This window comes from Elephas maximus, chromosome 7 (assembly GCF_024166365.1).
Source record: "Elephas maximus indicus isolate mEleMax1 chromosome 7, mEleMax1 primary haplotype, whole genome shotgun sequence".
In the NCBI taxonomy this organism is placed as follows: Eukaryota; Metazoa; Chordata; class Mammalia; order Proboscidea; family Elephantidae; genus Elephas; species Elephas maximus.
Genome location: NC_064825.1, coordinates 92,297,497 through 92,369,585, shown reverse-complemented (window position 1 = coordinate 92,369,585; position 72,089 = coordinate 92,297,497).

Sequence of the window (72,089 nt, the reverse complement as noted above, 5' to 3'; positions counted from 1 at the left end):
TCCTATAATAGGTAATTCACTCTTGAGATGTTTCCTTGAAGAATATCTAAAATAACAAATATGCAAAGCCAGTGATCTGGTAATTCACCTCCATGGTCATAATTTTCATTCTAACGAGGTACTGTCATGGAATTTATCTCATTTGATTCTGAAAGTGATACGTTAGGAATATGTTCACATTATTGTTTGTATTTTATACCAAGGTTCAGAAAGGTTAAATGACAACTCAAGGCTCTGCATATTATAATTGAAAGAAGCAAAACTAAAGCCAAATCTCTTGCCCCCAACTCAAATGTTCTTTCTATTGATCAGTTTTAGCTATCTACTTCCAGACTGAAATCAGTGACTATTTGGAGAAGGTATTAAGCTATAGCTGTGGACATCCTTTGCCGAGTTTAAGAGATTTAACCTGATTTACGAAATTTCTCATCCAATTTTTTTTCTATTTCTATTCTCCATATTCAAGACAAAAATATAAATAAAATTTCAGATGAAAGGGAAGATAACTCCAGGCCAACTGTGTTATTTCCAACCAGTAAAACTAGGACAGATGAATTTAATGGTAAAAAAATGGGAGTAAGATGTGGACATTTTGGGTATGACAGTGACTTGCAAAAATCATCTAAGGAAGAAGTGAATGACACAGTCAACCAATGATGGGGTTTCAAAGGTGGTAAAGTGACAGCTACAGTGTTTCTTGAACTCAACCAAAGTTCCGAGTCAGCCAGGTCTAGATGTAATATAAGCACAGTCTAAATTAAATATACTGGCCAATCTTTGTATTCCATGTCATGCCAGCCATTGTTGAAACTTGCATCCTATAGGGAGCAGTAGATTCTTTAATAGGACAAAGCAATGTACAATGAAATACTTTCCTTCTGAATTCTCCATTAAATCTTCATTGCTGGTTTGTAATTTGATGCATTACTTTGAGTAACCTCTACAGGGACTGATGCCCATTTCAACTCACCTCACACAGTAAATAGCCCCCCTGTGATAAAACATCTCAGGAAGATAAAGACATAATTGCAAACAATTTAATTCCCATTACCTGTCCCAAAAATAAATAAATAAAGCTTTTGCTTAATGAACACTCGTCCGATGGAGAGAAGACAGCAAGGGAAATCGTATATGCTGAAATATATTTATTGATATTCAACTAAATAAAAAACTAAATGCAGTCTAGCTGAGCACCCTATTTTAGAAGACTGACTTCTCTCCAAAGGTTTATCTACACATATTTTCAAGCTTGTTGGACATAATCAACTTTCCAATTTCAATAAAAATGCACACAGCTGATTCTGTTTTGACGACTTATGAATAAATAATGCTCTTACAAGAACTTCCACAGTTAATAGACACAAGACATCAAACTCCTGAAATATTTAGTCCCTTCTCAATCCTTCCATTATTTTTTTCTACCACTGAGAGTAGGGACCATATCTATTTCGTTCAAAATTGCAATCCTTGTGCTTAGCACATTGTATATATTCAAAAGGAAGGCGTAAGGAAAAAAGGAAGAAGAAAAAAATACAGACTAAGCGGGACAATGCTCATAAAGTCAAGTCATGAATTGGTTGATTAATGACACACGGCAGAGACCTAGTTCAAGTGCTTTGGCTAATTCAAAGCTACAGTCACAAAGAGCAGTGCTTCAAAGGACAGTGTCAATTATGCCCATAAGGCACGTGTGTGTATGTATGTGTGTGTATGTGCATATCCAATGTACTTCAAGGTTGGGTTTTCCCTATTTCTGCTACTTTTCATAGCTTTTCATATTATCTAGAGTCAATCAACTATAGAACCCAGTCATTAACATAACATCTTTATCATTGCAATGTCTCACACACAGAGAGTTTATGAAAAAAAATCACTACAATATGTTGATTATGTGTCAAATGATCAGGGACATTTCCTCCTACTGTGTGTAGGCAGCCACAGCCATTTCATACAAGTTTCCTCACTCTATTTCTCTCTACATCAACATTTTCTACATCTCTTACCTATCATTTTTCCCTTTCTTCAACATCAGTAGCAGAGATGACGCAACTTTATCCAAGGCAAAATTCCTCCACCTCATCTCCTGGAGTTTCCAGTGGGACTTGATTTCATAAATAAACCTCTCTTTTGCCGGAATTTTAGTCTTTTACTCTTTAGATGTTCTCATTGCCTATTCTATTGCTAAACAAAAAAAAAAAAATAAAATAAAAACGTTGCTATTGAGTTGATTCTGATGCATAGCAACCCCACGTGTGTCAGAGTAGAGCTGTGATTACAGGATTTTTAATGGCTGATTTTTTGGAAGCAGATTGCTGAGTCTTTGTTCTGAGGCACCTCTGGGTGAGTTTGAACTGCCAGCCTTTCAGTTAGTAACTGAGAACTTAACTGCACCACCCAGAGACTTCCACTGTATTGCTACCATTGGTTAAATTTCAGAATTCACTCACAGTTGGATCCAAAACTTCAGTCTGTCTCTCTCTCTCTCTATCTCTCTCTCTGTGTGTCTTCCCCCTCTTGGTAGTGTATTTGTGTGTGTTCTCATTACTTCTGGGTCTTTCATTTTCAGACAGACTCCTGTAAGCTTTTACTGTCCTTAGTTTATTAACAATACCAGAGGAAAAAACTTTCTCTTTCCCAGTGACTCCAGAAAAATTCCCAGGGACAGCTCTTATTTTCATTGCTGGAGTCAAGTATGCTTCCCTGAATCAATTGCTTTGGCCAGAAGAAAGAATGCTCTGGAACATGCCCACTTCAACCTATTTTTAATTTTCACATAGTACACATCACTCCACTGCTCGGATACTTTTCATGGCACATACTTGCCTAAGAAGTAAAGGGAAGTAAATGTCCAAGTAAATGGTCCACATTTCTCTGCTAGGTGGAGGCTCCCCATCTATTCAGCTAATTGATTAAAGTTTGCGTGCTTTGGAAGTTGATTATTTTTCCTTTCCTTCATTCTCAGCCCCTGACTAATGTGAGACAACAACCCAAGATTATGCTGTATCTTCTGTAGACTGAAGCATTTCCTTGGTCGGGCTACCCATGTTAGTAATTGCGGGCTGCAGGTTCTAGCAAGCCCTTTTAAACACAGGTATAGAGAGAGGCCCATTTTTTTTTTTTATAGAGGCCCATTTTATAATTAGCTTATATGATGGGAAAAATATTTGCTCTTCATTCATCAATCTCCTATGTCCATCTCTTCATTGCTTCTGAACTCAGAAAGCAAAGAAGGGAGTATTAACTTATTTTCCCCCTGAAATGCCAACTCAGATTCTTATAAACTGTTTCTGTAATAGCACCTACAGATCAATGACCAAAGTAAAATATCTGAACATGTCTTGAAAATACCCATTGAGGTCGAGTCGATTCCGACTCATAGTGACCCTATAGGACAGAGTAGAACTACCCCGTAGTGTTTCCAAGGAGCGCCTGGTGGATTTGAACTGCTGACTTTTTGGTTAGTAGCCATAGCACTTAACCACTATGCCACCAGGGCTTCCCTCTCTAGAAAATAGACTGGCATAAAATTTGCCTTTCTTAAGTATTGCTGTTGTTGCTAGGTGTTGTCTAGTCAGTTTCAACTCATAGAAACCCCATGTGACAGAGTAGAACTGTCCCATAGGGTTGTCTAGGCTGTAATCTTTATGAGAGCAAATTGCCAGGTCTTTCCTCTGCAGAGCCACTGGGTGGGTTCACACAGCCAACCTTTCGGTTAGCAGCATAGTGCTTAAAAGTTGTGCCACCAGGGCTCCTTTTTTTAAGCATAAAGTCCTATCATTTAATTCAACTCTATCATATAACAAATGAAGTGACTTGTCCAACTTTATCTAACAGGTCAAAGAATAAATAGTATCTAGAACCTAGATTTTCCTATTTGAAGTCCAATACTCCTTCACTTTATAATACATGGCCTTCTAAATGGCAGTGACTCTACATTAGGATCTGTATTCCCCCATAAACCAACCATACATTAACAACGATCCACTATAAACGTAACTAGAATTCAGCATCCAAGAAGTTGCAGGTTCATGGAAAAAGATGTTTCTGAGTCTTTGTCAAATGATCCTCTTTTGGATGTGAGGAAAGCATCCAAGAATCAGTTTGTAAAACAAGAATTTGTCACTTTGGCAGTCCAAACCACAACTAAGGTGAATCACAATTTTGAAGACTCTATGTTAAATTACTGAAGTCTTTAAAGAATGTTTTAACCCAGAACCATTGTATTATGTGACATCTCCAAACCCACTGGCGGCAAGTCAATTCCGACTCATAGCAACCCTATAGGACGCAGTAGAACTGCCCTATAGGGTTTCCAAGGCTATAACCTTTATGGAAGCAGACTGCCACATCTTTCTCCCGTGGAGGGGCTGCTGGGCTAGAACCACTAAAATTTCGGTTAGGGGCTAAGTGCCATAACCGCTGCACCACCAGAGCTCCTTCATATGACATCTAGAGTATGTGTAAACAGTCCAACCCACTGCATGTTCAAGTGTGTAATACTTAGGTAGCATTTTTCTTGATGTTAATTGGTATCTAGTCATTGATTGACCCGCTAAAAGTCAGCAACCATAGTCTTTGTAGGAATGAGAAGAAAAAAACAAAAAAAAAAACATGAAACAGATAAGTCCATTATGTCAGGATGAAGTGCTTCTTATAAAATTCCAATTTGCTACAAACTTAATCAAACTAAAAGTTACCCTATTACTGGGCTGTCATTTGTTCCCACAGAAACTGGCTGAAGAGGGATCACTAAAATGTTTGTCATTAAATATGACTTAGTTTGTGTATTCAGGTTGACTTCTCCAAGAGTCTCCCTCAGAAAAACTGGAGGACAGGAGAACTCGTACAGCTGGAATAACGACACATTGGTCACAAAATGCACAATGAGCAGAAATGGATGTCTGGGATCACAATTCAATTGCTTTCCTGTTGCATTAAATGACTGTTGCAAGAGTTTAAAGGTGCCATAGTGATGCACTGGTTAAAGTGCTCAGTTGATAACCTAAAGGTCAGCAGTTCAAACCTACTAGCTGCTTCTTGGGAGAAAGATGTGGCAGTCAGCTTCTGTAAAGATAACAGACTTGGAAACCTTATGGGACAGCGCTCCTCTGTGGTATAGGGTCGCTATGCATTGGAATCAACTCGATGGCAATGGGTCTGGTCTGGTTTTTTGGGAGAGTTTAGCTCTTCAAAAAGCCTCCTAGAATGTACAATCATAAGGATTCTTAAGATTTTTTTTTTTTAATTTTTCTAGTCCACATTGACTGTAGTAACTCTAGTCTCTTTCAATTTCCCTTCCTACTGTCCCCTTCTCTTTCTGCAAAGGGCAATTAAATGTCTCTCAGGACACAGCTTCAAGTCTGCAGTATGACTGTGACTTTGTTCATGAGTGCTGCTGTCAGGATGACATCACAAACAAAAGATGGGAAGGAAAAAAAATCTCCACTGTTCCACAGGAGAACAAACCAGTGCTTAATCTAATGCAAACATAATTACTTTTAGTTAAACAAAAGGGGGAAACAAATAAAAAGAAAAAGGTTGATGTTTACAGCAAGGCTGTCTGCTCAGAAATGAACAATTATGCAGGGATCTGATAGGCATCACACACCTCCTCTCAGTTGCTGCTCTTTGGAAATAAACCTGAAAAACAAAGAGATGGTTAGAAAATGGAGCTCTGAGTCCCAGCTATTCTCTTCTTAGTGTCAACATTTCCCATTTTAGGTTCCCATCCTTGCTCATTTCCTTAGTTTGACCTTTTGGGAAATGGTATTAAATTTGAATGTCAGGAATAGGAAAACTAATTTTTTTTTTCTATTGACCCTTGCATGGGATTTATCCATTGATATTCCCCAACAGAATGAGCCAGAAGGAATATTCATTTATTTATTTAACAAATGCATATTGTCCACCTACTCTATGACAGGTATTATACTTGGGTGAGCAGTACAGAAATGAGGACTGTCCTCTTAGACTAGACAGTCTAGTGGAAAGAACAAACATGGAACAAGTACAGGTTGCTATGGGATCATATAACAGAGAAGCCTGAATTATTACCCCAAAATGCTTCAACTAAGCTGAAACCTTAAAGATGAGAAGGAGTTAATTAGGCAAATGGATGAGGAAGGAAAAGAACTATGGGGACACACAAATTCCAAGCACTGAGAAGGTCAAGAGGAAGAAAGGGCTATGGCCCTCTTAAGAACATGAAAACTTGGTATTTTACTAGGTAATTTACTAGGGCTGCCATAACTAATAACACAAACTGAGTGGCTTAAAACAACAGAATTTATTCTCACAGTTTTGGAGGTAAGAAGTCTGAAATCCAAGTGTGAGCAGGGTCTCATTCCATCCAATGGCTCCAGGGGAGAATCATTCCTTGCCCCTTCCAGCTTCTGGTGAATCCAAGTATTCCTTGGTTTAGGGCTTCTTAACACTCCAATTTTTGCCTCCATTTTTACATGGCCTTCTCCTCTTCCCTGTGTCTCCTTGTGTCTGTGTCTTCTTTTCTGTCTCTTGTAAGGACACTTGTCATTGGATTTAGGACCTATGTGGTTAATTCAACATGATGTCATCTCAAGATCCTTAATTATATCCACCAAGACTCTTTTTCCAAATAAGGTCACATTCACAGGTGCCAGGAGACTAAAATTTGAACACATCCTTTAGGGGCTACATTTCAACCCACTACAGTCAATGTAAGGAGCTCTGGTGGCACAACAGTTAAGCACTCAGCAGCTAACTGAAAAGTTGGTGGTTTGAACCCACCCAGTATCTCCATGGGAGAAAACACCTGGTGATCTGCACATGTAAAGACTACAGCCAAGAAAACCCTATCGGACAGTTCTACTCTGTCACACTGGGTTGCTGTGAGTCGGAATCAACTCAATGGTACCCAACAACAAAAACAACATAGCCAATGTGACTGGAAAGTAGTAAGTGTAGCAGTGAGGAGGATGGTGTAAAATGAGCCCGAAGGGACATGAAAGGGCCAAACTGTATGGGCTTCTGGAGCCTTGCTGAGCGTGTTAGTTTTCTGTTGTCTTAGGACAAATTACCACAAATTTAGTGGCTTAAAACAACCCCTATTTATTACAGCAGAGTCTGTGAGTCAGAAATCAGAGCACAGCGTAGCTAGGCTGGGTCTTCTACTCAGGACCTCGAGGCTAAAATCAAGCTATTCGCTAAACTGGCCTCTTATATGGAGGCTTTGGGGAAGATTCTACTTTCAAGCTCATTCAGGTTGCTGGCAGAATTCAGTTCCTTTCAGTTGTAGGACTGGGGTCCTCCTTACCTTGACACATGGCCCCCTTCATCTTCAAGGCAAGAATGGCATGTTAAATTCTTATACTTTTAATCTCTGACTTCTCTTTCTACTACTAGATTGAAAAATAGCTCTGCTTTTAAGAGCTCATGTGTTTACATTAGGCTCATTGAGATAATCCAGGACAATCTCCCTATTTTAAGATCAGCTGATTAGCAACCTTAATTACATCTGCAAATTCCTTAAGCTGTGTGACACCAGGAGTTGAAGTTCACAGGGGCCAAAATTCAGCTTACCATACTATTTGTAACAGTGTGTAATGGAACCTTCAAAGCACCCTCAAACTAATTCTGTTGCTACTTCCCAAGGTAAAGAGAATGTGGGAATCAAAGTTCTCCCCTTTTAGGTTGCAATTTCAAGATGACAACTTATCTTGAACTCTGGCTCACCCACTTTACAGCTGTTTGAGTTTGAGTAAGTTATTTAAATTCTCTGAGCCTTAGTCTTCCCACCTGTAAAATCAGAATAACAATAGCACCAAGTCAAAGGGCTTTTTAAAGCTTAAGTACAGGAATTTAGGATAACATCTGACCGATATTAAAATTGCAACAAGTGGACATAGAAATAACCAGAAGCGATGAAGTTAAGAGCCCTTGTCTGGAGCTTTAAAATCCAATCCCTATTTTCACCAGTAGGCAGAACCATCTACATGCTCCCTATTTTGTTCTCTGACTACCTAGCCTTGGATTTAATTGTTCTGTTTTTTTTTGTTTGTTTGTTTGTTTGCTTTTTATTTTTGTTTTTCATTTGCCACATTCACAAAAAAAAAAAAAAAAAACAGCATAAAAACCATATATTGCTGTATTTTGGTTTTTCTGGTTTTGTTGGTCCTCACTCTGAGGCTTCTGTGATTTTGAGAACTCCAATGATCTTTCTCTTCAGCCTTCATCTTTTTTAAAAAAAATCTTTTCTAAAATAATCCCAGCCTTTTACATTCTTACCTCTGTAGAAGTCCTATCATCTCCCTGCTCACTGCTCAAATTAAAAACTGAAGTAAAGACAAATAGAACACTGTCAAAGCAAGGTGTGTGTACTGGGTTTCTGGTCCTCCTTTCCCTGTGCAACTCGATTGATTTGCATAAACCTTAGCTAACAATGAGGCGGAGATGCATTTTGAATTCAGGGTTTTTCCTGGCACCCAAACTGGAATACTGGAGTCATTCTACAGAGGAAGTTGTTGAGCATGGTGGTACATAGCCTGGGTTTCATGCCAACTTCCACAGAATCGCTGCTCAAAACAGAAGTACCCAGCACAAATTGGTGTACCAGTCCCAACAGATCAGGGGTCTCCCAGTCCTGTAAGAGTTCAATGCTACTTAATTATAAATCCAATTCGCCATGGAAACTCACTGATTACATCGATTTTATGATTTTGTTATCAGTGAACCATTGGAAGAAGTGAGAGTGTCATGAAATCAAAAGTATACACATTGATATACTCAGTGATTCAACTGAGATTGGCCAAAGTAAGATGGTGACAAAGTCCATTGAGTTAGAATTATTTGTTTTGGACCCCGACTTTAGGGCAGTCAAAAATGGAAGTGGCTGAGCATAGAGTTGCCTTGCAAAACACTGAACCTTTTCTAGAGATGATATTTTCTTACCTGACTTTAGCTACAGACTGCACAAAAGAATGCGTTTATCTCGGTGACGTGAATGTGGTTGAATGGAGAGCTTGCTTCTAACTTTTCTGAACAGAAATACTCAAATCCACTTTCACCCAACCTGGTTAATCCCTAGCTGTGACAATTTATCAGTTTGTGATCTTGTAAACCTAGTCTTCTGCAGGGTGACCTGCATTTTAACACAGAGAAAATCAATGCTTGCAATTGATATTCAGAGTCCCAGACCACCAGAGAGCAATCACACATTGGTCTGAGCCAAGAAAGCACTCCACTGGTTTATGTTATTTCAGACAAGCCAGATGCAAGCTAACTTTTGATTCGTTTGCTTACTCTAACAAGAAAAAAAGTGTACAGGTGGTTGTCCCTGAGTGGTCAATAATTATCCCTCAATTGGGACTTGTCTAATTCTCTTCCGAAGATAAGACTGGAGCAATATGTTTTGGGAAGAAAACCATAGAAGTAGAGTATCGTTCTCATCACATCATATCAAATGTACATACTGCCAATATGATAGTATTTTTGGTCACTTGATTTTAAATAATGTTTGTTAAGTTTCTCCACTGTAAAATTAAAATTTTTCCCCTTACCATACTGTACTTTTTGGAAGAAAGTCACTAGGCACAGCACACCTAAGGAGTGGCAGATTAAATTCCACCCTCTTAAAGGCAGAGAAGCTACGTGAGTTGACTATTGTCTGTTACGTCTGTTGTCCCCCTATTTATTTATTCATTCAATAATTCGTTTATATCAGTATGGACTTAAGGATATTTATTTTATACTTTGAATTATGAACCAATATTACTTGATTTATTTTGTTAGTAAAATTGTTTCAGCTTCAGTCATTGGGAGCTCTTTCACTGGGCTCCCATGTCACTTTGACATGCCCCCATCACTATAGGGTTGGGTGTTTTGGATTGTTTCCTTCCTTCCTTCCTTCCTTCCTTCCTTCCTTCCTTCCTTCCTTCCTTCCTTCCTTCCTTCCTTCCTTCCTTCCTTCCTTCCTTCCTTCCTTCCTTCCTTCCTTCCTTCCTTCCTTCCTTCCTTCCTTCCTTCCTTCCTTCCTTCCTTCCTTCCTTCCTTCCTTCCTTCCTTCCTTCCTTCCTTCCTTCCTTCCTTCCTTCCTTCCTTCCTTCCTTTCTGAGTACTTCCATGCTTTTTGTCACCACTAGATATTCCAGGCTCATCCTGCATATTTCCTGCTCCAGTTCTAAAATCAACTCTTTTCCCAAGGAGTTCTAGCTCCTTTTATTGTTGAGGATAAGTACTTAAACTTGAGGAAAGACCCATAAGGATGAATGAAGGAAAGTACAACTTAAGCGAATGGCAATTAACATAGGATAAAAATATGTTATTTTTTCAAAATGCTTTAAAATTTTCAAGTAGGTACGAACTCATTTTATCCTGACAACCATCCTAATAGGCAACCAGCACAGATAGTATTACTTTACCAATGAAGAAAGTGAAGCCTTTAGACATTCTGTGATTTGCCCAAGGACACAGAGCTAACAAGTGGCAAGTCAATTCCAAAACAAACATTCTAGTTTATAATCCAGTGCTATGATGTCATTCTAGGATAAAACAAACAAACAAACCCGTTGCCTTTGAGTTGATTCCAACTCATAGCGACCCTATAGGACAGGGTAGAACTGCCCCACAAGGTTTCCAGGGAGTGGCTGGTGGGTTCGAACTGCCAACCTTTTGGTGAGGAGCCATAGCTCTTAACAACTACACCACCAGGGTTTCCATTCTAGGATATAGAAGTGAATAAATATAGATTCCTGAGGGATGTGGCCAGACTTCTATCTGGTAGCAACTTCAAATTTTTTAAGGATTATTCAAAGAAAATTCCAAATCTTTTATGTTATAAGAAACAGACAAGATTTTACCCAGTACACTCCTTGGTCAGCAAAAAAAATATTGGACTGTCTGGAACGTTGGGTTGATTCATTATGGCATTCTAATAAATAAGTTGAGTAGAAGACATTACTTGTAGTAAAGCAATGGAAATCCTTTTGTACTACAGCTTTGCTCAGCATGCAGATTGAATAGGTATGGTGAAAGGATACAACACTGATGCACACCTTTCCTGACTTTAAACCATGCAGTATCCCCTTGTTTTGTTCGAACAACTGAATCTTGATCCATGGAAAGATTCCAGAATTCCCATTCTTCCACAATGTTATCCATAATTTGTTATGATCCTCACAGTCTAATGCCTTAGCATAGTCAATAAAACACAGGTAAACATCTTTCTGCTATTCTCTGCTTTCAGACAGGGTTCGTCTCCCAGCTTAAATTTCTGGAAGTACCCTGTTGATATACTGCTGCAGCCACTTCTGAATGATCTTCAGCAAAATTTTGCTTATGTGTGATATTAATGATATTGTTCGATAATTTCCGCATTCAGTTGGATCACCTTTCTTGGGAATAGGTGTAAATGTGGATCTCTTCCAATTGGTTGGCCAGGTAGCTGTCTTTCAAATTTCTTGGCATAGAAGAGTGAGCACTTTCACCACTACATCCATTTGTTGAAACATCTCAACTGGTATTCCATCATTTCAATTCCCAGAGCCCTGTTTTTCACCAATGCTTTCAGTGCAGCTTGGACTTCTTCCTTCAGTACCATAGGCTCCTGGTCATATTTTACCTCCTGAAATGTATGGACACCGACCGTTTCTTTTTGGTATAATGACTGTGAGTATCCCTTCCATATTCTTTTGATGCTTCTTGCATCATTTAATATTTTCCCCATAGAATCCTTCAGTATTTCTACTCAAGGCTTGAATTTTTTCTTCAGTTCTTTCAGCTTGAGAAATGCTGACCATGTTCTTCCCTGTGGGTTTTCTATCTCCGGGTCTTTGCACATGTCATCATAATACTTTACTTTGTCTTCTCAAGCCACCCTTTGAAATCTTCCATTCAGCTCTTTTACTTCATCATTTTTTCCTGCATATTATTAGTCAAACTGAAATCTGTAAATTCAACTGCCCTGAAACCTGGCATATGGAATAAATTGTTTCTATCCAACGACAGAATAGGAGAAATGGCCTGTGTAAGGAAAAACATCAAAAAATGTAAGATCTTCTATGTCTTGGTGAATTCTATGAAGTGAATAAAATTACTACGTGAAGTGAAGAAAAGTGTAAGAACTAACCAGATAAGTCATGAGTCTCAAAGGGCTGTGTTCGACACTTTATATTTATTAAATTTCCTCCTGTTATTTAAAGCCCAAACCAAATCATATAGTCATTTCTTCTTGTTGCTCCCAAATTTCTTCATATGTGCCTATATTACAGCAAATTTTACTGGAACCGTACTTGCTTATTTAAATGCTAGTTCCTATCTAGACTATGAGTTCCTGGAAATCAAATACCATGGCAGACACTTCAAAATTGCTTACAGAATGAATTCACTCCATACCCCCGACCCTGCCATATTCTCAAATATAAAAAAAACCATTGCCATGGAATCAATTCCATCTCATAATGACCCTATAGGACAGAGTAGAACTGCCCCATAGGGTTTCCAAGGAGTGGCTCGTGGATTCAAACCACTGACCTTTTGGTTAGTAGCCAAGGTCTTAACCACTGTGCCACCAGGGCTCTGCCACATTCTCAAAGAACTTCCTAATTAGGCCAATTCAAATTAATGGCCTTCTGTTCTCAACAACTCTAGTAGTAATGACGGTAGTATTCATTCGATATTCATTATGTCATACATTATAGTTTTATTTTATCATGTGTATGCATCTTCTAAGGTTTTCACTTACAACCAGAATGCTCCTTAGAAGCAAGGATGGCAGAACTTCATCTCACATACTTTGGACCTGTTGTCAGGTGAGATTAGTTCCTGGAGAAGGACGTCATGCTTGGCAGAGCACAGGGTCAACAAAAAAGAGGAAGCCCCTCAACAAGATGGATTGACACAGTGGCTGCAACAATGGGCTTAGGCATAACAATTACAGTGAGCATGGCAAAGAACTGGGAACTGTTTTGTTCTGTAGTACACAGGGTTGCTCTGAGTCAGAATGGACTTGACAGCACCTAACAATAACAATAATGTATCTTCTTCTCCCATTGAATTGTAAATTCCTTGAGGGCTAAAATTACAACCCGTAACCTCTTTCTCTATAAAATGAATATGATCATTTCTATCCTGTAAGGCTATCATGACATATGCATGTGAAGACATGTAGCACAGTAACTGACATGGAGAAAATGATTATTAGCTTTCATTTATTCCCCATTTTTACTCTTTTGAGTTCCTCACATTTCATAGTACAGTGTCTTGCACATATCTGGCACTCAATAAATACCTGTGGATGTATTGTGAGTGCTCTAAATTCAAGGAAATGTTATTGTAGGCCAAAGGTTAAAGGACAAGATCTAGGAATCAGAGGTTAACTGTGAGGAAAGAGGAGTCCTATTCTTCATGTTGCCTTCTGACAAATGCATTGAATATTGTGTTATTGCCATTTCTCAAAAAGTTTCAAAAACAATTGTTGACACCGATTACTAATACAGTGCCTTGAAAGTTATTGGGACAATAGATAGCACTTTTAATGACAGATGGTAAAAGGGAAAGCTGGAACTGTGCCCATATCAAAACAGAAATTCTATTTCTTCTCAAGGTTAAAACGGTTGGGGTCATTAAGTAGAATTTGGATTTTATTTGACAAGCAAGAACTGCAAGAGACACGTTCAGAACCAGCCACTGATCAATAAGCTGACATTGTACAGTACAGCATATAATCTTTTCAAGACTTAATTGTTTTCTCCTTTGAATTTTTTTGTTGATACCATGTGTTTTCACTAACAGAAGACATGGTGTTTAAAAGACCAGCTCAGAATTTTTGCTATGATTTATGGATTTTGATACTTGTTATCTGGGATTCCATATGTCCCAGCAGACCCCAGAGGTTGTAAACCCTGCTGATATGAGTCAATAATAAAATCTTTTCTTTTTTTTTTTAATTTTATTCTCTTTCTTGAAAATTTGCAAAACATGAGGTAAAACATGAAGGCACCTGGCAAGGACTGCACATACATTCTAATCTAGTCTCTTTCTTCTTAGTCTTTTTATTATTTTTCATGAAACTTTTTAAAACATAGTACAATGCATTCTTCCTTACTGCAAAAGAAGTACTTACAGCCCAAAAAATAAAGCCAAGGGATTTTTATATCTCAAGAAAATTACCACTATAACGCATTCTTCATTACTGCAAATGCAATACTGACAGGCCAATAAATAAAATGGAAGGAATTTGAATCCTAGGAAAATTAGCACTACTATATATTCTTTATTATAATAAAAGCAGCAGTAACAGCTAAGAAACTCAAACAGCTGCCCTGGAATACTGCAGAACTGCTCACAACAGTGCATTCTACCTGCTACACAGGAAAGAAATGGGTGGGCCCTAAGACTAAATAAAAACTCAAAAACCCATTGCTGTCAAGTCCATTCCAATTCACAGCGACCCTATGAAGGCAGGGTAAGAATAACTTATAGTAGTTCGAGTCTCTTGGAAAGTACCACTGCAATGCGTTATTCCTTATTGCAAAGGCATGATTTACTGTTCAGAAGCTAGAAAAGCAGAGGGCCAGTAACACCTGGAGACAATGAATGGTGTCAGGGAGAAAATGGCCACTGTGAATGAAGACTGGGACTAGCTTATTCTCACACTAGGCACATTCTCAAGAGAACATAGTAACTGGGAAGCATAGAGAGAAGGCTTATCTCACAAAAATGAAAGGAAACTCATCAAAAGTTTAGAAAATTCACACATTCAGAGACAACACCTAAGACAATGCTCAATCTACACACAAAAAAAACGAGGCTCCAACTCAGGGTTCTTGAGTTTCATGCATTTCAAAAGGCTCCCACCTTAAGGCTGAATGCATTAAAATTAGGCTACCTCCTTCCCAAAGAACTCCAGAGGCTTAAAAAATCTCTTGACAGTTAGAATACCACACGTCCCATGAGTCAAGAATAACATAGCTGGCTTTCTCCACTTTCTCCCCTCATTGCTACATCATTGGGTAAAGCCTTCTAGCTCATTTGAAAGATGGGTAGTACAGATACCACTGGGGAAAGTAGCGGCTTTGGATGGGACATTCAGTTTTCATAACAATCAAATTACTCCATCAATATAATGCAACTTTGTATTCCCTTAAAACCTGTTGTGAATGAGTAATATAACAAAGGCAAGTTCACAAACATACAAATGAAACAAATGTGGCACCATAACTGACATAGAAAAATGATTATTAGCTTTCAGTTCTCCATTTTTACCATGTTGCATTCCTTACAACTCCCAGTACAGTGTCTAAACACAGTAGGTGCTCAATAAATGCCTGCTGATACATTGTGAGTGCCCGAAAAAATCTCAGAAAAATAGGGCTATTTGTTTCAAAAACAGCCCTTCTTTGAGGAGGGACTGATGGGGTTTTTAAGATAAAAACAAAGGCTGAGAGCCACTGTTCTAGAAGACACCAAGACAGGAGAAATAAAGAAGAGGAAAGGTGACATCAGGGGGAGAAAAGTTACAGTGAAAGTGAACACACAGGGTCTGTGAGCTGTATTTAAATCTCAGAGCCAAACTAGCTATCCGGAGGGAGCTGCTTTTCATCTTCTGAGTTGACACAAGTCTTTTGAAACCTCTGTGGCTTTGACCTTTCATTATTGCCAAACACAGCCACCTGCCTTTAGTCCTCACCCCAGCCTCTCTGCTGAGGTGCCAGAGAAGATGCCCTGGGCCACTCGGAAATAGCATGAGGTTTTTGCTGCTCTCACTTCAAAACTGGCCAGATTGTGAGCTGTGAGTCTTGCAAGGGAAGGTTTTTTCTCAGAGCACCAGTGTTTTGGGTAAGAGATGTAATACATCAAAACAGAGAAGAGACGCGACCATGCAGGGAATGATTTCAAGAACTTTAATGAACCATTTAAAATAAACTCATTTGAAGGTAATTTAACAACACCACTTTTACAATTAAAAATAGTATTTTAGCATGCAAATGCAGAACATTAGTCCCGCGTCAGGATGGCAAATGAAGTGAAGCTGAGGGGCTTTTGAAACACAAACGCCATCTCAGTAATTTCTCATCACTCCACGGTGCTTTTAAGCAGCCTAATGAAAGAATGAATTGATTTAAACAACATTTTGTTGGAGCAATGGGGTTTAAGGAATTAAATTAACTTGACGGTTGGTTGTAAAAGACAGGCCTGGAATTGGCATTATGTTGTTACGGAAATTAATTTCTGTTCTCTGCGAAGTTTTGAGTTTTTTTTTTTTTTTTTCCTATTTATTCCTAAAATACCAACTAAGGGTTGCAGCAATTAGCAGAATGCTTCTTCAGTTCTCTTTGATGTATTAACGTTTGCTGTTTGAAGATGGGTGTGTTAAGGAAAATTATACTCCCTAGGAAAACAAACTGGACACTCAGTGCTGCCCCAGAAATTGATATGTGATAGCTTTCACATGCTGGCTCACAGACTAAGCTAAGACACCAATTCTCAATTGTTTTCTCCACCAGGAAAGGGTTAAGAAATCACATTCACGTAACACACATCCATGGCTGTACCAGGTTATAGATACCAGCATTGCTAAGCTAGATTGCAGGTTGTGGGTAATCCCCAACGCGCTTGCTGAAATTTATAAGTTTCTCTCGCACTCAAGGAAGTATATCAGAATGCTGGTAGGTGAAAATGGCATGATTATCAAGATAGCCTTATATAAACTCAATTTTTTTTTTAAGTAGGTCATAAATTTTGTATCTTGACTGTTATAAAAAAAACAAGTATATGGTGAGGAGTGAGCTTCTTGGCCCAAGTAGACACAGGTGACTATGTGGGCAGCTCCTGTCTGGAGGTGCGTGGAGAAGGCAGAGGGGGACAGGCGCTAGGTGAATGGACTCAGGAAATACAGGGTGGAAAGGAGGAGTGTGCTGTCTCATTAGGTGGAGAGCAGCTAGGAGTACATAGCAAAGAGTGTATAAGTTTTTGTATGAGAGACTGACTATTTGTAAACTTTCACGTTTGTAAACAAGCATGATAGATAAAAAAAATAAGTATATAACGAAAAAATGTGTAACATGTATACACCGATGTGTGTATACGCAAATAAGGTGATTCATGAACCTCACATGCACATTTTCTGCTGCAAAACGTGGCTCTTTTTATAAATCTAATCTAGTTTTTTAATACCAGCCTCAGATAAGAATAAAAAAACAGATACTCTTTCAATAATAATATATTATTGGTAAAAATTTTTACCATGACTGAGCAGTACTGAGTAGTAGGTTCCAGGCACATAGGCTCATTCTCTGAACCAATCTCACAAAAAACCTTCAAGAAAATATTATTGTATTCTCCATCATTTGAAGGAGAAGGAAACTGGGGCTCAGACTTGCCCTACATTCTACAGCTGGTAAATGGAAGAACTAGAATTTGATCAAAGGTCTGTGACTCACAGTGACTAGACAGTCACATGCCCACCGTGTCCATGCCCTATGAAAGAAAAAAAAAAAAAAAAGAGACATGAATATGGTGCTTTTAAGGCTTGTTCCTCATGCAAAACCTCATAGTACAAATGAGCACTGGCTTCTTTCAAAGAGCTCTCTTAGAGGTCCCTGGTGGCACAATCAGTTAAGAGCTCAACTACTAACCTAAAGGTTAGTGGTTTGAACCCACCCAGAGATGCCTTGGAAGACAGGCCTGGCAATCTGTTTCCAAAAGGTCACAGCCTTGAAAACCCTATGGAGCAATTGTATTCTGTACACATTGGGTCACCCTGAGTCAGCATCAACTCAATGGCAATTAACAACTATACTAGACAAGGAAACCCTGGTGGTGTAGTGGTTAAGAGCTATAGCTGCTAATGAAAAGGTCGGCAGTTCAAATCTACCAGGCATTTCTTGGAAACTCTATGGGGCAGTTCTACTCTGTCCTATAGGGTTGCTATGAGTCAGAATCAACTTGACAGCAATGGGTTTTATACTAGTCAAGGAATTAAAGTGATCCAAAGAGTTCTCTTGGGAGGCTACACACATATTCCCATCAGAATGTACTTGCTCAAAACATTTTAATTGTCCTCTTTAGAGAAGGCCTTAAATCCAATTTTTGTGTCACTGGGTGGTGCAAACAGTCAAGGGCTTGATTACTAACTGAAAGGTTGGTTGTTCCAACCCAGCCAAAGGTACCTTGGAAGAAAGCCTTGGTGATCTGCTTCTGAAAGTCCACGGCCTTGAAAATCCTGTGGAGCACACTTCTACTCTACAACACATGGGGTCATCATGAGTCAAAATCACTTGATACCAACTTTTTTTTTTTTTTCCTGCTGTGTGGACTCTCTGTTCCAGAAAAATCACATCCTTGAGCACAAATTAGATAAAGCCTAGTTTTCATTACAGCTGTGATGTGTTGAATCCTTTCTTCATGCCAAACAATGGGCTAAGCACATTGCATGTATTACTTTACACAATTCTCACAGCAATCCTAGGAGACAGGTATTTAACCAGTGAAGAAACTCAGGCTTAGAGAGATTAAACAAGTAAGAAAGTTGGATTCTAACCCAGATCTTATTTAAAAACCTGCTTATGCCTCCTAAATACTGCTATGGGTTATAAACATAAAAGCCATGCACTTACGTGTTTCCAGTTTGATTTTTCTCTTCCATAGCCAAGGGTTTTCATGGGGGCAGGGGGAGTAGGAAAGGGTATCTGAAGATTGCCATTTATACCCTGCCAGAGGTTTTCCATGCTCAATGGGTGAATTAAGTAATTAATGTATTTTTAAGAAGTCATTGAAGGGATGACATGACATGTCAGATCCAAGGCTCCCCAGATAAAGAAGCATGAAGGGTTTTGAGGACAATCAAACCTGGGTTCAAACTCCAGCTCCAACTCTGTATTACCCATGGAACTGCTCTAATATTCAGTTGCTTCATCTATGTGTTGGGGATAAAGGGATTATTACTGGCCGTAATCCTCTACCATGCCTTCAATTTCAAAATGTGATGACACTTTTTATTGGGTAGAGATAGAAATGACACCCAAAACATTTGTCATTGAGTGATATTCCTGCCACAGCAACCTCAGGTGGAGTGACTTTGGGCAAGTTTCTTGACCTCTGTTTCTCTATTGCCTCATCTATAAAATGGGGCCATAATAGTGTCAGGCCTTGGAGGTTGTTATGAGTATCAAAATGAGTAACTGTGTATAAAACGGTATAAAGCCTGGTACTATGACTAATAAGTTATTATTCCTCAAGTGGTTTTGGTGAGTCTGTTTTTCCAAGAGTTTGGAGACAGGGGGTGTGGTGTGGGGTAAAAATGGATGTGAGAAATGGTAACCCAGATGTTGTTGCTGGGATATAAGTGAAAGTCATTCTATTAAAATGTTGGTATAGAAGCAAAGGCAGGGATGTCACAGGCAATAACCAGCCATGTTAGTGTGAGAAAGGTCAAGGTTATAGTGAGGAGGGAAATATGTGACCCATAGTGCATCTGGGATCCAATCCTGGTCTCACCTCTTATTGGCCGTGAAATGTGTTGAACCCCTCAGAGCCTATGATTCTTCATCTATAAAATAGAACTAATAATAAATAGAAACAATAATAAATCCCTGGTGGGGGTTGTTTAGAGGGCTAAATTAAGTGAGCTAATACATTTAAATTACCTAGAAAATGGTGGGCTGGCCTAAAGTAAGCAGTTATTAGTTTCTTGCCTCTTTGGGGGCTTAGTTATGCCAAGACAAAAAGATAACAAGACCCTTTATCTACAAATCATCTCCATCAGCAAAAAGTGGGTCACCACACCCTATTTTCTGTGGTCCAGTGATCCCTAACAAGTCAGGAAATTGTGAATAGCCCTAGATCACACATTTAAAAAAGACACAGCAGGGAAATGGCTATCCATTTACTTTGACCCAGTTCTGATCTTTCTTGTGTCATCACACCAATCAGTCTTCTCTTGGCCTTTCTTTTCTAAATGGAATTCACTTCTTCTAAACAAATTTCCACCATTCCACTTTTCCCACACATCTGTAGGTCAGTGAGACCCACAAGACAGGGAAGCACTGAATTTTGCCTTTCCTAAGGAGAACCAACTTTTCCACACCAGGGGAAAAGTTCTCCTTGGCTTGAGAAATTCATCTCAGGTCCTACTAAACTTGCTTTAATTGAACCTCATTTTTCTCATTAGAAGCCCCGGTGGTGCAGTGGTTAAGAGCTCAGCTGCTAGCCAAAAGGTCAGCAATTCGAATCCACCAGCTGCTCCTCGGAAACCCTATGGGGCAGTTCTACTGTGTCCTATAGGGTCACTATGAACAGAAATCAATTCGATGGCAACTTCCCCCCCCCCCCGAGGCATCTTTGTGGTTCAGTGGTTAAGTGCTCAGCTACTAACCAAAACATCAACAGTGTGAACCCACCAGTTGTTCCTTGGGAGACAGGTGTAGCGGTCTGATTCCATAAAGATTTAAGAAACCAAAAACCAAACCCGTTGCCATCGAGTCAATTCTGGCTCATAGCAACCCTCCTTGGGAACCCTATGGGGCAGTTCTACTCTGTCCTATAGCGTCGCTACTTGACAGTAATTTTTTTTTTCCCCTTACTTATTTTGAAACTGAAGGCAAAATAATCCCCATTTGTGAGCACCATCTGGCAGCAGCCTCCCTTCTGAGGCCCCAGCCTGCAACCTGAATTTTTGCTTAGGTCTTATGGGTATATAATACAGAATCTAGCTTTGAACCCTAACCAGTGGTTGCATGAGCCTGACCATTTCATAGGTTTCTCTTAGACCCTTCTTTCAACATTGAGTCCTCTATTTGTCTCCTTAATATTTTATCCGAGCCCACTTATTTGAGACCAATTTTCCCAGCTGATGTCACAAACCACTGCTAGATATTATGTACCATTTTTCCTCCCTCAGGTTGACATCTTAGAGAGAAAGCCTCGTGACAGACAGACAAAACTTTAGTATCTCTGAAACTCTTTGAAAGTCAGTTGACTTGCCTGGCTGGTCACTTCTCCTTGTGCTTATCATAACCCACCAAACCCACTGCCATCAAGTCAATTCTGACTCATAGCAACCCTATAGGACACAGTAGAACTGCCCGGTAGAGTTTCTAAGGAGTGCCTGATGGATTCAGACTGGGACTTTTTGATTAGCAGCGGTAGCCCTTAACCACTACGCCACCAGGATTTCCGTGCTTATCATAGGTTATTGCTATTCCACCAAAGCATAACTTCCTAAACAGCTCACCCCATGGGCATTCCCACTGGGCCATACAGCTGGAACCACAGAGACTTTGACCCCCAGTCCTCGGTAAGAAAAATAAATTGCAATTGAAGACGGAAAAAAAAAAAATTGTGGGGAGAATTCTTGCCATCTGCGAAGCTGAAGAATGTTAAAGAGTGAGAACTGTCAAAAACCTTAAAAAAGAAGTGTTAGTGCTCAGAAAAGGCATTAAGAGGGATGAAGAAGGGCTTTGCAGCATACTGAGAAAAAGAACAACTCAAGAGAAAATGAACTTCCTAATGAAGGAAGAGGCCTGCTAAATTAATTATGTCTTTGAAATATTGACCTCATTCCTTCAGGCTATCGCAACCCTAAAAAGAAAGAATGCGCATTTGTACAAGTTAACAGTAACAGAGCATTTGTGGAATTAGCCGTCTATCAAGACCAATAAAGGGGATGTCTAGAGAGCTGGAACAAATGCACACCAACAGGTCTCAGTGCCTCACTCACAGGTGATTTATTGAATTGGCACTTAAGATTTCTCTTATGCAAAGAAATATAAACACCTTCTGAAAGACTGGGGAAATGGCAATGAGATACAACACAAAATAGAGAGACCCTTGAAATATGATGGGTCAGTAATAGAAACTACACATACACTCACGTATATTATTAAAATAAACACTGTGAAAAATCAGTTTTGTTTAATCATATTGACAAAATAAAAGGGTTCATTGTTGAAACTCCTATTAAATCTCTATTATTTACTCATAGTGTGACTTGAGCGACTCACTTTCTGAGATCAAATTTTCTGAGCTCAATCTTCTACCTAAAGAGTGTTTTTGAAGACTGAAGCCAGATAAAGTAAGAAAAGTGCTGAGCACAGTGCCTGGTGTTCCAGAAGCCCTAAATCATTATTGATCATTGTTATTATCTTTTCATCTAGAATTGACATTGTTGTTGCTGTTAGGAGCTGTCGAGTCAGTTCTGACTCAGAGCAACTCTATGCACAACAGAAGGAAACACTGCTGGGTCCTGCACCATTCTCACAATAATTGTTATGCTTGAGCCCATTGTTGCAGCCACTGGGTCAATCTATCTCTTTGAGGGTTTTCCTCTTTTTTGCTGACCCTCTACTTTACCAAGCAAGATGTCCTTCTCCAGGGACTGATCCCTCCTGACAACATGTCCAGCGTGGAGGCTGTTAAAGTGCATCAAGAGATGCCAAACCAAGGCAATGGCAGCGGTAACAGAATACAGACATATTCTAGGAGCTAGAATTGATAGGATTTGCTGGCCGCTTGTTTGCAGGTGGAACATAGGATAACACTGGAATTTCTGGCTTGGGTAATTGAATGGATGGTAGTGATGTTAAAGTCAGAAAGACTAAAGGAAGAACGTGGTTGGAGAGCAAGTGTCACGAATTTGCAAAGGGCCAGCTTCCTGAAGGAAAAGCAATTTGGCTTAATTCATGTGAAAGAATGCTGGGAATAAAAGAACTATAATAATTGCAAAGTATTCTTTTCATTATTCTCGTTTGACACACTAATAATTTGGAAGTTCACATCCTTCAACATTCTAGCTGCTTCCTTTAACTGAAGATTGACAATGCAGCACAGAAATGGCATCAGTACATAAACAAGAGTTCCATAAGCTTTAATGAGCTCTAAAAAATAGCTAAATAAGTGTTCATTCCTCTCAGCAGCTGGGACATTCCCTCCTAGGTTTGCTAAACATTAATGAGAGATTTCTGTGGATAAACTCAGGGCAGGTGAGCTGGCCAGACCTGAAAAGACAAGCCAGAAGGTACTGGAGTCATGTTCACACCAGGAAACCCTACTGGGCAACGAGGTACTATAGCTGATGCCTCTCCAGAATGGCAAATGAAAGAACACTAAAATCTTGGGGATCTACAAGAAGAGACCAGAATCCTAGAGACCTACATATCATAGACATTATAGCCAAGAGAACTTCGTGGGGCAGTTCTACTCTGTAACAGGGAGGTGCTATAAGTCAAAATTGACTCAACGGCACCCAACAACAACAAGCTAGGTTTTCAAGGCTGTGATATGACAAGCCAACCAGCCTATGTCTTCAACTATTTCCCAAACATCTATCTGACCTCTCTGGGATTATCTAGGCAAAAGAATAGAGTCAGAAGCTTTCATTAATTAAAGGCTTCCTATGTGCCAGGCTTTATGTTAAATGCTTAATAGCTAATATTCCATTTAAGCCTCATAACCACAACCCTGGGAAAGGAATACCGTTATTTTCATTCTCATTTTACGGATGAGGAAACCAAGGCTCAGAAACGAAGTGACTTAACTCAAGGTTTCACAGTAAGTGGCATGGCCAAAATTCAAGCAGGAATCTCTCTGCAGCCAAAAACACTTCTCTTAACCACTATGCTATTAACGTATTTATATCCGTATCATCACTTCAACCTCACTGTTTCAGATTTGTCAGGAAAGCCTCAACACACGTGCCAACTTTACTCAGAAACTGTAATAAATCTGGTTCGACTTTCCTTTGAGGTTCAAATACCTGATCATTCATTAAGCCCACCTAGGGGCAACCTACCCATGAACTCATAATCCCAGGTACAGGTTTAGGCTTTGGTATTTGAACTAGAAAGACCAGTAGGTAAATATTATTACTCTGCGTCCTACAACTTTCCTAATATTATATATTTCTGTAATATTTCCACTGGGCTTCTTTTGGCAGTGATGTTTTTCTAGGATTCCTCTACTTTTTGCCATTTTAATCTGTTCTGAATAGAACAATATTCTCAGCTGGTCAAAAGTGCCATTTCCTTTTATAGCCAAGGTTTTGCACCATGATACTAAATAATATAAATGATGTTTTACTTGATGACTGTTTTATGCTTTCAGCAGCCTCTATTGGGACGAGACACTTGAGCTTCTCCTATAAATCTTGCCAGCTCCCTGATCGGCTGCAGCTATCCAGTTCTTCCCTGGAAAATTTAAATCTCTGCTTAAAACATTGACTTATTCTTCATTTAATTTTTTATTGCTAAGGGTTTACAGCTGACTTTACGGCCCTGGGATGATTAATTTTTAATGCCATTCTTGCTTTATTTTTTGATCAACTTCCTGTATTTTTTTATTTAAATGCAATTGTGCCTTTCTCAAAAGCATTTGTCACTTGCTAGTTTGCATATTTCAAGCAACCAGAGGTGGTGGGTGCAGAGTGGAAGGCAGGCATCCTGCAGAGAGTGACTGAAAGATAGTGAATGGACGCCTTTCAAGTGATTCCTGTTGCTGGCAAATCTCTACCATCAATCAGTAAATCTTCCATCTCTGGGTCTTGGCAGGTTATGAATTCCCTGAGAGGGTTATCTTACTAAATCCTTTCATTGTCATATATAAGGTATGGACTGAGTCACATGTTTCAACTCACCGAACCATCATTAGGGAAAACAAATAGGAGAAACATACCTTAAAGGTAATTTATACTTTTTCCCACCCACCCACCAGAAAAGCAAACTCAAAAGAGACTGGGGTTTGTTTTGCAATTCAAAAAGAGCCCAGATTTTTATATTCATGCAGCATACAACCATTTAAAATGATGTAGAATGCCTAATGACTGGAAAAAATGTTCACTGTATATCCAGTGGAAAAAAAGTAGGTTATAAAACAGTGAGTATAATTTATTATTAAAAAGGCATATTTATGCATAAAAAAAGATGAAGGAAATGAATTATCTCCAGGAGTGATCATATTATAAATGTTTTTATATTCTTGTTCTTTTTTGGCGTTCTGTATTTGCTAAGTTTTCTACGTGACTATGTATTGCTTTTATAATTAAAAAAAAGTAAGAGTTATCATTTGTCATGAATTGAATTGTGTCCCCCCACAGTATCTGTCAGCTTGGCTAGGTCATGATTCCTTTGTATGATTGTATGATTGTCTACCATTTTATCTTCGGATGGTGATTCCCCTAAATGTTGTAAATCCTGTCACTATGATGTAATAAGATGGATTAGTAGCAATTATACTGACGAGGTCTACAAGATTAGGTAGTCACTTAAGCCAATCTCTTGAAATATAAAAGAGAGAAGCCAGCAGGGAGAAATGGGGACCTCATACCACCAAGAAAGCAGCGCCATGGGCAGAGCGTGTCCCTTGGACCTGAGGTTCCTGTACTGAGATGCTCCCAGACCAAGGAAAGACTGATGACAAAGACCTTCCTCCAGAGCCAACAGAGACACAAAGCCTTGCCCTGAAGCCGGTGCTCTGAATTTGGACTTCTAGCATACTGAGCTGTGAGAGAATAAACTTCTCTTTGTTGAAGCCATCCACTTGTGGTATTTCCGTTATAACAGCACTAGATGACTAAGACATCATTTAAAATAGAAATTCTTTGCATTAGGAGTGATAACTGAAATTAAATAAAGAACCAGAGACGAAATATTTTAGAGTGTAGAGAATTGGGAGATGAAAAGAATACATAATAATAATAATAATTTATCCGTATACTGAGGACACTGATAAGAGCATTATATTCCTAACTCCCAAGGCATATAGTGTTATCCACATTTTACAAGAATGAAAACAGGGACTCAGAAAGGTTAAATAACTTGCTCAAGTTTGTATAAATTATCAGGCTAAAGACTGATAAAGCCCAGATATGAAAGACTTAAAAAAGTTATGCTATTGTTACTGTGCCATGCTGCCTTAATTGTAGTGCCTTTCTACACACAATTGAACTACCACAAACATTTCATTTTTTTCATAGAGAAGAAGTTTTAACTCCTTTCCCCACTGGTAAATCAAGAACATATTTTTAAACCACCTTTGGTCTTGCGTTTTAAAAATATATGAGCATGTGTAAAATAATATATTAATTCCTTCCATTGCAATTTATGAGTATGTTACAGTTTATGATGCATTTTTCATACCCATTAGTCTCCCTAACTCCTTGAGTTATTCACTGTGTAGCTCTAATATCACCAGAAGCTCTATTTAAATATTTAACAACCTGTATTTTATTTTATAGAAATTAATAGATTAGTATACAAATCAAAAACTTCAATCTTTCTTCCTATTTTGCCTCTAAATTAACTACATATATTTATAGGCCTGAGTACAAATGATGTAAGTTGGAACACAAGGTGTTCACCTCGTCATTTTAATAATTTCCACAAATACTAGAAATTACTATGTCATCTTTTGTTTAGTCAGGTTGTCACCAGCTTATATTTAGCCCTTTCTTGAGCCACAATTTGATGAAAAACCACAGCCAAACTCTTCTAAATTGAGGGTCATTAAGTTATTTTTACTCTGAAGTTATGAACTTTTCTTATCACGAACAATTTGTTCATGGTGTTGTATCCTCTCTCAGCTTCTGCTTCACTAACAGCAATTACATTCAAATTTTTTGCTAGTCCTTATAATAATGTCGAAATATTTTGTATATCCAGTGACTCTATGAACAACTAAGTCAAAGAAATCATTTGTTGGCAAGCCAGAATTAATTAGGGCAAATCTAAGCCTTCCAGTGCTGTCTGTGTTTGAATCCTACCTATGCTACACTTGTTTTAAATAACCTCAGTTTTTTCATCAGCAAAATGGGAATTGCGATGGTTATCACAGTATTCAAATAAGATACTATACTTTATACCAAAATGATTTAGTTGATGTTCAACCACTTCAAGAGTTAGCATATGATCAGGAAGCAATGGTACTGAAGGAAGAAGTCCAAGTTGCTCCAACAGCATTGTTGAAAAACAAGGCTCCAGGAATTGACGGAATAACCGTTGAGATATTTCAACAAACGGATGCAGCTCTGGAGGTGCTCACTCATCTATGCCAAGAAATATGGAAGACAGCTTCCTGGACAACTGACTGGAAGAGATCCATATTTATGCCTACTCCCAAGAAAGATGATCCAATCGATTGCAGAAATTATAGAACAATATCATTAATATCACACGCAAGTAAAATTTTGCTGAAGATCATTCAAAAATGGCTGCAGCAGTGTATCAACAGGAAACTGCCAGAAATTCAGGCTGGTTTCAGAAGAAGACATGGAACCAGGGATATCACTGCCAATGTCAGATAGATCCTGGCTGAAAGCAGAGAATACCAGAAGGATGTTTACCTGTGTTTTATTGACTATGAAAAAGCATTTGACTGTGTGGTTAACAAATTATGGATAAATTGCAAAGAATGGGAATTCCAGAACACTTAATTGTGCTCATGAGGAACCTTTACATAGATCAAGAGGCAGTTGTTCAAACAGAACAAGGGGATACTGATTGGCTTAAACTCAGGAAAGGTGTACATCAGGGTTGTGTCCTTTCACCATATGTATTCAATCTGTATGCTGAGCAAATAATCCGAGAAGCTGGACTATATGAAGAAGAACAGGACATCAGGATTGGAGGAAGACTCATCAACAACCTGTGTTATACAGATGACACAACCTTGCTTGCTGAAAGCGAAAAAGACTTGAAGTACTTACTAATGAAGGTCAAAGACCATGCCCTTCAGTATGGATTTCACCTCCACATAAAGAGAACAAAAATCCTCACAAATGGACCAATGAGCAACTTCATGATAAACGAGAAAAGATTGAATTTGTCAAGGATTTCATTTTACTTGGACCCACAATCAACACCCATGGAAGCAGCAGTCAAGAAATCAAATGACGCATTGCATTGGGTAAATCTGCTACAAAGGACCTCTTTAAAGCCTTGAAAAGAAAGGATGTCACCTTGAAGACTAAGGTGTGCCTGACCTAAGCCATGGTATTTTCAATCACATTATATGCATGTGAAAGCCGGACAATGAATAAGGAAGACTGAAGAAGAATGGACGCCTTTGAATTGTGGTGTTGGCGAATAATATTGAATATCCCATGGACTGCCAAAAGAATGAACAAATCTGTCTTGGAAGATGTACAACCAGAATGCTCCTTAGATGTAAGGATGGCGAGATTGCGTCTTACATACTTTGGACATGTTGTCAGGAGGGATCAGTCCCTAGAGAAGGACATCATGCTTGGCAGAGTACAGGGTCAGCGGAAAAGAGGAAGATCCTCAGTGAGGTGGATTGACACAGTGGCTGCAACAATGAGCTCAAGCGTAATGATTGTAAGGATGGCGCAGGACCAGGCAGTGTTTCATCCTGTCGTGCATAGGGTCGCTATGAGTCGGAACCGACTGGGCAGCACCTAACAAAAACAACACTGTATATGATGCCTCCCATAGAAAAAGCCAGTTGCCATCAAGTCGACTCCAACTCATGGAGGCCCCATGTGTTGCAGAGTAGAACTGTGTGCCAGAAGTAGAACGCCAGGTCTTTCTTCCAAGGTACATCTGGGTGGATTCAAATCACTAACCTTTCAGTTAGTAGCTGAGGGCTTACCTCCATATAAGCATTAGCTTTCATTTTTGTTAATAAAATAAATATTATTGGTGCCAAAGATGGGTAGGTGTTCAGTGGATTTTTAAAGATCTGTTTCATTAAATGGAGATGCAATTCATTCTGAATGGCCCTGTCCATCCCCAAAGCCTCTCTCAAGCCCTGCTATATCTGACCATTGTTGCAATGTCCACAATTTCAGGGTCCAAGGTCCTCCCAATCCTTCCCATTTCTCCCTGTCTCTCCAAGGCTCTCAAATCCAAAATCCCAGATGTTGCATTCCCTATAAGTGAAAACATAAGGGTGACTTCAGTGTAGAGCACTCTTTGGCTGTAGTGCATCACAGCTTCATCTGGCATCTGGCACAGGTGACATTTACCTGTCAGAGTGTCCATACCACTGCCAGAGGTTCTATCTTCCCTACCAGGCCTAAGCCTACTCTGGCATGGAGGAAATGCAGGGGGAAAGCCAGGGGACAGTAGCCAGGCAGGATGGCTGGCAGGGCACCAAGCTGGAAGGCACTAAGGCAGCTTTCCAGTGGTACCTGCTCAAGGCACCCCAGAATTTGGTAAAGGCTGGGTAGTAGGTGAAGACAGCAAATAAAACAGGGACCCTGTGAAAACAAGATACAGAACTCTGTGATCCTGAGGGCTGGTTATGGGAGTTCCCCCACAGACAGGACTTTAGAGGTATGTAAAGTGGTTCAGGAGCCCTGGAGGCACAGTGGTTAAGAGCTCGGCTGTTAATGAAAATGTCGGCAGTCTGAATCCACCAGCTGCTCCTTGGAACCCTAGGAGACAGTTCTACTCTGCCCTACAGGGTTGCTATGAGTTGAAATCAACTTTGAGGCAACGAGTTTTGGTTTACTAGAGTGGTTCAGATCCCAACTAATCAGATAGGTCAGTGGAGTAGGGTTTGGGAATGGCCTTACTGCCCCACGCATTAACCCTTTAGATAAAAAAGGGCAGGAATATCCATGAAATCTCAGAGATGACTGAAAGGTCAGTCAGGGTGGTAGGAGAAACACTTGAGAGAGGCAGCAGTTATTTACAAAACACTATGAAAGTGCTTCGTATTCTACCTACCATACAATCATACGGGTCTGTTCTAGCTGAAACTAAGCCTACTCCTTGAAGCCCTTACTCTGCAGTTACACAATCTTCAATTGCTTCCTTCCAATCACAACTTCAGAACAATTGCGTACGATGCAGATGTCCGTTCAAGTGCCCATGAGAAATTTGCTGGCAACAGGAAAAAAAGATGCAGTTTTTCCACAAAAAGAAGGGAAAGAAGCTGAATTCTACCTAACTCTGTCAACCATATTGAAAATGGATTTTAAAATGGTTCCCATGTTGCTGATTTGAATTTCCTCAGTGCTTTCAAAGGAAAGAATTAAGAATGTAATGATTCCCGAACATCTTTGACTTCCCCTCTATAGAGACCAGCTACCCCTTGGGGCAAATTTGCCAGTCTCTCCTGATCCTCTCATCACCCTTCTTTGGCTTCCCAACCCACCAAGACAGTGCTTAGCCATGCTCTGCCATTCTTCCATTCATCAAATATCAACTCAGTACCTGCTGTGTGCTTCACATTGTGGTAGGCAAATGTGTAAGTAACTAGGATAAGCAAGTGTACAGAAACCAAAGTTTATTAGTGGTTACAAGGGGCGAGTGAGATGGGGTAGAAGGGGGACTCACTGCTTAGGGAATACTGAGCGTCTGTTAAAGACGATGGGAAAATCTGGAAAGGGATAATGGTAATAGTTGAACAATACGGTAAACGTAACTAATGTCACTGAATTGTACACATGAAGAGTGTTAAAAAGGCAAATAATTGGTTACATATACACTTACCACAATAAAAAAAAAAAGCAAAAAAAGAAAGAATGAAATGTGAAATAGGAATTTATGCAATATGCATTAGGAAGGAAGAAGACAAATCCCTGGAGAAGGAGACCTTTTTTTGCTAGAATTTTATTTCAATAGAAAGATCAGTTAGAATAGTTCTTGAGGGCTCAGGCTTTGAAGACAAACAGACCTGGAGTGGGTATATTTACAACCAGGGTGGTGTATCAGTATAATGGCTGGTCAGAGATAAAGAAATTATTTGAAAGAGGAAACTGGGTGGCAGCTGGGCATGAGAAGATGAGTAAATTTGAGTCTGCCTCTTATGTTTCCTTGGCTCTAGTCTTGCTCCTTTCCAATCCAGTGGAAGTTGCAATCTTTCAAAAGAACAGATCCAATAATGTCACTTCTCTGCTGAACTACCTCCTCTGCTGGCTCTGGGCCCATCCAAAGTCCATGTGTGGCCTACAAGGTTCTTCACTCTCTGGTCCAAGACTAAGTATACTGAAAACCTGCAGTTGCGTTCCAGGCTCATTGCCCCTCTCCACCACCCCTGCATTCCAACTACCCTAAGTTTCCCTCAGAACACTATGATCATTTGTGCTTTTGTACAAGACACTCTCACTGCTTGGAAAGCTCCCCTCCCTCCCTTCTATATACTTTTCAAGCTGCGTGTTGCAATTCAAGACAGATTTAATGCGACCTCCTTGAGAAACCTTCCTCAGGTCCCTCAGGCAGCCCTAGTACACCTTGTTCTGTCCTCCCAGCACTCAGGATACTTAGCTCCACTCTAACTCTTATGACTTTGTCTCCCCCTTGAGAATAGCCACTGTGTGTTTTCATTTCTGAATGTCCAGTTCCTAGCACAGGGGTCTATGAACTTTTTCCGTGAAGAGCCAGATAGTAAACATTTCAGGTTTTGTGGACTCTGTCCCAACAACAACTCTGCCACTGTGCTGTGAAAGCAGGCAATAGTAAGTGAATGGGCATGGCTGTGTTGCAATAAAACTTAGTTTGCCAAACACCTGGGCCCTAACACAATGTCTACCATACAGTATGTGTAGGGAGTGCCTAAAACCAGTTGCCATCCAGCAGATTCTGACTAATGGCAACCCCATGTGCGTCAGAGTAGAACTGTACTCCATAGAGTTTTCAACTGCTGATTTATTGCCAGGCCTTTCTTCCAAGGAACCAACCTTTTGGTTAGCAGCCAAGTGCGCTAACCATTTTCACCATGGTGAGTGAAACAGAGCTTTCATCTACTCTTTATTTCGAAGGAAGGATGGAATTCAGCTTGGTTGATGGATAGATATTTTACCCTTTCCCCCATAATAACTGCAATACAGAGCTTGAAATTTGCTAGGGGGAGGGTAAAAATTTGCATAAGAGCACATAGGTCTTCTGGGAAGTAAAATATTAAGAACTGGGACACCATTCTCCAAGACTCAAAGTTATTAAAACTTCAAAACGTGGGGGAAGATACAAGGTGTTCCTGATCAAGACCTGTTGGCAGGAAGCTTTAACAAGGAGCCCATTGAGACAAAATCCAGCATGTTAGGTGAGGGAAGACATTGTTTCCAGGTTTTCCGAAAGACTACCTCCAGACTGTCCCCACACCATGCATCCTGGCAACATACATATTTATACCCCTCAGGGAACTGATTGAACTAATTGAAAAATCTGGCTAGAGGAACTGCTGTTCCGCTGAGTCAAATTTGTCATGGGGTACCTGTGCCTAAGCATTTCTCAGGAGAGATTTGTCTTCTAATCCCTTCCATGCTGTGTCACACTTCAGCCTTCCCACCAATCCCAGTAGATTGCAGGAGTCAAGCTTTGTACAAAACACCAGTCATCAGTGGCAGGTACAATAGAGAACAAGTCTTTGGACAGAAAGACAACGTGGACTGACCTCTGGATTCACCAGGCATCCCAGGGCTCTTGTAACCCATCATGAAAACAGCATCCTCAGAGGAAAAGACTAAACTTCCAGCTACTCTGAGCAGATAAGTTACTGAATATTGAATATTGATGCATCTCTGTCAAATGACATTTATTGGCTCTTGCAAACTAATAATGCAGGTCCCCAGTAGTTACAAAGATTTCATGCTACTCAGAGCAACAATCAACACCTATGGAAGCAGCAATCAAGAAATCAAATGACCCATTGCATTGAGCAAATCTGCTGCAGAAGACCTCTTTAAAGTTCTCAGAGCAAAGATGTTGCTTTCAGGACTAAGGTGTGCCTGACTCAAGCCATGGTCTTTTCAATCACCTTAATGCATAAGAACCCCAGAAAATTAAAAAAGAAGAACTGATACATTTTAACTGTGGTATTAGGTAAGAATATTGAATAGACCATGGACTGCCAGAAAAACAAACAAATCTGTCCTGGAGGAAATACAGCCAGAATGCTCCTTGAAAGCAAGAATGGCAAGACTTCATCTTGCTTACTTTGGACATGTCATCGAGAAAGACTAATCACTAGAAAAAGACATCATGCTTGGTAGAGGGTTAGTGAAAATGAGGAAAACCCTCAATGAGGTGGGTTGACACAATAGCCTCAACAGTTGGCTCAAATATACCGCGCAATGTTTCATTCTTTTGTACATAAAGTCGCCAGGAGTCAGAGATGACGGGACAGCAACTAACAACAAAAACTGCTAATTACAACAATACTAGTAAATTTATTGTATGAATGAATGAATGGTAGTGCACATTCTGTACAAGAAACCTAAGTCTGAAACAAAATTCCAAAGCTTTGGCTTCAAATGTCAGATACCTCTGAGTGCTTCCTCAAGCCTGACTTCTAACACATGCCCTGTATGATTTTGTGTACCTTGACATGAAATGCACTGCAACCTAGTTCCATGAGAGTTGACACAAGCTAACAGATTTTAAAATTTTCTTTTTCGCCCTTGATGAGCACAAGTTCACAGTCCACAGGCCCCTGCCACCCAAATATCTGCACAGTAATATTTTTTGGCAAGGCGTTCAGGAATTTTTCTGATGCTGTCAGGACCAAAGCAATGACAGCATTACATCTCATTACAGCCTGTCCGTCAGGCATAACCCAATTGTTTTACTCAGTGGCCACTAAATCTGTCAGTCAGTCTTCACAGGTTTCTCCAAATCACCCCACCCCACCCTTCCTCCAGCCTCCAACACCAGGAAAGAACTTCACCAAGCTCTGTCAAAGGAAATCATATAAATAGTAAAAAGACTGAAGGAAGGGCTGATGAGAATAGACATGTGATATTATGGAATTTGTAAATCTATTTATGCACTGTGTGATATATGGTATAGGAATCAAGAGGCAATAACCATTTTATGACAGAAGATCATAAACCTGTCAAACGCCCTACCCCCATGTGTGTGAGAGACGGTTCTGATGCCAGAAAGGGATGCTGTTGCAGACCTTGCACAGCTTAGCTAATGCATTTCTAATGTGCTGTCTTTTTAATAGCTACCCCCACCAAAAAAATTTTTTTCACTTTTTCTGACATTTCTAATATGGTTATTTACACAGCTGGGTAGAAGTAATTTTCTTTCAGTGGACCAGCAAAGATTTGTACTGCAATTTGGACACTTAACTCTGTACCCGAGAATTCCTGAAACCAGCAGTTCCAAGGGCCTCTGCATGTGTTTTTCATTGCTAGTCTCTTTATCCCCACCAGATGCTTTTTAATGTTTGTACATTCTTCGATTTTTCAGGAAAGTCATAGGAAGTGCCATTCTATGACACGGCAGTAACAGAGCTTCCAAGGCTACATCTGAACATACAGGACAGAAGTTTCACAAGGAGCATTGGCTGTACGAGAGCCCCTGCTGCATTAGCAATCAGGCTTTTATTGGCAGAAATGCTAAGAGTTTTTGGTAGTATTTTTTGCCTATTTTGATGTTTTGATAGTTTCAGTATCTATCAAGGCAGGTGCCCACATTGTTTTTGCTGTTAGTTGCTGTCAAGTCAATTCCGACTCATGGCAACCCCATGTGCGCCGAGTAGAACTGCTTGCTCTATAGGGTTTTCAAGGCTGTGACATTTCAAAAACAGGTGGCCATGCCTGTCTCCCGAGATGACTCTGGGTGGTTTCAAACCACCAACCTTTCAGCTAGTAGTTGAGCACTGAACCTTTTGCACCACCCAGGGACTCTTAAAAAAAAAAAAAAAAAAAAAGCCCTAACTAAACTAAACTCACTGCCATTGAGTCAATTCAGAGTCATAGCAATCCTATAGAACAGAGCAGAACTGCCCCATAGAGTTTCCAAGGAGTGCCTGGTGAATTCGAACTGCCAACCTTTTTGTTAGCAGCCATAACACTTAACTATTATGCCACCAGCATTTCTGGGGACTCTAAGGGCTTATACAATTGGAAATATACATTAGACTCAGACATTCACATAAACTGTTTGACCTTGGGCAAGTCACTGAATGACTCAGAAGATCAGTCTAAGCCATAGTAAGGAGCAAGGGGAAAGAAAAAATAAAGAAGGCCTAGATTTAAAGGTCCTCACCATATTAAAAAAAAAAAAATTATTTTTCTTTCCTCATTCAAAAGTATTATGCCATAACCTCAATAACTCTTATAAGCATGGTTCTAGACCCTTAAGACGTAAACAGTAAATGTATATTCAACTATCAAAATTCATACTATAAGAATAAATTCTACCTTGTCTCTACATAGGGCATTGTAATTACCAAATATTTTCACTTCCATTTTTTATGTGATTGCCCCAATTACCCTATGAGAAAAAAAAAGCAAGGATATTATCCCCTATGCTCATGTAGGGAAGGAATGACTGGACCATACCTCTAATTTTAATCATTAACAAATTTAAGCAAAGATTTCTGAATTTAAATCCTGTGCTTTTTAGGTTATACCATGATAACCCACTGCTAGCAAGTTGATCCCAACTCATAGGGAACCTATAGGACGGAATAGAACTGCCACCATAGGGTTTCCAAGGAGTGTCTGGTGAATTTGAACTGCCAACCTCTTGGTTAGCAGCCAAGCTTTTAACCACTGCACCACTAGGGCTTCTACACCATGATGGTGCTGCCATACGCTACCTAGGTTCTTTAAATTACACTGGTAAGCCTCCCAAAACGCCCGTTTACATTTGGTTAACATACAACAGTAAGAGAGCTTGGAGTTCAACTGGGACACTCATTATTCATTCCTTGCCTGTAGACATTTGCCTCAGCTCTCCTCTTCACACATCCACCAAAAAGAAGTTAAGCCCAAACCAGTGATCAAACAAGGGCTTTGGGCATCAGGTTTCATGTGCTACACACAATATCAAGGCATTCTCCCAGAACAGTGAGTACACCACTGAACTGAGAGGGTGTTCCACACGGGGATGCAGTGTTGAACTGCATGCTCTTTCTTTTGAAGAGGGCCAGGGCATCAGTCACACCAGGCCAAATGGACAAACAGGAACAGGGTTTACCATTTCCTCTGATGATGTCAAATAGATCTGGAGTGCTGCAAACGGTGTCACTTAAGGACTCTTCAAAGCCTGCAAAAGCTAATTATTTTACACCACCACTGGAAATGGAAAACATTTTGTTAGGGGACTATATTGTCAACTGGGTAACAAAATAGAATTTGTAATTCATCTTTGGACCCAGTCGTGCTGGTGGCTATTTTGATTTAGCTTCTTTTTTAATCGATTTCCTTATCATGATCATCCTGAATTACAGTAAATAGTTCACAGTGTCCTTGCAAAGCCAGTGTACCTTTTAATGACACAAGATGGTACTTACACAAGCTGGCATCTGCATATGCTGGAAGGCTACTTCAACACTTTTCTAAAGAAGGGCTACGGTAACCATTCTCAACTTGCAAATGGACAGTTTGGTAGCAAGCAATTAGCTATGGATACTTAACTAATTTGAACACCCGTTCTAGCTAACTTTGTCCCAAATCTAGCCAAGTGACTTGGCCAGTAACCTGACTTGATGAATCTGTTTTTTCATCAATTACATTAAGGCATTGGATTAGATAATCTCTCAAGCAACTTCTAAAAACATTATTTTTAATCTTCTAACTCTTCCCAAATCATAACTTGGAAAGTACTGGATAAATCCAAGTGGGTCCAAATAACACGAACACAATCTACACCAGCACTGCCCAGGAGAAACTTTCAACAATGATAAAATATTCTATACCTATGCTGTTCAGTCAATAGCCACTAGCCACCTGTCACTAGTGGGCACTCGAAATGTGGCTAGTGCAACTGAAAAACTAAAACTTTTGTTTTATTCAGTTTTAATTAAGTTTAAATAGCCACATTGGCTACAGTATTGGACACGACAGGTCTAGTCAAAGACTTGCATTTTCATGCTAAGTCTACAAGAGAACTGGCGATGAGGAGGAAGAAGAAACTAGAATCCTTGGAATCTATGAGACAGTTTTTTATAGTTTGGATATAGTTCAAATATTTCCATAGCATAAGCTCTGGATCCGGTGGACAGATTCCCACTTTATCCATTTCATACAAGACTATCTTCACTCTGCCATGCCCCCAAAAAAGGAAGATTTGCATAAAAACTTCTTGGGTGAGAATGTATCCATGCAGAGTCACAATATAATTTACCATCCAAACTGTGACAATTTGAAAATGAAAGGGGTCACTATTAATAATTATGCCAGGACAACAGGCATATACCTGGATATAGAGTTCCCCTAAATTAAGGAGATCCTACAACTGAAGATTCTCTGACACCCAAGAACCCAGAAGGCTAGATCAGGACTTAAAATATCAGGCTATGTTCCACAAAGCATTTTGCAAACCGTAGCCCAGGAACCTACTGCAGAATTACCTGAGTACTATGTAAAAATGCAAGACTCCTAGGTCTCACCTTATATCTAATAATCAGAATCTCTGGAGGTGGGATTCCAAAATATGAATTACTAGATAATTCTTATGTACACTAAAACTTGAGAACCAAAAGCTAGAGAAAAAATGGTGTCTATTCAACAACAACGGGTTTATAAGCAACTGGTTTGAACCCTTAGTAATAAATCACTTATCAGAGCCCTGGTGGAGCAGTGGTTAAGAGCTATGGCTGTCAATCAAAAGATTGGTAGTTTGAATCCCCCAGCCACTCCTTGGAAACCCTGTGGAGTTCTACTCTGTCCTATAGGGTTGCTGTGCATCAGAAGTGACTTGACAGCAACAGGTTTTAGAGATTCTAGTCAGTGAAGCAACTGAACACCGCTGTGATGGTTTAGGTTGTGTGTCAACTTAGCTAGGCCTTGATTCTCAGTGGCTTGGCAGTTATGGTGTAGCTTGGCAGCTATGTAAATGATACAGTCACACCCATAATGAGATCTGATAATATAATCACCTCCGTAATGAAGTCCATTATGAGCAGCCAATCAGTTGAAAGGAAATTTCCTTGGGGGTGTGGCCTCCATCCAATATGGGTGAACTTACTGGCAAAGCTCACGGGCTTTTGCTCACTCTGGATCCTGCAGCTGGCTCCTGCTCATCTGACATCTGGTTCTTGGTTCAGCTTACCTGCCATCTTACCTGACAATCTTGGGATTCAGTGGCCTCCACAGCCTGTGAGCCAGAGGTTTGCTGTCTGATCTGCCAGTCTTGGATTTTCCAGCCCCTGCAGCTGAGTGGGAACCCTGGTGGCACAGTGGTTAAGTGATACGGCTGATGATCAAAAGGCCAGCAGTTTAAATCCACCAGCCACTCCTTGGAAACCCTATGGGGGCAGTTCTACTCTGTCCTATAAGATCACTGTGGGTCAGAATCAACTCAAAGACAATGGGTTTGGTTTTTGGTTTTGCAGCTACGTGAGTCAGGAGAAGCTTCCAGCCTGACCCACAGACTTGGGACTTTCCACCCTCTACAACCACGTGAGTTATCCACTTGATATAAATCTCTCTCCACATATATTTATACACTTTACTGGTTTTGCTTCTCTAGAGAACCCAGCCTAAGACAGCCACCAAGAAAAATGAAGTATGACACTGTTATTTCTGAGCAGTATTAGTTACATCATTTGTGAACTATCTTTGACAAGTATTATTTTTGAACTCTGCATTGGGTAATGCTCAAGAAATTTCTTCTAAGCAAGGCAGGTCAACAAACTGCGTGTTCTTATCCTTAATGTCTCTAGGTCCTTTTAATTTCAGGGTCCCTGAAACTCATCACTAAAATAATTTATTCATATCAATTCTACTCAGTCTTAGGGTTGGGGTAGAGAGAAAAAGACTAACACAAGCAAACTAATAAAAAATAATTTATATAGTGGTAAGTACTATGAAGAAATTTAAACAACCTGATGCAACACTAGAATGTAAGACACGTGAAGGCAAAAATTTCTTTGTCTTGTTCACAGCTTTAGTCCCAGCATTTAGAACAGTGCCTGAAACATAGCTTGTTGTTGTTAGGTGCTGTCATGTTGGTTCTGAATCATAGCAACCCTATGTACAACCAAACAAAACATTGCCATCCTAACAATCATCGTTATGCTTCAGCCCATATTTGCAGCCACTCTGTCAATCCATCTCACTGAGGGACTTCTTGTTTGTCTCTGACACTCTACTTTACCAAGCATGATGTCCTTATCCAAGGACTGATCCCTCCTGATAACATGTCCAAAGTATGTGAGACAAAGTCTCTCCATCCTTACTTCTAAGAAGCATTCTAGCTGTACTTCCTCCAAGACAGATTTGTTCATTATTTTGGCAGTCCATGGTATATTCAATATTCTTCACCAGCACCATAGTTCAAGGGTGTCAAATAGACATGAGGGAGAATCAGGAAAGAACTAGTTTAGATAAACAGGCCTCTCTGAGGTGGTTACACTTCAACTAAGATCTTTATGAAAAGGAGCTGGGTTAGAGAAGACCATGGCAAAAAAACTTTCCTGGCAGAAGAAATAGGTAGTACAAAGGCTGAGAGGTTAAAACAAGCTTATAGCTTTCAATGAATAGAACAGAACCCAGTATGGCTCAGCGTGGTGACCAAGGGGAGAGTGGCACTAACTGAGATTAGTGAGATAGGCTGGGACCAGATCATGTAGGTCTTGTGGAAAGCCAGTGGTTTAAGCAGGGAGACATATGATCTGGTTTATTGTTTACACATTTACTTAAATTGTGTAGAGAGTGAGCTGTAGGGGCACAAGAATGGAGATAGGAACACTACTTAAGAGGTTATAACAAGACTGAAGGGGAGAGATTATGGGGACTTAGTCAAAGGAGGTGAAGAAAAATGAGTAGAAGATATAATACATGTTAGAGGTAGGGATTACAGGAACAGCTGATGCTTTGGATGTGAGTGATAAGGCAAAGAAGGTGATATGGAAATGTAAGGTCTAGGTTTCCATGCCACATTTCAATGAAATTTGAGATTTGTTTTTTCATAATCTCATGTGCTCTGTGGATATGCATGATTCTGAACATATGACTGGGATAACCCCCTATCAGCCACACCTCCCAGGAAAAGAAAGACTGAACCTTCATCCATACTGAGTACAGAAGAGTCCATACAGTCCAGAGTCCATACTGTCAAAATCATAGCAACACTTGCCAGGTTTGGAAACCTGTAGTGTCCATAGTAAGGTCAGTCATCTGCCTTAAATATGGGTTATGACAGCAAGGTCTAACCAAACCCACCCAAGAGAATTATCTCCCTCCTTGGCCAACATTAGGGAAACGGAGTTTTACGTAATTAAAGTACCAGTTGCTGAATAAATATCAGAACATAGCAAGTATGTAACAGGTTGTAGACTTAATCCTAGGGATAGAGTTATGGGGATGGCCAACATGGGAACTAGGCAGTAACATTGAGGTCAAGTGGAGAAGGTACCCAGAGCCATGGTCAATAATAACAACTAACCATCTGTAACTAAAGAAGTGACTAAAGTAATAAAAAAAAAAAAAAAAAAGTAATAGGATCCAAAAATATGAGGAACAATCACCAGGATGATTTAATGAATTTTACCAGATAGCTCCAATCTTTCCTACTACCTCTCAGCTTTTGCCATATACCTCAGAGTCGTGCAAAACACCTGGCTCACTATCATCACCTCAGCAACAAAAAGAGTGGTTAGGTGGTAGGGAGAGGAGAGATTTAAGTGTTTTCTGTCAATACCAAATTAATTACAGCACACTGACACTATTTTTATACTGTTCATTTCATCACATAATAGTGAACAAAATTGGATATGTCCAATATGTCACCTTTGTGTATGAAAAAGGACTCAGCTGATATCTGAAGGACATTCTACTGATTGTCTATTGCCATAGCATTAGATTAGAAGGGAGAGGACATATGACTTCTGATTGTTACAGCCACGAAAAGACAAGCCTCCAGTCACATCTTATTAGTTTACTGTGGTACAGAATGTCACATTGATATTTCAAATTATCCTGTTGTTCACAGGATTATTTCGAGCTTAAACTCATTGAGTTTCTATCTTGACTGTTTATGTGAACTACGACTCTAATCTCCTGATGTCTTGATATGCACACAAGACCAGTAAAGATCAGTAAAATAACAATACCTGGGTGGCACAAACAGTTAAGTGCTTGACTACTAGACAAAAGGTTGGCAGTTCAAAGCCACTCAGAAGCACCTTGGGAGACAGGCTTTGAAATCTACTTCCAAAAGGTCACAGCCCTGAAACCTTATGGGGCAGTTCTAGTCTGCCCAGATGGAGTTACCATGAGTCAGAATAGACTGGACGGCAACTAACAATATCAACAATATGTCTCAGGATTATTATAGAAGTGAAATAAGAAAAGTATGCATAAGTGTTTTATAAAGGGCTGAATAACAACTATTGGGTAGTTATTCAATAGGCAGAGAGAAAACTTGAAGGGGAAAACTAGAATAAACAAAACATAAACCAAACCCAGGTGATTCCATATCCAACAGCAATTCTTCTAATTAACACCTATGACTACACAAAGAAATGGTCTCCATGTAGAGGCATGGAATAGATTACCCTAAAAATGGGCTGTTCACCAAAACATCTATCTCCTCTTCTTCCTGGGAACACAAGTAGATTCAATTTTCCAGCCCCCGTTATAGTTAGGTGTGGTTACGTGACTGAGTTCTATCAAATAGAATGTAAACATGCATAACTTTCTATGCTTCATTTCCCTTCTGCTACCTGGAGGACAATGGCAAAGGCAACCTTGGAATTTGCATGTTAAAGACTGATCCCTGAATAACTGTGTGAAGTAGAGCCCTAATCTGTAATCTATTCTCCAGTCTTCAGGAACTACCTTGGATTGGTTACACAAAGGAAAAATAAACTCCTATATTGTTTGAGCCATCAACTCTATGTGGGTCTATCTGTTACAGAAGCTAGCCAACCCAGACTAATATAATTTAGAAATATAAATTATTAAAATGAACACTCATCTCTCTACCAAACCACAGTCCTTGGGGTGATCAACTGCTACTAACTTTGTGTACGTTTCCAAAACTTTTTTTTGCAAGTAAATATATACTTGACCATGGGAAAAAAAAAAAAATATATATATATATATATTTCTGTTGTTAAGTGCCATCAAGTCGGTTCCAACTCACAGCGACCTTGTGTACTACAGAAAAAATACTGCCCAGTCCCTCACCATGCTCATAATCATTGTTATGCTTGAGCCCACTTTTGCAGACACTGTGTCAACCCACCTCATTGAGGGCCTTCCTTTTTTTGTCTGACCCTCTATTTTACCAAGCATGATGTTCTTCTCCAGGGATTGATCCCTCCTGATAACATGTCCAAAGTATGTTAAGATGTAGTCTCGCCATCTTTGCTTCTGAAGAGCATTCTGGTTGTACTTCTTCTAAGACAGATTTATTCATTCTTTTTGGCAGTCCATGGTATATTCAATATTATCTGTCAACACCACAATTCAAAGGCATCAATTCTTCTTCAGGTCTTCATTATTCATTGTCCGGCTTTCTCACGCATATGAGGCAATTGAAAATATCATGGCTTGGGTCAGGTGCACCTTAATCTTCAAGGTGACATCTTTGCTTTTCAACACTTCAAAGAGGTCTTTCCCAGCAGATTTGCCCAATGCAGTGTGTCTTTTCATTTCTTGACTCCTGCTCCCATGAGTGTTGACTGTGGATCCAAGTATAACTTCAATATTTTCTGTTTATCATGATGTCGCTTATTGGCCCAGTTGTGAGGAGTTTTGTTTTCTTTATGTTGAGGTGCAATCCATATTGAAGGCTGTGGTCTTTGATCTTCATCAGTAAATGCTTCAAGTCCTCTTCACCTTCAGCAAGCAAGGTTGTGCACCTGCATATCACAGGTTGTTGATGAATCGTCCTCCAACCCTGTGCCCCATTCTTCTTCATACAGCCTAACTTCTGGGATTATTTCCATGAGGAATCTCTACATAGACCAAGAGGCAGTTGTTCAGACAGAACAAGGGAATACTGAGTGGTTTAAAGTCAGGAAAGGTGTGTGTCAGAGTTGTATCCTTTCATCACCCTTATTCAATCTGTATGCTGAGCAAATGATCTGAGAAGCTGGGCTATATGAAGAAGAATGGGGCATCAGGAATGGAGGAAGACTCATTAACAACCTACGTTATGCAGATGACACAACCTTGCTTGCAGAAAGTGAAGAGGGCTTAAAGCACTTACCGATGAAAATCAAAGACTACCGCCTTCAGAATGGATTGCACCTCAACATAAAGAAAACAAAAGTCCTCACAATAAGTAACATCATGATAAATGGAGAAAACATTGAAGTTTTAAGGATTTCATTTTACTTGGATCCACAAACAACACCCATGGAAACAGCAGTCAAGAAATCAAAAGATACATTGCATTGGGCAAATCTGCTGTAAAAGACCTCTTTAAAGTGTTGAAAAGCAAAGACGTCACCTTGAAGACTAAAGGGCACCTGACCCAGCCATAGTATTTTCAATCTCCTCATATGCATGGGAAAGCTGAACAATAAATAAGGAAGACCCGAAAAAGAATTGATGCCTTTGAATTGTGGTGTTGGCAAAGAATATTGAATATGTCATGGACTGCCAGAAGAAGGAACAAATCTGTCTTGGAAGAAGTACAACCAGAATGTTCCTTAGAAGCAAGGATGGAGAGACTGCATCTCACATAATTTGGGCATGTTAATAGGAAGGATCAGTCCCTGGATAAGGACATCATGCTTGATAAAGTAGAGGATCAGCGAAAAAGAGGAAGACCCTCAACAAGATGGATTGACACAGTGGCTGCAACAATGGGCTCAAGCATAACAACGATTGTGAGGATGGTGTAGGGCTGGGCAATGTTTTGCTCTGTGGTGCATAGGGTAGCTATGAGTCAGAACTGACCCAATGGCACCTAACAACAACAACATATATAAAATATTACAAAAATAGAATCATGCTATACACATTGTGCTGATCTATTTTTAAAGTTTTGAGTATTAATTTTAATAGGAAAAACATTAATATGGCCCTGGTGACACAGTAGTTAAGCACTTGGTTGCTAACAGAAAGGTCGGCAGCTCAAACCCACCCAGAAGCTCCGCAGGAGAAAAGACCTGGGGATCTTCTTCCATAAATATTACAGCCTAGGATACCCTATAAGGCAGTTCTACTCTGTCCTATAGGGTCTCTATGAGTTGGAATCAACTTGAAGGCACACAACAAAGATGTATCTTGACTAAATTAACGATGAATTAACAATGACCTGATTTTGATTTAAAAAAAAAAAAAAAAGCTATGTGATAAGCATATTAGAATACTTAATCTTTTCATAAAACACTTTGATTGATAGTCGGCATTGAATGGAAATATCTCTAGAAATGAGAATATTTAACACTGCCAAGAAACACGTAGAAATAAGAACATTTACCCCAATAACTGAAAATAAAAGCAACAGCAAAAATTCTTCATGTGACTATAAAAAAGAGAAGAGAATGCCCTCTCTCTGTCCTTCTGGCATTTGTCTCCTGAGTGAATTTTTCTCAATAATCCTAGGAACTCATTATAAACAAAAGCAACCCCATTCTGCATTTAATACCATACAGGTGCTGGTGAAAAATTGATACATTGCCCGGTGTCTCTATTAGTTGCTCATGCTTCTTATTTACAGGTGTTTTCACACTTTCCTTAAAAAGCACTAAACCCAGCTAGTACACAGTAACTTCTTTCAATCAGTTATCATCTCAGAAGGTGGTGCTTGCCCTGAAATTGTTAGAATAATATCACATTACTGATGACATCTCTAACTTAGCTTAAGAATACTTATATCATCTTCCAGTTTTTAAAGGTAAAATCTGTTTTTTCTTAGTCACATCTTTCCTGGCCAGGCCCTCTCAACCTCCCCAAACTCTGGCCTTAGTGGCATGCCCCTCTTCTGTGCTCCCGTAGCATTCTAAGTGTGCCTGTATCCCATAAATCGAGTTCATTACCATCATAATCACATTTTGGTGGAGCCTACGTGCTAAGCACTTTACATGAATTATCTCATTCAATCCTAACACCCTATTTTATAATGAGGAAACTGATGCACAGTTTAGGCAACAGCTAGTGTCAGATTAGGGGTTCCAGGATGGTGCAACTGTTAATACCCCTCCCTGCTAACAGAAAGGTCACCCAGAGACTCCTCAGAAGAAAGTCCAGGTAATCTACTTCTCAAAAAATCGGCCACTGAAAGCCCTGTGGAGCACAGTTCTGCTCTGACACGCATGGGGTTGCCATGAGAATCAGAATCAACTCGACAGCAACTTGTTTGGTTTTGGTTTTAGGGTCAGAGACATGATTCAAAGCCAGACAATCTTACCCAAGAGACCATATTCTAAAACATCAGTGGTAACAACTGGCTTTCTTGCCTCTTTCTGTTCTCTTCTTTAACAAGTATTTATCAATTGCCTATTACAGACCAGGCTCACTTCCACAACATATTATGAGTACCTTGAAGGGACTGCGGTTTTCATCTCAGCATTTCCAGTGCTTAATACCATGCCTGAACGATAGCTGCTGCTCAATAAATATGTGATGCATCACTGAATACAAAGACATATAAGCATGCTTTCTGCCAGGAAGAACTCTATACTCTAACAGGAAGAAAAGATAAGTAATTTTGAAGCAAAAGGAAATGTCCTTACATTTATCTGCCACTGGAAACATTTAAACAGAGGCTAGACCTCTGCAGGTCAACATTCTTGATGCTTCCAAAATAGAACAGGAAGTAGAATTACAAAGATTATAGCTTTATGTGTTTTATAACCTTCAACACTCAAAGGGGTTGTTCATTTCTTATTCTATGCTTCATGTTTTTTAAGTAGTATAATCATACTATAAAAAGCACGGATTATTCAGTGTTCAAATTGAGAAAGGAAAAGTCATAGAACGAGTGGGGCTTGAGATGGAACTTGAAGGACATTGGACCAAAGCCAAATATTGGGGACTTCTGGGCCAGTGAAATAACAGCTGAGTCCATGTAAATTAATTGCTATGACATCATAGTATTCCATGTGAGTACTATCCCAACCAAAATGAAAAATAGCAAGAACTCAATGAGATGATAGACAGATATAGATAGCTAAATAGCTAGATAGACAGACAGAAAGACAGACAGGCAGGTAGATACACAGACAGGTAGAGTAGAGAGAGAGAGTTCTGATCTTAAAAGGGTCTTATGAAGAGTAACTTTTGAGTTATTTTAGATTTAAGAACAGAAAAATGACATAATTAGAGTATCTAAGGTATATCGACTTGACAACCTTTGGTATATTGACTTGACAACTGTTTGAAGGATGGATTCTAAGGAGGGGTCCCTTCTTATTCTTTCATGTGTCTTTTCCTTCTTTCGGGCTGGATATAAGTAACCTCAAAATGACTGCAATAAGAGAAAAAAAACAGCAGGGCAACTGTCAATCTAAGTTAGGTTGCAACCATGAAAACTCTTCTCACACAACTAAGCCTTTAGATATCATTCCTTGGAAAAAACAAAAGTCATCTCTAGAGGTTTGCCTTTACTTGCAGAAACCCCTCCATAGGATAAGGCCAACCTTGTTGTCATTGTTAGATGCCCTCCAGTCAGCTCTGACTCATAACGAACTTATACATAACAGGAAGAAATGTTGCCTTGTCCTGTGCCATTCTCACAATCATTGCTGTGTTTGAGCCCATTGTTGCAGCCACTGTGTCATTCCATCTTACTGAGGGTCTCTCTCTTCTTTGCTGATCCTCTACCAAGCATAATATCTTTTTCTACGGCAATTGATCCCTCCTGATAACATGCCCAAAGAATTCGAGATGAAGTCTCATCATCTTCCCTTCTAAGGATCATTCTGGTTGTAGTTACTCCAGGACAGGTTTCTTCATTCTTGTAGTAGACCATGGTATATTCGATATTCTTTGACAACACTACAATTCAAATGTGTCAATTCTTCTTCACCCTTCCGTTTTCATTGTCTAGCTCTCGCATGCATATGAAGCAACTGAAAAGACCATGGCTTGGGTCAGGGGCACCTTAGTCATCCAAGTAACATCTTTGTTTTTAAACACTTTAAACAGGTATTTTGCAGCAGATTTTCCCAATGCGCTACATTGATTTCTTGACTGATTCTTCCATGGGCATTGATTGCTGATCTAAGAAGAATGAAATCCTTGATAACTTCAATTTCTTTACCATTTATCTTTATGTTGTTTATTGGTCCAGTTGTAAGGCCAGTCTTACTAGCTTTCTTTTGCCAGTCACCACCATTCCCACATCAGTCTTGAAAAAGTGTATCCTAAGACTTTTCTCCAGAAATGTCCTCCAGAAAGAGCCTTCCCTCCTTTGTCCCTAAGTGGACACCTTGAACAGCACTACCCACACACACCCATGTTCACACAGTCCCGCAAAACACCATGCGTGCCTAGATTGCTATTGGCTCTCTTCAGTGATTCATGTCCACCTGCATACGGAAATCAAACCCCTCAGCTTGGCTTTCAAGACCTTGGTAAAGTTGGCCCCCACTCTCTGGCTCAGTCTTACCTCATAATTGGAACTCTCCCCACTATCATTGTAACCCTATGTCTGCTGTCTCCCTCATATGTCTGACTCCTGTTCTGAATTTAATCTTGTGTCCTAACCTCTGCTCTCTTACCCATCCTTCACAATCTAGTTTCTTCAACTTCCTAAGCCCACAGCAACCTTCCCTTCCTTCAATCTTGTAAAGAAATTGTTTCTAACAATTGTTTATATACTTAATTTTATACTCTTTTATTGTTTCTTAAATGTTCTTGAAAGTGGGTCCTTTCTTATCAACTATATTTGATGAGGCAAAGACCTTGTTAAAAGCTCCACAGTCCGAAGCACCTAGTAGGTGCTCAGTAAATAATTTCCTTAAGTCAGATTACGGTTACTATTTATTCGTCTCCACCATTGATCTGTCAGTATGTTGTACTGTGGTGGCTTGCATGTTACTGTGATGCTGGAAGTTATGCCACTGTTATTTTAAATACCAACACAGTCACTCATAGTGGACAGGTTTCAGTGGAGCTTCCAGACTAAGATAGACTAAGAAGAAGGATCTGGCAATCTACTTCTAAAACAATTGGCCAATGAAAACTTCATGAATAGCAGTGGAACATTGTTGGACATAGTGCCAGAAGATGAGCCCCTGAGGTTGGAAGGCACTCAAAATACACCTGGGTAAGAGCTGCCACCTCAAAATAGAGTCGACCTTAATGACATGGAGGGAGTAAAGCTTTCGACCTTCATTTGCTGATGTGGTATGACTCAAAATGAGGACAAACAGCTACAAACATCAATTAACAATAAGAACATATAATGTATGAAATATGAATGTAAGAAAATTGGAATCATCAAAAATGAAATGGAAAGCATAAACATCAATATCCTAGGCATTAGTGAGCTGAAATGGACTGGCATTTGCCATTTTGAATCCGACAATCATATGGTCTACTATGCCAGGAATGACAAATTGAAGAGGAATGGCATCATACTCATCATCAAAAAGAACATTTCAAGATCTATCTTTAAGTACATCACTGTCAGTGATAGGATAATATCCACACGCCTACAAGGAAGACCAGTGAATACAGCTACTATTCAAATTTACCCACAAAGTACTAATGCCGAAAGTAAGGAAATTGAAGATTTTTACCAACTTCCACAGTCTCAAATTGATCAACCATGCAATCAAGATGCATCGATAATTACTGGTGATTGGAATGCCAAAGTTGGAAAGAAGTAAGAAGGTTCAGTTGTTGGAAAATATGGCTTTGGTGAGAGAAGCGATGTCAGAGATAGCATGACAGAATTTTGTAAGACCGGTGACTTCTTCATTGCAAATATCTTTTTTCAAAAACATAAAGGGCAGCTATACACATGGACCTCACCAGGTGGAATACACAAGTATCAAACTGATTACGTCTGAAAAAAAGAGATGGTGGAGAAACTCATTATCATCAGTCAGAACAAGACTGCAGATCAGACTATCAATAGCTCATATACAAGTTCAAGTTGAAGCTGCAGAAAATTAAAACAAATCTACGAGAGCCAAAGTACAACCTTGAGTATATCCCACCTGAACTTAAGACTATCTCAAGAATAGAGGTGACACATTGAACTCTAATGACTGAAGATCAGACAAGTTGTGGGATGACATCAAGGACATTATACATTAAGAAAGCATAAGGTCGTTAAAAAGACAGGAAAGAAAGAAAAGACCAAAATGAATGTCAGAAGAAACTCAGACTTGCTCTTGAATGTTGAGTAGCTAAAGTGAATGGAAGAAATGATGAAGTAAAAGAACTAAACAGAAGATTTCAAAGGGTGGCTTGAGAAGACAAAGTATCATAATTAAATGTGCAAAGACCTGGAGTTAGAAAATCAAAATGGAAGAACATGCTCAGCATTTCTCAAGCTGAAAAAAATGAAGAAAAAAAATTCAAGCTTCAAGTTACAATATTGAAGGATTCTATGGGCAAAATATTGAATGACACAGGAAGCATCAAAAGAAGATGGAAGGAATACACAGAGTCGCCATACCAAATGGAATTAATTGATGTTCAACCATTTCAGGAGATAGCATATGTTCCAGAATTGATGATATTTCAGGAAGAAGTCCAATCTGCACTAAAGGCATGAGGGAAAAACAAGGCTCCAGGAATTGACGATACACCAACTGAGATGTTTCAACAAACAGAGGGAACACTGGAGGTGCTCACTTGTCTGTGTCAAGAAATTATTAAGAGACCTACATGGCCAACCAACTGGAAGAAATTCATAATTGTGCCCATTCCAAAGAACGACAATCCAAACAATATCATTAATATCACACGCAAGTAAAATTTTGCAGAAGATAATTCAAAAATGGTTGCAGCAGTACATCAACAGGAAACTGCCAGAAATTCAAGCCTGATTCAGAAGAGAACATGGAATGAGGGATATCATTGCTGATGTCAGCTGGATCTTGGTTGAAAGCAGAGAATACTGGAAAGATGTTTACCTGTGTTTATTGACTATTCGAAGGCATTCAACTATGTGGATCACAATAAGTTATGGATAACATTGAGAAGGATGCGAACTCCAGAGCACTTAATTGTGCTCATGAGGAACTTGTACATAAACCAAGAGACCGTCATTCTAACAGAACAAGGGGATACTGAGTGATTTAAAATCAGAAAAGGTGTGTGTGTTAAGGTTATATCCTTTCACTATATCTATTCAATCTGTATGCTGAGCAAATAATCCGAGAAGCTGGACTATGTGAAGAAGAACGGGGCATTGGAATTGGAGGAAAATTTATTAACAACCTGCATTATGCAGATGACACAACCTTGTTTGTTGAAAGTGAAGAGCGCTTGAAGCACTTACTGATGAAGATCAAAGGCCGCAGCCTTCAGTATGGTTTACACCTCAACATAAAGAAAGCAAAAATCCTCACAACTGGACCAATAAGCAACATCATGATAAAAGGAGAAAATACTGAAGTTGTAAAGGATTTAATTTTACTTGGATTCACAATCAATGCCTGTGGAAGCAGCAGTCGAGAAATCAAACAACGTATTGCGTTGAGCAAATCTGTTGCAACAGACCTCTTTAAAGCGTTAGGACGATGAGGTTTCATCAAACGTACTTTGGACATGTTATCAGGATGGACAGTCCCTGGAGAAGGATGTTATGATGGTAAAGTAGAGGGTCAGTGAGAAAGAGGAAGATCGTCAAGAGCTGGACTGACACAGCAGCTGCGATATTGGACTCAAACATAGCAAAGATTGCAAGAATGGCACAGGACTGGACAGTGATTCATTCTGTTGTCCATGGGGTCACTTTGAGTAGGAACTGACTCAATGGCACCTAACAATAAAAACAATTATTCGTCTAGATATTTGATGAAATGGTGGTTGGGGGAGCATATTTGAAATGGGTAATTCATCATTTCTCCCAATGTGTCATGTTGCAAAATTTTAATTAGAGTGACTCTTGGCATTATTACGTATGGTCGTTCAGAAAATCAGCATGCAGTTTTAGCTCAAGGGTTTGATTTGCCAGAGACTGCATGTAGAAACCATATATTATATCTCAAAATAACTTTATTTTTGTACCCTACTCATTAATGCCTAGCACAGTTAGCTGCGAACACACATCAGAATAGCACCAATAAGACAGTCCATTTTTCACTGCCATTTTCTTCATCTAATGCAAAACAAACAATTTGTTAAACTGAATTTTCTCTCTGTCTAAAACAATCCTGTAAATGTAGAGCTTCTCTAAAAACATCTGTGCTTTCTCAAATCCTGCAGAACCTAACACATCCATACTCCATACTCGTGGCACCTGGCAAAGGCAAGTTGAAAACAGGAGCCATCCTTTAAGAAAAGTGAATATGAGTAAACAATCTAAACCTCCCCTCACCCTACCCCCCAAAAACATGGAAGAAGAAAACATTAACATAGACTCATAGCAACCCTATAGAACAGGCTACAACTGTCCCATAGGGTTCCCAAGGTTGAAATCTTTATGAAAGCAGACTGCCACATCTTTCTCCTGCTGCATGGCTGGTGGGTCCAAACTGCCAAGGGCTTAACCACTGTGCCACCAGGGTTCCACAAAAATTAAAAAGGTAGAGATTGCCTATTTATATTACCAAAGAACTGTTTGCTTTGCAAAAGTAATGCTACAAAAAAAAAAAAAATGCTACAGGGTCCTATAAATACATCAAATTCTTGGCATTCATAATAACTATTTATGATTCAACTTAATCATAGTAACTATTTAATAACTATTGTTTCAATCATCATATACATGATCAAACACAAATGATATGTGGTAATTTGCCATGTTGTTGAGGTACAAGTTTGAGTCACAAGCTTTGAGCTGAGTCTCATTTACCATGTGATTCATTCTATCTCATAAACAACTGTGAGGTAAGTATTTAACACTCCACTTTACAAATGAGAAAAACACGCAAAGTATGCATTTTAGTGGCATTCTCAAATCTGGGCATTCCCAAGGCTGCCCACTCTATTTCAATGCCAATCTAACTCCCAAGAGTAATGGATGTCATATGCAAGATGCAATCTAATTCCCAAGAATAATGCATATCAAACAAAAATAAAATTTTGCTGAAGATAATTCAAAAACAGTTCCAGCAGTATATCAACAGGGAACTGCCAGGAATTGAAGCTAGATTCAGAAAAGGACATGGAACAAGGGATATCATTGCTGATGTCAAATGGATCTTAGTTCAAAGCACAGAATACCAGAAATATATTTGCCTTTGTTTTATTGACTATGCAAAGACTTTCAACTGTGCAGATCACAACATTCAGCTGTGTGGACCCATAACGTTGCTAAGAATGGGAATTCCAGAACACTTAATTGTGCTCATGAGGAACACGTACATAGACCAAGAGGCAGTCATTCGAGCAGAACAAGGGAATACTGTGTGGTTTAAAATCAGGGAAGCTGTGTGTCAGGGACGTATATTTTCACCATACTTATTCGATTTGTATGCTGAGCAAATAATCCGAGAAGCTGGACTATTTGAAGAATGCAGCATCAGGATTGGAGGAAGACTCATTAAAAACCTGCTATCTGTAGATGACACAACTTTCATTGCTGGAAGGAGGACTTAAAGCACTTACCGATGAATATAAAAAACTACAACCTTCAGTGTGGATTACACCTCAACATAAAGAAAACAAAAATTCTCACAACTGGACCAATAAGCAACATCATGATCCATGGGGAAAACATTGAAGTTATCAAGGATTTCATTTTACTTGGATCCACAGTCAACACTCATGGGAGCAGTAATCAAGAAATCAAGTGATGTACTGCCTGGGCAAATCTGCAGCAAAAGACCTCTTAAAGTGTTAAAAAGCAAAGATGTCACTTTGAGGACTACAGATATCTGACCCAAGCCATGGTATTTTCAACTGCCTCATATGCTTGCGAAAGCTGGACAATGAATAAGGAAGTTGGAAAAGAAAATTGATGCCTTTGAATTATGGTGTTGGTGAAGAATATTGAATGCACCATGGACTTCCAGAAGAACAAACAGATCTGTCTTGGAAGAAGTACAGCCAGAATGCTTTTTAGAAGCGAGGATAGCGAAATTTCATCTCATATACTTTGGACATGTTATCAGGAGGGACCAGTCCTTGGAGAAGGACATCATGCCTGGTAAAATAAAAAATAAAAAAAAAGCCCGATACCATCAAATAGATAGCAACCCTATAGGACAGAGTAGAACTACCCCATAGGATTTTCAAAGATCAGCTAGTGGATTAGAACCGTTGACCTTTTGTTTAGTAGCTGGGCTCCTAATTACTGTACCACCGGGTCTCCATGCCTGGTAAAGTCAGCAAAAAAAAAAAAAAAGGAAGACCCTCAAAGAGATGGACTGATGTAGTGGCTGCAAAAATGGGCTCAAACTTAGCAACGATTGTGAGGATGGGGCAGGACCAGACAGTGTCACATTCTGTAGTACATAGGGTCACCATGAGTCGAAACTGACACAACAGCATCTAACAACAACAACAGAAATTAAGTGAAAAAGATTTCTTAGCATCTGAAAAAAAAAACTTGACAAGTATGCAATTGAGCCAGTCCATTCATGGCTGACTCTTCCTCTGTCTATTAATTTGCAGTTTGGTTTTGGCTGTTGTGATTTCTTAATTTAGAAGTTTAAATGAAATTAAATTTGTAGACCCAAATTTCACTGCGCAAAACCTACTCCTTGACTTCAAAATAGAAATCTCCGGATGGTGAATTAACATTTAGGCCATCAGGGTACAATTTAGGAAATTATTGCTTTGCAGGCTCAAATGATACCTCAGTGGAATAAAAGATTACATTGTCTATTCTTTATTAAATTGCACCTTAGAGTGCTGTACTATTGGGTAATATCCTTCACGTATTGGAATTTACCTACGGTTCCTCTCTGTAGAGTCAAAAGTAATTACCTATTAGCATGAGCTCAGAAGGCAGCCATTTTGAACCAATCTGAGGGAGAAGAGAAAAATGAGATTAATTCTGTTTGAATGAATGCAAATATCGCTTCCCTAATTTGGTCCTTGCTATGTAACATTCAATGAAGCTAAAAGTAATATAGCGACTTAATTTCTAAAAATCAGTTGTTAAAATTTAGTGTAAATAAATTATTGATTGGTAAACTCAGATGGACTTTGTTTTGTGTTTCAGGTGCCTCAGTCTGATAGAGCAATTTACTTCCTGAATCTAGAACTCCTAAAAGCAAGTAAATCTTGAACCCACATATGAACTCTGAGAATTTTTTACAAATACTACAGATCTCCACTGTTCAATATGGTGCCTCTAGCCAGATATAGTTATTCAAATTTAAGTTAATCAAAACTAAATAAGATTAAAGATTTAGTTCCTCATTTACCCTAGCCACATTTCAAGTTCTCAGTAGCCACATGTGGCTGATTGCCACCATATTGGAAAGCATACACATTTCCATCTTTGCTCAAAGTTCTATTTGGCAGCACTGCTAAGGCTACAAGATACTTTTTAAAGGAAGTGTTGGAATGTTAATTTAGTAATAAGGTCAAAGTGAATTATATTTATTTATTCTCTTATAAAAACAACAAAAAATATTGGTTGGTTTATTTTTTTAATAACTTCATGTCCTGTGTTCTGTACTTAAACACACTCATTTCAATATTCAGCAAAAATATGTCCTGAAATCATACCATGATCTTGGATCACGGTTAGGCATTGAGGATACACATGAGTTCAGTCTAGTAGAAAAGAAATTCCAGTAACAACTAGTTATAATCCAATGATACAGAAGCTCTAATAAAGGTGTGTAGAAGGTCAGCCATAGTGGTTGGTGCATAAATTTGAATAATAGTCATATTAACCGGTCTTCCCTATAGCCGTATGGGTATTATCCTATCACTGACAGCATTGTACTTCAGGATAGATCTTGAAACGTTCTTTTTGAAGATGAATGCAACACCATTCCTCTTTGAGTTGTCATTTCCAGCATAGCAGACTATATGATTGTCTGATTCAAAATGGCCAATACCAGTCCATTTCAGCTCACTAATGCCTAGGATAGCGAAGTTTATGCATTCCATTTCATTTTTGACGGTTTCCAATTTTCCTAGATTCATACTTCGTACATTCCAGGTTCCAATTATTAATGGATGTTTGCAGCTGTTTCTTCTCATTTTGAGTCATGCCACATCTGCAAATGAAGGTCCCGAAAGCTTTACTCCATCCACATCATTAAGGGTCGACTCTACTTTGAGGAGGCAGCTCTTCCCCAGTCATCTTTTGAGTGACTTCCAACCTGGGGGGCTCATTTTCCAGCAGTATATCAGACAATATTCAGCTGCTATTCAGCTATTCAGCTGCTGCAGTCTGAAACTGATCAAACACGCAATCAAGATGCATTGATAATTACTGGCGATTGCAATGTGACAGTTCAAAACAAAGAAGAAGGATCGTTAGTTGGAAAATATGGCCTTGGTGATAGAAACAATGCCGGAGATCAAATGATAGAATTTTGCTAGACCGACGACTTCCTCATCGCAAATACCTTCTTTCACCAACATAAACAGCCACTATACACATGGACCTCACCAGATGGAACACACAGAAATCAAATTGACTACATCTGTGGAAAGAGACGATGGAAACACTCAATATCATGTCAGAACAAGGCTAGGGGCCAACTGTGGAACAGACCATCAATTGCTCATATGCACGTTCAAGCTGAAACTGAAGAAAATCAGAGCAAGTCCACGAGAGCCAAAATATGACCTTGAGTATACCCCACCTGAATTTAGAGACCATCTCAAGAATAGATTTGATGCATTGAACACTAGTGACTGAAGACCAGATGAGTTGTGGAATGACATCAAGGACATCATCCATGAAGAAAGCAAGAGGTCACTGAAAAGACAGGAAAGAAAGAAAAGACCAAGATGGATGTCAGAGGAGACTCTGAAACTTGATCTTGAGTGTCACGCAGCTAAAGCAAAAGGAAGAATTGATGAAGTAAAAGAACTGAACAGAAGATTTCAAAGGGCCTCTGGAGAAGACAAAGTAAAGTATTATAATGACATGTGCAAAGAACTGGAGATGGAAAACCAAAAGGGAAGAACATGCTCAGCGTTTCTCAAGCTGAAAGAACTGAAGAAAAATTCAAGCCTCAAGTTGCAATAGTGAAGGATTCCATGGGGAAAATATTAAATGATGCAGGAAGCATCAAAAGAAGATGGAAGGAATACACAGGAATACACTAAAAAGAATTAGTAGATATTCAACCATTTCAAGAGATGGCATATGACCAGGAACCAATGGTACTGAAGGAATAAGTCCAAGCTGCTCTGAAGGCATTGGAGAAAAACAAGGCTCCAGGAATTGATGGAATATCAATTGAGATGTTTTAACATACAGATGAAGCACTGGAGATGCTCACTTGTCTATGCCAAGAAATATGGAAGACAGCACCCTGGCCAACTGACTGGAAGAGATCCATATTTATGTCTATTCCCAAGAAAGGTGATCTAACCGAATGTGGAAATTATAGAACAATATCATTAATATCACACACAAGCAAAATTTTGCTGAAGATCATTCAAAAATGGCTACAGTAGTATATTGACAGGGAACTGCCAGAAATTCAGGCCAGTTTCAGAAGAGGACATGGAACCAGGGATATCATTGCTGATGGCGGATGGATCCTGGCTGAAAGCAGAGAATACCAGAAGGATGTTTACCTGTGTTTTATTGGCTATGCAAAGGCATTCGACTGTGTGGATCATAACAAACTACGGATAACACTGTGAAGAATGGGAATTCCAGAACACTTAATTGTGCTCATGAGGAACCTTTACATAGATCAAGAGGCAGTTGTTCGGACAGACCAAGGGGATACTGATTGGTTTAAAGTCAAGAAAGGTGTGCGTCAGGGTTGTATTCTTTCACCATACTTAATCTGTATGCTGAACAAATAATACAAGAAGCTGGACTATATGAAGAAGAACAGGGCATCAGGATTAGAGGAAGACTCATTAACAACCTGCGTTATGTGGATGACACAATCTTGCTTGCTGAAAGTGAAAAAGACTTGAAGTACTTACTAATGAAGATCAAAGACCACAGCCTTCAGTATGGATTACACATCAACGTAAAGAAAACAAAAGTCCTCACAACTGGATCAATGAGCAACACCATGATAAATGGAGAAAAGATTGAAGTTGTCAAGGATTTCATTTTACTTGGATCCACAATCAACACCCATGGAAGCAGCAGTCAAGAAATCAAAAGACCCATTGCATTGGGCAAATCTGCTGCAAAGGACCTCTTCAAAGTGTTGAAGAGCAAAGATGTCACCCTGAAGACTAAGGTGCGCCTGACCCAAGCCATGGTATTTGCAATCACATCGTATGCATGTGAAAGCTGGACAATGGATAAGGAAGACCGAAGAAGAATTGACGCCTTTGAATTGTGGTGTTTATGAAGAATATGACTATACCATGGACTGCCAAAAAAACAAACAAATCTGTCTTGGAAGAAGTACAGCCAGAATGCTCCTTAGAGGCATGGATGGAAAGACTGCATCTTACATACTTTGGACATGTTGTCAGGAGGAATCAGTCCCTGGAGAGGGACATCATGCTTGGCAGAGTATGGGGTCGGCGGAAAAGAGGAAGACCCTCAACGAGGTGGACTGACACAGTGGCTGCAACAATGAGCTCAAGCATAACAACGATTGTAAAGATGGCACAGGACCAGGCAGTGTTTCATTCTGTTGTGCACAGGGTAGCTATGAGCTGGAACCGACTCAACAGCACCTGACAACAACAACAGAACGTCAGCAAAAAATGAAGGAGACCCTGAAAGAGATGGATTGACACGGTGGCTGCAACAATGGGCTCAAACATAGCAGCGATTATGAGAATTGGACAGGACTGGGCAGTGTTTCATTCTGTTGTACATAGATAGGGTCACTTATGAGTTGAAACCAACTCTACAGCACCTAAGAACAACATAACAGTAAAGGTATAGAAATAAGATCCTCTAAGAGATGGGAGCCGTGGAAAGAAGGGATGACATTTCAGCTGGATCTGAAGTAGGATTGGGTTTTCCAGATCCAATAAGGAAAGGATAGAGAGTGTTCCAAATGGAGAAAACAACTCATACAAAGGCATGGAGATACTAAAAAGGAAGACGTGTTTGAAGACTAAACAAGGCTAAATCACGGCATAAAATTAGTGAAGTAGGGCTAAATGGAATGTGATTAGAATTGTGGTTGAAAGTATATTATGCTATGGAGATAGGGCTTACTTTGAAGAGGCTATCACAATGGCATATAGCACATTTTGAAAAAAACGAAGCTAGTTTCTTGTGAAAGGTGAACTAGGGAAAATGAAAATGATTAAATGCATACAGGACAGTTTATAAAGGAGTTGGAAATTTATACCATGTGGCAACTTACTACAAGATACCTAATAAAAGCAATATTCACACATATATAAATATAGGCAGAACATATTTATAAATTGTCAAAAATAATTATAATTGGTAAAATACTGGTAAGGTTATGTGGGTTATGTGTTTATATACAAGGCTCCAGTTTATTTTCAGATCCTGTTTCTATGGTCTGAGAAACCATACAGACACACCACACCATCACTTATTAAGTGCTTCTTCTATATCAAGGCCTAGGCTGACTGCTATTGCCACACTATCTCATTTTAACCTTTAGTAACTACCTTTTTTTTTGAAGTTCCGGAAAAGAACTATTTTCATTTTAAAATGAGAAAGTTATGCCTATAAGTTATGTATCTTACTCAAAACCAGGCAATTAGGAAAGGCAGAACCAGATGAAGAAGTAAGACTTATACGATTATTCAAGCCTGTACATTTTGTACATTTAGCTTCTTAACAATATTGCCTTCTAGTATGATGTCACATACTTGATTGAAAGAGGTCCAGGTATAGCGTTCTTGAAATACTGAAATATTAGCTGATGACACAAATGACAAAGAAAACACTGAAAATAAATAAAACAGGTAATAAAGCTTAATTCTCAAACAGACTCATAATAGGTTAGTTTGAAAGGTGTGTATATTTGAGAAGACAATTAAACTTATTTAAACAAAGATGCATCATTGGGATGGGGAGAGAGAATAGATTCCAGTTACCTGAATTCTAAGTTCCCTTCTGAGGCCCTAACTAGGGACGCAGTGTAAAATAATATTACCCAGATCACCTTTGCACATATTTACTTCCAACCCATCTCACCAAGAGAGAAAAATATGCCTCTAGGGCCATTCCCCACCCCACCCCCCCACCCCCCCACCCCCATTATTTTACCTTCAGATATTGATTGCAAGAGAAAAAGTCCCACCGGGAACTCTAAAGAGAGAAGCAACAAGCTTGGTAGCCAGTCCTTGAAGCGGAGGACAAGAAGAAGGTAGCCAGCTGCCCAGTGAAAAATATTAAATAGGTATAAGAGGGGGGTCGAGGTGATACAGCGGTAAAGAAGGAGGAAAGAGGAGCATAAGAGAGTGCATAAGCTGGCTTGAAGGGAAGGCCTATTAGAATGAACTACTCCCAGCTCTTTTGTTTCTTAGCTTGAGGGACTCTAACAACATGCTGTTGTAGTTTGTTTTCTTTTGTTTTTTTTTTTCCCTTGCGTTTAACAACTGCTCTGACAAACATCTTCAGTGCTTCACTCAGCTATTGGCGGCACATTGATAATTAGCTTGGTTGGCAGCTTGGTTTCCCCAGTAGTCCATCAATATTGAGGAACAGTCTATCTGTTCCTCTTGAGATTTCTCACTGTTTGGAGTTAATTACCTTGAACAGGGGCCTGGGGTCTTGGAAGACATCAAGGTCGTCCCTGTGCAGATGGGTTTCATGACTTCTGAGAGGTCACAAAGCCCTCCCTGCCTCTGTGTTTAGCAACAGCAGTGACATCAGACGACTGCAAAGCACAAGTCATTTCAATTCAGTGCATTTCAGCTGCGTGGTGCTGCAGGGCATGAAAATTCAGAAAAGGGGATCCACTCACAGGTGCAGCTGAAGGAAAACAAAACTGGAACAGATGTCATTCAAGCAAGGCCCGTCCCACTTAGGTTGTAACAATGCTAGATTTCCATGAAGCTCAAGACAGTTCATCAACATCAATAGATTAATTTCAATGCAAGCCTTGGTTAAAAGGACAGAATAAATAATAGAGTTGCTATGGCTGAATCAAATCCAGCCCAGAGAAGACAAGCATCTTTGACAGAGAAACACACAGTAAGGAGCAGCAAGGAAATTAGCTCTGGTGTTTAAACTAAAAAATATTAATTACTATTATTATTATCTGTCATAGGCATTCATATGCACGTATGTATGCATGTGTGTGTACACACATACACAGTTTAATCTCTAGTCCTTCTCGTGTACACATGCACACGTACACACATACACACCAATATTCTTTGAAATAGCAAATTTCTTTCCTAAAGGACTTGGAATTAAGCCTCGGAGACCTAAAAGGGAACTCAAAAGATCACCTGGTACATCCCTGGGCATTTAGTATAATTAGGTACTGCAATACACTGTTTTATAACTTTGATAATAATTACAGAGGTTCTACTGTGTATTATTCAAACTAAGACAACCAAAGACTTCATTTGAAAGGGATATCTTAAAGTAAGTTTCCAAGGGCACACAACTAGGGAAAAAAGCAGAAAAAAAGAAATTAGAATACAGTTTTGTGTCTTCCTACTATAATTTTGTTTCCACTGTATCATGCTACCCTTCATCAGTTGTAGCTACTAATAGAAACTTTAACAAGTCATCTGACTTAACAAGAAACATGGAAAAGTAGGTGTTAGTTCAGCAGCTCAACAACGTGAAGACTCCTATCATGAGGTTTCCTTGGCCTTTCTTCATATTTGTTGCCTCATGATCACAAGATGGCTGCTTCATCTCCAGGCATTATGTCCTCTTTCCAACAGGAAAAAGGAGTAAGGGAAAAGGCAAAGAGGGCTTCTGCCTTCTCATTCATCAGAACTGTGTTAATGGCCATCCAACCTTCAAGAGAGACTGGAAAATTGAGTGTTTCAACTGCTCACATTGCCGTCTCAAACAAAATTAGGTATTTCTAATGAATAAGGGGAAAATTTTGTATTAGATGCTGTTTTCACCCCCCTCACAAACACTGGTTGTCCAAGAAATTATTCCATCCTTTCTAGAGCAAATGAGTGCATACACACACACACATATTCACATTTAAAATATTCCTTTTACAAACAAGAGGGAAACAGTCTTGGTACGTCCTGTTAGGAAATTTAAAGTCCCATTAACTATGCATGTAGTTCCTGACTTATGACGTATTTGAGTTACAAGGAACCATATTTATGACCTTCCTTTTTTTTTTTGTACATCTTAGAATTAGAAATATGTACTAATCGGAATCGACTCGACGGCAGTGGGTTATATAGTGTTGCAGTGTGAAATTTGCTGATGTTATCATTCTCAAATGTTCACTCACGGATGTTCAAAGATCAGAATTATAAAGGCACTGATTAAAAAAAGGCAATAATAATGAAAATTAAAAAAAAAAAAGAAAGAGGTATTAGACTTACTTCAAAACGGACTTACTGCAGAGTCATTGGAATGGAACCCTGTCATAATTTGGGGACTACCTATACATTTTTAAGAGGAAAGTCACTTATATGATAAATAATGATGATCTTAAAAACCAAGAGTGAGAGGAAAAGAACTCATAAATGCATTCATCTTTCTTTTAAAGTAAAAAATAGGAAATCTCGTAAGTAAATGCTATTTTATGTAATTTATCATTTATCTTCTTTAGGCCCACATTTACTTGTTTATAGAATGAAAAGGTTGTGATCAGTTGGTCTCTACAACCCTTTAAAGATTGACCCACCCTATGCAGGAATCATTTCTTCACCAGTGAGGGGAGGTGGTAATTTACCCTCTATTTACTACTCCTAGTATTTTTTTTATATATATAAAGAACCCTGGTGGCACAACGGTTAAGTGCTCAGCTGCTAACTAAAAGATTGGCAGTTCCAACCAACCCAGCTGCTCTGTGAGAGAAAGACCTGATGATCTGATTCTGTAAAGATTACAGCCAAGAAAACCCCATGGAGCCATTCTACTCTGTGACATGACAGGTCACTACGAGTTGAAATTTACTCAGTAGCACCCGACAACAACAGTAATAGGGTGGTTGTCACCAGTCTGCCAGCACATTGTACTGTAGTGGCTTTCATGTTGCTATGCTGCTGGAAGCTGTGCCACTGGTATTCCAAACACCAGCAGGGACATCCATGGTGGACAAGTTTCAGCAGAGCGTCCAGAATAACACAGACTAGGAAGAAAAGCCTGGCAATCCACTTCTGAAATTAGCCAATGAAAATCCTATGAGTCACAACAGAATATTATCTGATATCATGCTGGAAGATGAGCCCCCTAGGTTGGAAGGCACTACGCAATAGCCACAACAATGGACTCAAACATACCAGTGGTCATAAAGATGGCACGAGACCAGGTAATGCTTCGTGCTGTTGTACATGGGGGCACTGTGAGTCGGAGCTGACTCAGTGGCAACTAACACCAACAGTAATAGGGTATCATTACCTATATGGGGCCAGCCCATTCCTAGGGTGGCTAGTCATCCAGGTTTGCCCAGAATAGAAGAGTTTTCCAGGATGTAGGACATTCCGTGATAAAACTGAGACTGTCCCAGGAAAACTGGAGTGAGTTAGTCACCCCACCATTCTGCTTAGGGCATTTGCCCCTGGCCTGGCCCACCCCTACCTCTCTAGGCCTGCTTAGGATTAGGAGTGTGGGTTGGTTGGGTAACCAGACCCAAAGATCAAAATGAATTTCTTATTATTTGAAATGCCCTTCTACATGCTCAAAGTTTTCATTACTGTTTTTTATGTGACACCTGTTTCTAACGTGAAATTTTAGGAACATAGCTCATAAGATGAACTTCACTTTAAATTTTTCTGTAGATTTTACTACTTGCTTTATAGTAGCAAGCCCCATTTAGACAGGCTCAGTCCTCTTTTTCAGAGTTGTAACCAGTAGCCGCAAGACAGATGTGCCCAATGCATTTGATTTGTTTTTGGCATTTTGGGCACGAAGTTAATTGTGATGAACCCCATCCAGTTCTTTCTCACCTCTCCTCCTCCTCAGAGTGGAACACACTGATAAAGTGTGATTTAAGTAAATTTTTCAGTAATTCTAATAATCGACCCAGGGAAATTAAAATAGTATTTTCCTGTTCTACTTGTCATAACTTGTCGAGATAGCTTTCAGAATGTGCTACTGCTGGGAAAAAAGAAATTTTATACACATATTATTGCTGAAATTTCCTGGCTCTTTGCCTCCCAGAAGAACAATGCATAAAATATTTATTCAAAAATGAAAATATTAAGAATTAAGTGAATTTAGACCGTCCTAATTACTTTATGGGAATCTCTTCACTGCTTAAAGGGACTCCAAATGGTCTTGACATAGACCAGAATGTCTTGCTGAAAAATGAAAAATCCTCTTACACAGTCAACTTGACTGATTTAATTCTATTTAAATAATCGTGGTCAGAATATTGAAGTAACCAGTTTAACGTTGTAGACATAACATCAGAGGACTTAAAGAACTTTAAGTCACACCAGACCTAAGAGGTCGTTCATTCTTTTACTAAAAAAAAAATGTACTGAGCACCTACTACGTGCTAGAGACTGTTCTAAGTGCTGTGAACCAAATGAACAGAATTTCTCACCTGATGGAAATTATAGTTTACCAGGAAAGGTCCATCACCACCATGATGGAGATGATAAGACAAAAAAAATAAGGTAAAAGTGACAATTTTGTGACTTTAGATGTACAAGTGCCTCTTTGAGCAAATGACATTTGAACTGTGACCTAAATTAATTCAAGGTGAGAGAGAGGAATCCCCCAACCACCACCATATTTACATGTTTAGACCAGTGGTTCTCCAAGTATGGTCCCCAGACTGGTAGGTAGCGTCACTATCACCTGGGAGCTTGTTAAAAAATACGCAGTCTCAGGCCCCACTCCAGACTTTCTGAATCGGAAATTCTGGAGGGGGAACCCAGCAATTTGAGTTTTAACAAGTCCTTAATGCACGTTCAAGTTTGAGTTGGACTGCTCTAGGCAATCTTATTCTTTAATATCTCACTCAAATGCTCCCCCCTCCAGGAAGCCTCCCCAGGTCTCCACAGTCTAGAGTGATCTCTTTTCTCCTCTAAAATCCCACAGCACATTCCAGATAATGGTCCTGAGGCACTTTGACTTTCCTCTCGGTGTTCTGGCTACTCAGATGCCTGAAGACTCTCCATAAGTTACCAGGCGACTCCTTTAGGGCAGGCACTGTGATTGGTCCATCTTTGTATTGCTCACAGTTTGGCAAAGATCCTGACACAAAGCCAAAAACCAAAATCAAACCAGTTGCCAATGATTCAATTCCCACTCATAGTGACCCTGTAGGACGGAGTAGAACTGCCCTATAAAGTTTCCAAGGCCGTAATCTTTATGGAAGCAGACTGCCACATCTTTCTCCCCAGGCAGCTGTTGGGTTCCAACCATCAACATTTCTGTTAGCATCCGAGTGTTTAACCACTGCACCACCAGGGCTCCTTGGCACAAAGCAAGCCTCCCAAAATACAGGAATGGATGATGTAGTAAGTGGAACAGTGGCCACCAAAGACTTCAGCTACCAATCCCTGGACTCTGCAAATGTTGTTTTATTTGCAGATGTGATAAAGTTAAGGATCTTATGATGGGGAAATAAAGCTGGATTATCATCCGTGGGGGCCCTAAATGTCATTTTTTAAGAGAGAGCCAGAGGGAGATTTGACACAGAGAGATGAGAAGACACTGTCACCACTGAGGCAGAGATTGGAAGGATGTAGCCACAACAAGGAATGCCAGCAGCTAACAGAAGCCAGAAGAGACAAAAAATAAAAAGAATTCTCCTCTAGAGCCTCTACAAGGGGCATATGGTCTTGCTGGCACCTTGATTGTGGCCCAGTAATACTGCTTCCAGATTTCTGGCCTCCAGAACTGTGGGAGAATTAATTTCTGTGGTTTTAAGCCATAAAGTTAGTGATAACTTGTTAGTAGTCACAGGAAACTAATATTGATGGTAACAGACTATGATGTCTTTTTTTTTTTTTTTTAATGCCTTTTTGATGGGTGCCTTGGTGAGGCTACAATCCCCACTTAATAGAACAATTCAGATGCTACTGGGAAGAGATTTTCAGATGTAATTAAAGTCCCTAATCAGTTGACTTTAAGTAAAGGAGATTGTCCTGGGTAAGTCAGACTGTATGTGTTGAAAGTCCTTAAAAGGACTGAGGCTCAAGAGAGAGAAGAAATTCTGCCTGTAGACAGCAGCTTCATGCCTGAGAAGTTCCAGTCGGCTTGTGATCTTCTCATCCCGACGACCCACAGAAGACATCTTAGGCCGTGCCAGTGGGTTCAAGCCTGTCCATGATCTCCCCTTACTCTGCCTACCCTACAGACTTCAGACTTGCTTAGCCAGCTTCCACAGTTATTGTGTAAGCCAATTCCTAGTAATAAATCCCTTCATACGTGTGTGTGTCATGTATATTGGGGCATTGGTGGTTCAGTGGTAGAACTCCTGCCTTCCATGGGGGAGACCCAGGTTCAACTGCCGACCAGTGTACCTCATACACGGCCACCACGCATCTGCCAGTGGTGGTTTGTGTATTGCTCTGGTGCTGAACAAGTTTCAGTGAAGCTTCCAGACTAAAAGAGACTAGTAAGAAAGGTCTGGTGATCTACTTCCAAAAATTAGCCAGTGAAAACCCTATGGATCACAACAGCCTGATCCCCATGGTGCCTAGGGTCACCATGAGTCTGGGGCCAACACAAGGGCAGCGAACCACAGCAGATATATATATATTCTCGCTTCTCAGTTTGAATCCTGAATAATAAACAGGTGTTAAGCATTTAGCAAGCATTTTTTTATTGTATGTATACTATTTAATACAACAATCCTATGAGGTAGTTATGATTATCATCCCATTTCATAGATAAGAACATTTACCCTGAGATGGGTGAATTACATTATCCAGGGTCTGGTGGTGCAGTGGTTAAATGCTTAGCTGCTAACTGAAAGGCCAGAGATTTGAACCCACCAGCCACTCTAAGGGTGAAAAATATGGCAGTCTGCTTCCGTAAAAATTACAGCCTTGGAAACCCTATGGGGCAGTTCAACTCTGCCCCCTGTAGGGTTGCTATAAGCAGGAATTGGCTCTATGGCAATGGGTAAGGTCACACAACTGGAAGGGGACAGACTGTCATTCAAGTGTAGCCAGTCTGAAGCTGAAGTTTCAGTCACTGCCTTCTACCAAACAATGAATGAGCATGAGAAAGAGGTGGAAGAAGTACTACAAGGAGATTTCCAACCCTCTTGGTTAACAGCTATGGCTGCTAGTCAAAAGGTCAGCAGTTCGAATCCACCAGCTGCTCCTTGGAAACCCTATGAGGCAGTTCTACTCTGTCCTATAGGGTCGCTATGAGTCAGAATCAACTCAACAGCCATGGGTTTGGTTTGGGGTTTTTTTGGTAGACGCTTCAGGTTTAATAAGGGGAAACACGAAACAGGAATTTCCTTTAGAATGAGCATAAGTCCCATTAATTTGGGACTTTCGAGGCAGGCCTGAGCTGTATAGATAGCTGTGTTCTAAATAATTTTGAGAACTCTAGCCCAGGTGGACTCCAAGCCCCCTCCTACCTTTCTCCATTGGTGGGGTCATTTGGCCGGCCCTTCTTACCACACCTTCTCTCTGAGGCAGCAACTGGAACCGGACAGATGCTCAAGACAGCAGGGGATGGACAGCCCTGGTGGTAAAATAGAGACATTTTGAAGCCCTCCACCAGGCTCCCATATACTCTCCCATAATCATGAGAAATAGAACATTATCAGCATTTGCCCCAGGGTGCCAATTAAACATGCTAAGAAAAGGATTTTCATATCTGGCATCTTGGAGGTGAAAAGAAATTTGCTCACCGCATAAGAGAACGCTCTGCCCAGTCAAGAAGCTGTTAGACAACAAACACTCCTTTTAATACTCTTCGTTACAGAGAATTCAGCACAGAATGGCTCTAAGTCAGGCTCCATCTGGGATGAGGATGGAAATTTATCAAAGAACCAGAAGGATTTATAATAAGAGAATTTCTAACCTTAGATTTAGAATTTCTTTAAACCAGTCTTGCCCGGCGTGGTGGGTGAGAGCTTGGGCTTGGGAATTCATCAGGCTCAGCCCATAAAACACATGACCTTGGTAATTCACTTATTTTTCCATAAAGAAAATGTTTGCTGGGGTATTACTATTGTTATTATTATTCTTATACACCCTCATTTCATAAATTCAGACAATACATAGAACAAAAAGGAAACAGTAAAGCTCACTTGAAATCTCACTACTTAAAGATAACCTCTATTAACATTTTGTTGGGCAAATTAGCTAACTTCCTTTTGCCTGACTGCTCTTAACCATAAAATGAGAACACATACAAGTAGCACCTGCCTCAGAGATGACAGAGGAGATTCATGAGATAAGCCAAGTAAAGTGCTTAGTACAGGGCGTAGCTAATAAGGCCTTTCCATGCTAGGCTCATCAGCCATCCTGGTTTGCTTGGGACGCTCTTGGTTTTAGCACCGAAAGTCCCACATCCCAGGAAGCCTCTCAGTCCAGAGCCAACCAAGATCGTCAGCCACTGTACACATGGTATAACCCCAAGGGAAGAAGGGAGTGAATTACCATATTCATTGAGTGCAGACAGCCCTGGGGTAGCACATGACAACTATTTTCACCATAGAGAGCCTTTGTGAGGTTTCCTTTAGATTCATTTTTATCAACTGAAACAGGCCTGCTTGGTCCAGCTTAGAATGAATGAGGAAGCCTCAAAGCCAGAGGTCTAACGTTAGAAAGACATCGTCCTGGTGTAAAACTGTCATTCATCCAGAAGCAGTTCTGAGTTTCTGGCAGATTGCTTGTCCTTTCCGCCTGCCTACATCCCCAAGTTGAAGGCACAAGCAGGAGGAATCTTCTGGCCACCCTGAACTACAAGCCACCCTTGACATGCAGAAGGGAACCTGAGCACTTAGCAAAGAGTGCCCTGTGGACTGCTGGCCCCCAACAACTGCCCCGCCAGACCAAAGAATATCAATCTGCTGGCTCAGACATTTTTGTCTTTTCACTGCTCACATCTCTGGATGGCATTGGCACAGCAAGACACAAATCCCATTGTTGCAGCATCAATTCTGGCTTCAAAAACTCACCTCTGTTCTGACTTCATCAGGGTTAGAAACAGCAGAGACTAGAAAGGTGTTTCCCTAACCAGCCCCTCAGCCTGCTGATCTTTGTTCACCACTGGGGGAATTCTCATTCTTAGCGAGAAAAGTAACTCACTTTTCTGTTCCCCTGTTTAATAGATCACTCATTTTGGACACCCTGACAAATGTTCAAAGGAAATTTCCATTGGCCACAGCTCAGCCCATCCTTTCCAGTTACCAACTCGGCTCTTCTATCATCTGAACAGGGACCAGCCAACTTCTTGTGAGTTATGGCCCTTCATCCCCCTTTCTTCTTCCATTATTTTGCACTTGGCTTCTCTCCATTACTCTTCTCTGTGCTTTCCTGGATCCTTAATTATCTTGCCTCTGACACGTTCAAACCTTTGGACTAACAAGAGCTGAGTCATTTTCTTCCTCATGGGAAACCGACTGGAAAGTCATCCAGACCTGCTGCTCCAGCCATATTTCAAATAAGCTCCAGAGAAGGTGAGAAAGATGCTCAAACCTCCAAGGAACTCTGGAGTTCCAACTGAGTATCTTGGAGTTTGAGGAATATACACACACATATGCCCACACATGTGCTGCCTCACACACAGACATATTCACACACTCTCTTACACATATACTCACGCACACGTTCACACACATTTCCATAGCCTGTGGGTCCAAGTGACATTTCATTAACTGTAATACTAAAAATTTCTCTGACTTTGTCTCCATCTGATCATGCAACACGGCAGCCTCTGACAAAGTCCCCAACCCCCGTCAGCATTTCTGGGGGTCCTTTATGTGTACACAAGCAAATCCAGTCAGGTATCATGTGTTTTGGGGGGGATACACTGCCACCCCACTGCTTCTGCTGTCTCCCATCTGACTCTATCACCTGCCCTCTGACCGAGACTATCAGCTGTCTTCATGTTCCGTGTTCCACTCCCTCCCCCCACCTCAAACTTCAGACTCCCAGACATGCCTAAACCCAAAATCGGCCAAGTATATATTCCACTGCATCTCCACATGTATCTATTGTTGTTGCTGTTTTATTGTACTTTAGATGAAGGTTTACAGAGCAAACTCGTTTCTCATTAAACAGTACACATATTGTTTTATGACATTAGTTACCAACCCCATGACATGTCAACACTCTCCCTTCTCAACCTTGGGTTCCCCATTACCAGCTTTCCTGTCCCATCCTGCCTTCTAGTCCTTGCCCCTGGGCTGGTGTGCCACTTAATCTCGTTTTGTTTTATGGGTCTGCCTAATCTTTGGCTGAAGGGTGAACCTCAGGAATGACTTCATTACTGAGCTGAAAGGGTATCCAGGGGCCTATATATTGTTTTTAAATGGTTCAATTCAAACCCTGGGCACAGTTCTAGACACTGGGGATTCAAAAGTGAGAGCAATGCAGCACTACTATTCAAGGATGCATTTTTCTGAACTGTTTTCCGTTGTCTCAGATAATGAGTGTCTGTATAGTGCAGCACAGGACAAACATATCGTGACAAACAAGCCCAGGAGCTGGGGTGTTGATGTGTTATGCTGGTGAGCCTGGTTATTTTTGTCATTTTTCCCTGGAACAAAAGCCCGTGGCCTGTTATAAGGCCCATGAATCCCATTAGAAGAAACCAATTTTAATGGTATGCAAAATTAACACAATAAGGAAAACGGCTGACACAAATGGAACTTGACACCACGTTAATGACTTTCTCATAGGAGAAAAATGAATTCAGGAGCAAATAATGGAAATTAATGAAGGTACCCTAGGCAAAGTCCTTCTTCTCCTCCTAAAAGATGATTTTAGTAGAATTTGTCCGCCTTTCAAAGATGACCAAGGATACTACTGAGAGCCCTGAGAGATGGTGTACGATTTGAATAGCAGTAGCAGGCTCAGAAGCCTCCACAGGCTGAAAGCAGAGACACTTCTCAAGGGAAGTGGTAAATTTCCACAGCCTCTACAGATCGTTTGTTTGGCTGATATTTCAGCATCAACAGTCTATGTCTTTAAAGGGTATTTATAGCTGTAATGGCATTAAGGTGACTGAATTCCCTTGGACTTCTGAACTTTTATTTGTTAGTGAAAAGTATAAATCACGTTGACCCCAGGTTAGCATATGGTGGTGTTTTCCCCAGAAACTAATGTCTCATCCTCAGTTATCACCAGCTCTGAAGCTTCAGCAAAGCTGGATCAGCCCAGGTAGAAGTGCATACCTTTGAAGGGAACAGCAAAAGCCACTCTAGGGGTCAGGGAAGGTGTGATAAATAGGATTTTCATCCTTCCCTGGCCTGGGATGTGTCTAAGGCAGAATCTGGGTTACTCACTTGGGATTGTCTAAGATTTGCAGACACCTAATGAGTCAGAGGAAACCCTGGTGGCATAGTGGCTAAGTGGTACGGCTGCTAACCAAAGGGTTGGCAGTTTGAATCCACCAGGAGCTCCTTGGAAACTCTATGGGGCAGTTCTACTCTGTCCTATAAGGTCACTATGAGTCGGAACCGACTTGACAGCAGTGGATTTGGTTTTTTGATTTTGAATGAGTCAGAATCGACTTGACTGCAATGGCTTTGATTTTTTTGTTCTTTTGGAATGCTATATTGGGGCCCTGGTGGCACAGTGGTTAAGAACTCAGCTGCTAACCAAAAGGTTGGCAGTTCGAATTCACCAGCTGCCCTTTGGAAACCCCATGGGGCAATTTGACTGTCATATAGGGGGTCGCTATGAGTTGTAATTGACTTGATGACAACAGGTTTGATTTGGTTTAATGCTATATTGAAACCCTGGTGGTACAGTGGTTAAGAGCTCAGCTGCTAACCAAAAGATCAGCAGTTCAAATCTACCAACCACTCCTTGGAAACCCTATGGGGCAGTTCTACTCTGTATAAATTGTGTCTCCCCAAAATATGTGTTGCAACCCTAAACCGTATACCCATGGGTGTAATTCTGTTTGAAAATAGGGTTTTCTTTTTTATGTTAATTAGACCACAATCTCTAAAAATTAGTTCTTAGCATTTCATATACGTAAAAATGATTAATTAATAAACTTTGTTTTGTGTTTCAGGTGTCTTATTTTGATAGATCAATTTACTGCCTGAATCTAGAACTCTTAAAGTAACTCTTGAGCCCACATTCAAACTCTTGAGAACTTTTCACTAAGTACTGTAGATTTCCACTGTCCAAAATGGCACCACAAGCCATAGAGAGGTTCTAAATTTAATCAATTCTAAATTATAAGAAGAGCAGATTAGAGACAGAGACATCCACTCACAGGTAAGCCAGATGCCATGTGAGGATGGTCTGCAAGCCTGGGAACCAAGGAATGCCTGGGGCTACTGACAAAGAAGGAATCAACATGGCCAAGACACTGATTTGGACTTTTACCTCCACAACTGTGAGAAAATAAATTTCTATTCTTTAAAGTCACCCACTTGTGGTATTTATGCTACAGCAACACTAGGAAACTCTAAGGCATGCTGTAAAATTACACCTCCCCTTTTTCTGGAACCCTCATCGCCTGCTGCATTTTACTTATTTCCACAGCACATGCCACTATCTGATTTAGTGTGCATGTTTATTGTCCATGTTCCCCAATGAGAATGGAAGACCCGTGAAGCATGGATTTGTGTCTATTTTGTTCACTTATATATCTCCAGCACCTAGTATAGTGCCTGGCACATAGTAAATTCTCAATAAATGTTTGTTGAATGGATGAACGATGAAGAATGAATGAATGATGAAGATCATAGACTCTCAAGATTGAAAGGAAAGTGTAAGGATATCTTATGACCTAAACTCCTGTCCTACCCTTAATGGCTCTGATAATGATAATGAACAAAGAGAGAGACATAGGAAA